This window comes from Aquila chrysaetos, chromosome 23 (assembly GCF_900496995.4).
Source record: "Aquila chrysaetos chrysaetos chromosome 23, bAquChr1.4, whole genome shotgun sequence".
Taxonomy (NCBI): Eukaryota; Metazoa; Chordata; class Aves; order Accipitriformes; family Accipitridae; genus Aquila; species Aquila chrysaetos.
Window position 1 is genome coordinate 1,956,801 of NC_044026.1, and position 71,745 is coordinate 2,028,545.

Genomic DNA, 71,745 nt, shown 5'->3' on the forward strand with positions numbered 1-71,745 from the left:
AAATACATAGAGGAAAGATACCTTCAAGTGCAGGTATTTCAAAGGGATATCTGTATTACAGACAGGGCCCTATGGACAATTCTGGGGCCATAAGATCTTTTTGTGGCAGATACTGCATCTTCCTATATGCTTCCAAAAGCCCTTGTTTCTGGCTGGGGCCTCATGTCATTATTGTAAGAGTAATGACAGCAAAACCAAAATTAGGCTGCAATAGATTATTTTCCTTTTTTTCTGAGATGTGCCTTTTAGGAGCTTTGAGTGGAGAAACAACATTTTGTAACTGTAATCCAGACTATATACAACCAGACACTGTCCCAGACTAAAGACTTTTCAAAATCATACAGAAGTCTTCAGTCCTCACCACTGGAGTAACAGACCTGTCCTTCTACCACTGGAGCTTAAGGGAAACTCTAGCTATGTAGGGGTATTTTTCCTTTTCCTAAATAACAGAGCAAATAACAGTTGTGGGGGAAATAGTGTTTGATGGTGAAGACCATATTAAATTGGGGTTAGCCAGCCTCAGCAAACTAGTAGAGACAGTGAGAAGGCTTGCCATTTTTGTTTGGGAAAGGCTTCAGTAATATCACAGAAATGACTCATCAGCCTTTATATCTCTCTGTGCAGTGTTTTTCACCTTTCTCATTCAAAGGGCATGGTAACATGTTAGTGAGAACCAAATAAAGGTCATGTAACTTGAGTTCTCTGATGGTCTCCACGTATTCATCACCATCTTTCATGATGATAATGATCCTATCATCCAGAGTAAACAATACAAAATGTAACTGGCCCAGGGGAAGCTCCTGGAGGAGCTGGTTACAACACCAGCTACTGTCTGCCTTCAGAGAGTCTGCCACGTGCAGTCACTTTTACTACAGTCTGAACACAAAATTTGAGGCTTTTTTCATCTCTAGTGCCTTTGGGACTTAGGAGCTGTGCTTTTGACAAATTTTCCTAGGATGATACATACCTTTATAATATTCAGGTGAGGTGGTTGACTGTATAGCTTCCCAAAACCATTCACAGGGCTTGAAGGTGAACCATGCTTTTTGCTGATCTGTTCAAGAGCCACAGCAACAGTGTGTGCCTGTTCATTTCACTGGATCAGTTGACTTTACTCTGAAAATAAGTAGCACTGATTGGAGAGGAAGTACTAGGGAAGAAGCAAGGATGTACTTATTTGGTCTGTTACACAGATACTTCTTGTTATGGATAAAGAAAACACAGACCCTCCCTTTGATTTTCCTTAAACCTCCTCCTTCTTTTATGTTACCTTTAAAACCCTTCAAAACTATAATGGTAAAAAACTAGGGCCAATGTGTTCCCTCTTCTACTATCTAATTTAAATGTGAGTTTGAACAATTTTTCACATTAATAACTTCAGGTTGAATCTACCAGCCTTGCCAGAAAGCTCAGGTAGAGAAGCAGCAAAGGTACCAGCTGAACACTATTCTAAATGGGGAATTTCCCCCCAGGGCACAGCTTTCCCCTCATTTGAGATATCTCCCGTACTGCTAGGGGTGATTTTGCTGATGGATTTTGGCAGCTTCCCTCCCCATTGTTTTGTTGTGCCAGTATGTTATGGGAATGTTTAATTTCATTTAGCAGTTCTTGTTTCCTATTACAAATTTTCAGATTATTTCACCAGCATTATGTAGTAATTAACACATCACCTTCTGTGTGGAGAGCTGAAAAGATTACACTTTAACTGATAGGATCAATTCAGGAAGAGACTCTCTCTCTAAAAGTAGCTATTCCAAAAAAAGTATACTGAAGTTCTCAATAATTTAATAATCTGTGTGCTAATTCAGTCTGTGGTTTTATCTTTATTATTATTGCTGTTACTGTTGTTAGTAATCACTACAGTTGCTTTCTACTGCTTCCTTTACTGTACTTAGGTATCGTTACCTCTTGCACCTCTGTGAATAAGCTTTGCTCTCTCCATCCCATCAATCTCAGTGTCTCTGCCTACGCTACCCTAAGCCATCCCAGGACAGCTGTAAGCACACAGCATTGGACCTCCTGCCAGCTTTCCATCCCTACGGCTGCTCCGCCTGGGGATGGCAGCGGGGCCGTGCCTGGCCGCCTGCGCTCGGACTGGGAGGATGCTGCGCAGCACCGAGAGCTTGCTCCCGCCATGCCGAAAGCTGCACTTGCAGGTTCATAAATCAGGGAGCGAGTAGAGTTATGCTGGCAGCCTCAGGATCCCCGTAAAGGCAGTAAAATCCTAAAGCTGCTGATGTGCTTGTTGGTGTCGGGTTTTAATCCAAAGTCTTTCTCCTGATGTAAAAGCCAGGGTGGCTTCCACACAGCAGTTCTGAAGGCAGAGGTCTGTACTCGGGCAGGATCTGCCACGTGATCCTTCCTACTTGGAAATTTTGGCTTATTATCATCTATGGATGTTTTTCAGGCGCGAGGTCACTCCCACACCTCTTCTGTCACTGTATGGCTATGCGCATGACAAACAATGTCCCATTGTTTTGTGACTCCACTGTGCTTCAGTAATGCAGATTATAGGTTCTCCTCCAATGCCTGGCAACGTGGGTTTTTTTTTTTTAGGCCTCCTGTAATGGTGCATAGACATTTACAGGAATTTTATCTTTGTCTGCGTAGCAGTGATTATTTAGCTCCTTTATTTGATACTATTCTTTTTATACAACCTTCCCCCTATGATCTTATCCATATCACATGCATTTTAGTTGTTGTATGAGCTTTAAAGAGTTACTTTTGTATTCCTCAGTCTATCGGTAACTGTTACAGCTTTTATCCTTGGGTATTACCAATTGTATAAAGTGCTGTTACCTTTGAATCTCCAACAGATGTCTTAAGACGACCTCAGTGCTTCTCAGCACCTGTTTCTTCCCACTCCTGGTTTAAGTAAACACACATAATAATTAGTTTTCTAAGCCAGTAATCTGATTTCATTTCAGTTAGGCAAAAATCTACCCTTGCTGTACAGATGTTCTCTTTTAAAGAGAAGCCCAAATACCTCACAAATATAGTTATGTTCTCTTTTTACCACTTTACCCCCTAAAGTGGGAACCTTGACATCTCCTGTCCTTGCCATCCCATTTATATTGTGCTGTGCAAAGATCTGTCAGAGAAAACCACCTGGAGGCCTGCAGCATCAGTGTTTGACAATATGAATGTAACTCCTAGATTTCTGCTTTTCTGTCATTAGTATCAATCTATACCTAAGAGCACAGACACCTGCTCTGTCTACAAATCTAGACATTAAATGAGATCTATGGCCTGCATAGCGTAAGTCACAGAAGTACTGATATTTCTACGTGACTGAAATCACTATTGCAAAAACTCAGCTGTACCAGGACACTTTGTTGGAAAGTCCTCTTTGAGATAGAAGGCACATTTACATTCTTCTACCTGTCCAGTGAAGTGGGCTTGTTTATTGTCCTCTTTCATGATGAAAAAAAGGGGATCTTTAGGATCAGCAAATTGAGAGCCCTCGTTTTGCAAGCACTGCATCAGGCAGCACCCTTGTTGGCCTTTTGGGGACTTTTTACAAAGTCAAGGCTGCCAGACCATGTGGGAATAAATGACTAGAGTGTGAAGATTCAGTAGATTAAACAGTAAATTTGGCATGTCAAGAAGAGATACAAACCAGTCATTTTTACACAGAAGACTTTTTTAAAGCTTCTTTGGCCCAAACAGAGTGTCAAATCGGTTCAAATTTCTTAGCCTTGGTTGGAAGAATTTCAATGCCTGTATCAAGAGCTCAATACTTTCCCAACCTGGTTAAATTTGCAACAGTATTATAACCATTCCATGGCATTAGATCATACAACAGCATTAGTGTATGATAAAGGTAACAAATTAGCTGAGTTAGACAATAAATGAGCTAGACGAAAAATGGTTCAAGAGCTGGGCTTTAAGCTTCCCAAAAGTCTCCTAGATATCTTCTACCATGACATATAGTTAAGATATCATAATACAGATGAGACATAGGCCAAAACTGAATCTACTCTGTGTACTTAAGTAGAAACAGAGAAGGGGAACTTTACTTACATAAACTGGCATGACTGTCAGCGTACAAAAGTATGACATTTATAGGCGTTTGTTCACTAGAGAAAATAAAAAATAAGAAGTATTTGTGCCCCAAGATAGCTCTGAAGAATAAACTGATAGCAAAAAAGGTAAGAGTTGGGTTTTACTACACGCTGGAGATCAAAGCTTCATGCATGTTGGTGTTTTGATGGGGTGCTTTCTGTAATCCCTATGCCATCACAGAATATTGGAGATTTACATTAGCTAGAAGTATGTAGAAAAGAAAGAGGTACTGAAGGGAGGAGGATGAGATATGTTGTTCAGCTGAAGGGAGGCCTAACCTTCTATTTTATACTTGCGAAACAGCCTTTTCAAATTTATGACTGCAGAATACATACATGAATATACATTTGAACACTTGCACTTTCAACTACCTGTTTGCTGATGGCCATAGCCCAGGAAAACAGGCTGGTGCCCAGAGTTGAACTGTGAGTACAAAACATGAACATTTCAAATGTCCAAATAGCTGAAAATCACAGTGGAAAAATATTTTGGTAATAATGCAGATTACAGAGCCCACAACATTACAGTGCGTTCCCCAGATCAAAAGGAGAAGTGCAGTAAAACCAGCAGGACATATACACCTCTAAATAAACACCCTCAAAACCTAACTTAAAAACAACTGAAGGTGTTTGGGAGTCTGTGAAGTAGACTTCTCTTCAAGGAAGCCTATCACCTGCCCTAGCTACAGATAATGGCTTCATCTCAGTGTGTATTTTTAAGTCAACAATAAAAGCAAATCTAAGGCTTCTTAGGGCTAAAGATTTGTGGTCCTGCTCTGGTTGCTTCATGCATCACTAAGCAATGCAAGACCATATTGCTCCCTGAGGCTTTCTCCTTTCAGGACTGCTTTGATGTATACTGCCAATTTAGCAGTTCATACAGCGGGTTTGTTCTAGAAACAAGATAATGAAACAAGAGGCCTCTTTCTGACTTTGGGACCACAGTATATAGCCTGTATATATTCTACAAAACCAAGGACTGGAGCAGTTGCTAGGTTTATGTAGTGTCGGGGGACACTCTTGAAGTTCCCTGCTGAAGACCTGGTGTGGCAGCGGCTGGCAGGTGTCCAAGACTCTTACTGCCTGGTCTTCCCTTGTTCCACCTACACTGCTGATGGTTTTCCAGCATCAGAGATTCCTCTGGTGGCACTTAAATCATTTAATTTTAGATGTCCACATCTGAACTTGTTACCTCCAGGTCCCGTCATATCCAGTGAAGAAAAATAGGTGTAGTTCTAGAGAACTACATTTTAGACATGTACTTTAGGAAGAAATCAGTCATGCCCTTGAAAAACCTCTTTCTTTCCTCTGACTTTACAGAGGGTTCAGATCACCAGCTCAGATACAGACTTTGAGAACACAGGCTTTGAGAACACAGACTTTTGGCAAGGTGCATCCCACTCAGTTTGTCTGTATGTATTTTCAATCACAGAACCATCTGTAACTCGATTCGGATTATCTGAAAATAAGAAAATGCTAAGTCATTTTTCAGTTTCTTCAATGCAGGTCATCCAAGTGGCCGTTCTTTGGCAGCTATTTCACTTCCCAGCATTGCTACTGTTAAATTAAGCCCAGCTGCTTCCTTTTCTCTTCATTGACCTTCTAGCAATTACCCTGTTCTCTTTATTACACCTTATTTTAATGTCAACAGTTTTATGCCAGAGCTCAATCATTTGGACGCTCGAATGACTTCACAGAAGACTAAGAATGAGAAAAATGTCCCTTTAATATATTTAGATGGAAATTATAGTAGATAATTAACTTTAAAACACATTTGTATGAGATTTACTGAGTCCGTACACCCAACCAAACATAATTAAAGTTATTCCATTCATTACCTGGACTGTGTTTTTACTTTCTGTGTTCTCTAAGATACGCCACTGATTCTCGTAAGATAACTTTTCAGCTTTTATTTCCAAGCCAGGCCGACAGAAAAAAGGCATTCAGTGTGAGGGACTATTGAGTTCCTAAAGATTCTCCATGTAGACCCATGTCTTTAGGAAATAACCTGGTTTCACTTTGAGATGCAGAGCTTAACACATAAACTATCTTTGGGAGGGGAGAGGGAGATGGAAGAAGCAGAGATGGAGGTTAAGAATGGCCATATTTTGAATAAGATTCCTTTCTCAGTGCTGGATAGCAGACATCCCAGATTAGCCACTTCTGGCTGCTTGGAGGAATCACAAACTTTTTGTTATCACAGGGACTTCAGAGAAGTACAATGCAAAGAGCCTTGTCATTAATTCCAGTGTCTTTAAATAAATATCATGAAACTCATTAACGACCACAGTGTTTCCCATAATGAATCATATCCTTGCATACATTCATATTTTTTTCTGGTATTTGTTGGACATAGATGGAATAAGGGGGATCTTTATAAATTTCTGCATGGAGTTTGCCTGAAATAAAGCATCCAAACAGAAATGCATAAAGACAAAAAAAAAAAAAGTTCTAAAAAACTTCTTGTGGACCAATAGTATATTATACTATCTCTAGTACTGGTTTTCACCTTCTCCTCAAGAGAACATTGACTTAATTCTAGATGTATTCTACTATACCGCACGTCATCCAATCATACAGTTGTTTTCTCCCATTGAACTCTGTTTTGCATCCAGCAGGAGCTCTGTGAAAGAAAGGACTAGTGAATCAGGACTGTAAAATCCATTTTAGGATTTGGGAGACATCTATCTTAGGTCCTGTCCGCAAACATTTGTTAGGGCTTAAGTCGTGTTTCTCTCTGCCTTCTGGGCAAAAGCCAGACTTAGAGAAGCTGGCAGCAGCAACATTTTACAGGCACAGTCAGAGGTGGTATTTACTGCAGAGGTAATGTCTTGAGGACATGAAGGATACTTCTTGGACTTGTTAGAAGTCCAGTTACATTGATCATCTGTGTAGCAGCTATCATTGCTGGCCTTCAGAAAGAAACAGACTCTCCTTAGTTTACAGTTCAACAGCAATAAAACTTTGCTGAGTTTGTTTGTCATCTTAGTTCAGCAAACAATGTCAATGTTGATACAAAACCATGTTGATGCTTCCTTTTATTACTAAACCATAGTGGCTACATTGACAAAACTGACTTCCTTATAGAAATCAAGCACAAAATTATGTATCTGTTCTTCCACCACTGACAAGAAACAGAATGTTCTCCTTGCTCCTGAACAGAGCAGGTGTGGGCCCTAGATCAGGGTGCTTCTGCTTAGACCTCACCTGTGAGACTGTACTGCATTTGAAAAGAACAGGAATCATACAAATAACAAGGGTGATCCTCAGTGTCAGCATACCGAGTTTTATACAGCAAAGCCCAGCTGAAGAGTTGATGCTAGAAATCTGTACATTCTACAAAGAATCCACAATTCACAAAATGAATTGGTATTTATCACTGGGAAATCAGGACTTGCAGAGGCTGGTGGGGAAAGAGGTTAATCAAGCCTCTTGTAACTGCCAGTCACAGAAAGAACCCCTTCAGTTTTAAGACAAAACTACCACCAGCTATCCACTGGTGTTTTCTTTTAAGTTAAAACGTGTGTACACATCTAACTGAGATCCATACATTCTGTCATCCAGTAAATATTTCAATAAACAGAAATATGTATTGTCCCTTTAAAACTTTAAAAAATATATTATTAAAATGCACAGAAAGCTACACAATGGATGTTCTAGACTTTTGTAATAAAATATATTCCAGGAGAGATAAAATATAACATAATTAGTTTTCTTTGTGGTAGTTTGGGGTTTTTTTAGAGAGAGCAACTGAGCTGAGATCATAAAATTCTCAAAATCTTCTGTAATCAGTTATAATTTTTTTTCATTATGTTCATTTCTACATTTTGAAACATGTAAAAGTTGTGTTTATGTAAATCTTCATTTGTCCAAGTAAATGTACAGAAGTTCTCTGCCAATAACTGCTCATGCCCATGTTGAACAACTGGCAAGTTGCTTTTCTCATGTGAGGAAACAGTTAAGCAACTTAAAAAATATATCCTAATGTGGTAAAGCACACACTTAAAGCACTGCCTTTTACATGGGCACCAGACAAAATATTCTTTAAACATTAAGACTCAAATAAGGAAGCAGGAGTGAGATGCCAGCTCTGTAGCATGTATCTCATAACCTCAGTGGAAACAGCAGGGCTGTGTGGAACTAAAAAAAGTGAGGAAAAAACCACAGGACAAAAGGTTACCAGTAGGAACGCAGGGTGGAACTGTTACTGTGACTCTAAAAGTCTTAACTGATGAGAGTTTAATTTGTGTTTTTTTCATGTTGCACACAGGTATGTGAGTAGCTTGTTAGCCACCATAATTAACACAACTGGAGAGCTTGTTGCTTTGTGTCAAATAACAGTCCAAAGCAGCAGCGCCAGTGACAGGGAGGAGCAGAGGTACCACAGCCCTTGCAGTACCTGGGGACCTGACACTGCAGATGGGTGGGCTGCAGACTCAACATCTGCCCTTCCTTCCCCTCTCATAAATTGACCTCTGGGGGACACCTGGCCATTGCACGGAAAGGGTTAGCTGCAGACGGCTGTTCGGAGAATTCCCAAATCTTTGATTTACTGTGATCAATTGCATGATTAGGCTGGATGTTGTTGAGAGCAGTGATTATCTAATGGGGGCACTGTGATCTCTGTTACAAAGAAACTCTGCTGGGGAGGAAAAATTCGCATGAGACATCAATATGCATTTATACAAAATACCTCGGGGCATCTTTGCAACCAACAGGCTATGAGTTAATAGAGCTTTTTCTCTGTTAAGCCAGTGGAAGGAAACATGCTTGCCTTAAATGTATGTCAGAAAGTGAATCTTAGTGTTAGCGGTTTTCTTTCAGCTAATGCATTTAGCCACACTAAGGTATGAACTTAATCGCTGAGCTATTCGGGAGGTATCAAGCACAGACATTAAATAGGATTATGCAACAGCCGTCTGCTCTTGCTAATTAAAATGTGGAAAACAGCCAGTATCAAATTATTTTGTTTAGACAATTCGTGGCTGGTTTAGGTAGTACAGCATGTACTGCAGTGGTCTCACTATTTGGTAAGACTTTTACAATTTCACAGTGACCTGTGTCATCCTAACATACAGACTTTAAGTACAGCCAATGTCATTTTGCCCAAAAAGAAAACATTTTTATTGAATTAGGATTTTTAATAAATAATTGGCATTTTATTTATGGATTTTGGAAAATATATGCTTAGGCCTGCACTCTATAAATTATGTTCACCAGTAGCTTAAGCTACCAATTTCACCTACATTTCAACTAAATTATGGGTAATCCATGCTTTTAGAAGACTTTTCTTTAGTTTAAAAAAAAACCATATTTGAGCTACATTTTTGCTTTTGAATGGAATGCCTGCTACAGATGAAGAGAACACCTGCTCCTGCCAGGCTTGTATCTGCCCTACCATCCATAGATGGTTTTGCATCCTCTTCACATTTGGACAGTTATCATTAGCAACCTAAGTATTAAAAACTTTTTAAATGAAATCTTGGATTTCACTGCACAGTTCTGTGGCAGAGTCAGTTCAGTGACAAATCCAGCCCCTGCAAAAGAGTAAAAGGAAGCTGGAGTTCTTCAAACTCCTAAGTTAGAAGAAAAGATGGTTTGAATAACCCTTCCAACAAAACAAGATGGGTTTTAAGCAACATAGGTTCAGTAGAGAGTCTTAAAATCAATGAGCAGAAAGCTTTAATAACTTCCCCAACCACTGTTTTCCTCCTTGCATGAAAATGACTCATTAAAAGGACACATCAAATTGCTCTCCATGTCTGTGAAAGCAAACACCAACACAATTGGAGAATTTGCTAAACTGTTACATTGAATGCGATATGTAACAAGAGGGCTAGGAAGCTGCTGCATTAACATGTGGGAGATGTTAAGAGAAAAACACAAATGTCGATGTAAGAATGGGGAGGAAATTTGAATTTGCAATTATGCTTTAGATTTTTTTAAACAAATGGTGCAGTTTGTAACACAGAAAGAAGCCTAGTTTGGTAGTTCGTGCTCCCAATTTTCAATATAATTTTAATGTAAGTATACAGAATGTTTGGTTTTGTGCTTTAGGCCTGTTTAGGTTTTGTTGTAGTATTTTTGCACTCCGTCCTACAGAGAGCACTCATGACAGTCATCTATCTCAGCTGTGGTGGGAAACAGAAGCACATTTTTAGGCCCACATGTAGATACAAAGTGAGGCTTGATGTTTCCATTCAGTGATTATAGACTGTTAAATACAGAGATTTCATAGCAAAGAAGTCTTTTCAATGGAGCGTCATATTAATCACAGAAAGTAACTTCTGCCCATCCATCTGTAGGCAAACCCCTAAGAGGGCCAAGAGTGAGAAAACTGGGCTGTGAAAAGAAGAAAAACTATCTGCCTCTCTCTCATAAAATCACAAAGTCCCAAAATCACAATGGTCTTTGGTGGGGGGGGGGGGGGGGGCTGGAAAGGGAAGTCCCACCGTGCTTGGGTTTGGGGTAGGAGTATGACAAGTACATCCAGGAATGCCATTACTTGATAGTCCAATGCTATCAGAGAACACACATGACCCTGCAGGCGTGGTGCTTCTCTGTCCTTTAAAAAACTGCCATCCAAATCATCTAGCAGTGGATCAGGCTGGGGTTTTACTTTCTCAAGCCCAAAATATGTTTCCCCTTCAAGCATGCAGAATTTGTATAAAATACAGCACTGTTTCTTTGAAAGCACCCCCAACTACTCATACTGCTCCACAAACTAACAGGATGAGCATCTCCTAGAGTCTGCTCCACAGACGGCAGAAGGAGACTTCTCCAGTCCTCCTCCTTGCCACCTACGCTCGTGGGGACTTTTGTTTTAGGCTTTTGGTCAGGGGAAGCTGGGTGACTCCCAAGGACCTGAAGATAGCTGGAAACAATAGGAAGTCGTGCAAGGGGCTCTCCTCTTGAGAGCATCGAAAGAGTGTATTTATGGACATTATTTCACACTCCATTAGAAAGGAGTAAACCTTGTGAAACTCAGTGCAGTTATTCCTTATTAATATGTCTAGCTGAAAGCAGCAGTTGAATCAATGTTTTAGCAGAAAAGGCTGTTTACTCTGATAATTAAGGGGAGTCGAACTGTTAGCCTATCAATAAGAGCTGTGCCAGTCAATTCAATAGAAGATCTCATTTTCATAAGGAATTCAGGTGGAAGGCTCTGCATGCTATTCTGTTTCAGAAAAGAATCTAGTAATACTGCATTTTAAAAAAAACCAACAATATTGTTTGAAGCAAATATTTCATTAATTTGACCTATCTGTGATAACATTTTTCATGACACAATAATACCAGTGAATTTTACTACTTGCCAAGGGAGGCATGTTGCTATCAGAATGCGTCCTGAATGCGTTCAGCTAGTTCAGCTCAAAGGAAACAATGGAGCTTATAGATGTGGTAGGCTACCATTCAAATTGGCAAGGTTCCCATTACAAATATTCCTTCCTTTGAATATCTCTTGCCATCCAAGTCCTACATGATGCCTATAATTTAAGTGTTCTCCTTAATGAATCACAAATGGAGAGCAATGTCTACGAGGGGATTTCAGGGGAGGTGTGGGTCGGATCCTGTGTTACGCTGAGTGAGCATTGCCAGAGGAGTAGGGGCCCTGATCCAGAGACTCTCAATGGGAATATGACCACCGAAAGCTTCGGATCTAGCCTGGAGAGTGCACAGCACCTCTCCAGAGGTGTTCAGCTGCTAGCAGGATAAAGCCCCAGCTAAGTGTATATAAAACTAGTGGCCTTTATGCGGTTTTTGACATTTAAGGGTAGTCCTGCAGAGCTTGACAAGCCGAGCTTTGTCTGATTAAAGAGCATGGCATGAGACTCTAAATTACTGAAAATAAAATGTGTATTGTTATATATTGCTACTATATGTTTTCTACAGTTTGTATATGAGAAAGTATGATTAAAAGTCGATGAGAGACTGTTTATAAATTTTGATTGCTTCATAATTTTAACTCTGAGCAACATTTTTATCATAATTATAGGCTTTCTTAAAGCATTTATGCAGATTGTTTTATTCAAAAGGGGTTTATTCCATATAAACTCCACTCTTTTATCTCTCCATCAAATCAGTGTGTGAATTCCCAGCAACCACAACTCCACTAGACAGTCATCGCATTAGTAGCAGAGATATTTTCAAACAATTCCTCACATATTCTGAACATTATTTCCCGCTTTCCCATCCCAGTGAGTGTCATGGTGGTAAATAGTAATAATAATCCTTAGCACGTTTGTGACCGTCTTTATCTCTCTTTAAAAGTATTAGCAAGTTTATACGTGTAATTCCTCTGTGATGTTCCTGTGTGTTACCGTAGCCAGTGTATCTATGGTTCAGTGGAGGCTCGGAGAGATTAAGTCAGATATCTCACATCCTCAGCTCAAGGAGATTTAAAGCCTGGGATTTAGATGCAGAGCTTCTGTTCATTTCAGGGAGAATTTTGTGTCTGAATACCCTGGATCCCTACAAATGTTGAAGTCTAAAGGACTTACCCAAGGACCTCAGGCTGTTTCTTAATCGTTGTTAACATTCAGTTAATTGCACTGTTTCAATGCCTGTGAACTGCTTTTGTGGTCTGCGGCAGGGAGTGAGTCCTGGCTCCCAGTTCAGAGTGGCTCATGTCCATATTGCCTATGAGGAGAGGGCTCCAGGGCAAACGGTCCTCTCTCCTTCCTCCAGGTTTCCTCACAAAGGAGATGAGATGTCTGTCCCAGCCAAAAGCCCAGGATTTCTGCAGTGGGGACAATCAGGGCATCAGGACTCTTGGGTGAAGCTTGAGGCAACAAATAGACAGCACAGCTGGACCTAATGTAACAGAAAAGCAATTTAACCCACTGGGTAAACCAGTGGCAGTCCTGGTAATACAACTGAGGAGCCCAGCAAAAGTGAATCATCTTCACTGGAAGAGGAGCTGAAAGGTTCGAATAGTTTCACAGCAGTCACTGTCTTGGCAAGCTATGCCTCATTATGGTCTTCTCATCCTGATGGCCTGAGAAGGCACTTCTCCAGCACTGGAACCTCTATAGAGTTAATAGAACAAAATATATACCCTCTATTTGCATATACAGCTAGGGCTTCAAATGGACAATGTGCTATCACCTGTCCCAGGAAATACAAATATATAATGTGAACTGTATATAAAATATGTACAAACATTTTTGCCATCACAGTACAAGTTAGACCTTTTGGTATGTGTGCTTGGATGCTCAGAAAGAAACTGACTTCTTAAAGCTGTAACATGTTCCAGTGGGCTCATGGCAGTGATGACAGAATGTCTAAATGCTTCATTTATCAAGGAGGAGTGTTAGTTTGCCTCAATCTGTTTGACAAGCCACAAGGCCTGATGCTAAGCCATGCTCCATTTTACAGCACTACCTTCAACATTAATGATTTCCTCAGATGACTGGATCACGTTGCAGTGGGATGACCTGATCCACACCCTGTACTTTCTACTCACAAGGCACTTGAAAAACTGATTTGCACCTCGGTCTTGGAATGTATATTCTGCACTTGAACGGTGTGGTTCAGACTTCAGACCCTATTCAGAGGGAAGATCTAGAAAAAAAATGCCAAGAAAACAATTCAATTACTATCTGCTGCTCTAAAATGACATGAGAGAATCAACACAGTGTAAATACTCAGTTCTGTGCAGCAATGCAATTAGGTTTCACCCGTTGATTTTTATAGCTTGCAGCCTTCAATGTTACAGGTCTTGTAGCTTCCCTCTGATTTCACTCCAGTGTAGATCAGGCAGAATTCCATGGCAGTCACAGGAAGCGAGCCCATGCAAGACACGATTTTAGAGATTTTTGTGTTTCCTATCTCCAGCACAAAGCCCATTTAATCCTTAAACAGTAAAATCATAGTCGTCTTCATTTCCATTTCCCATGTTATTTTGGTTGTTTTCCAGCTCTATCGTTTGTATTTGTGCTGTAGTTTTTCCACCCTGAAAACATACTAATATTAACATTTGAATTATGGGAATAAATACAAGTTGAGTGCCTGGATTTCTGATGACACTGCAGTTGGAGAGGGTGCAGATCTGTATTTCAGAGCAATTTTAGGACAGTCAGGTTGTCACTGGACTTAATTTCAAGACTTAACAAAACTACATTTGAGGGAAAAAAAATGACCTATGTCAGTTATATTTTGACTTCTGAGGTTCGGAACTGTTTCATAGTAGAATGCTGAAAAAGGGACAGCTGTGTCTGCATCGGAAAGCATAAGTACACCGGTAAAAAAGCAATCACGTTAGAGGTAAAGAATGTCAATTTTTAGGTGGAAGGAGGAGTTTTTTAATATCAAGGATATCAATAAATATTTTTTCCAGATTTGTTGGTCAGGTTCTTGTTTAAAAATAAGGGTCACAGTTTTACCATTGCCTTTCTGCGCAGGCAAATGGGCTGGATAACAGCTACAGGCATTTTTTCTGCGTGAGGGAATTGAATAAAGACTGTCCACCGGCCGCAGAGCCAGCCGGGGTGTTGTAACGAGCCGCTGCACGCCCGAGCTGCAGCTCCCGTTGACTTACAACCACTCGGAGGCAATTGTTCTGGAATAAAACCTGATTTCTTCTTCGACGATTTTACCCGATGCGAGGCTGTAGTTGACGTTGTCAAAGCTTGGAAGAAAGCTTACCTCGGGGCTGGCGCTTGTGACCCGGGGAGTCCCCCGTAGCCTCAGCCTGGAGCACTCCAGCCACCACTGGGCTTTATATATATATATATTTTTTTATATATATATATTTTTTTTTTTTTTTTTAATCTGGGGGTTCTGAGGTCCGACTTTCAGCTCAGTCCCGAAAGCAGTGTGTCTGCTGTGCTGACCCAAGAGCCCGGGCAGGGGCTGGGGGCAGCTCGGAGCCGCTCTCCCAGAGCCCGGGGGTGCTACCTGCAGCCCCGGAGCTGCGGCGGGGGCTGCTGCCGCCCCCCCCCCGCCCCCCGGAGCTGCCAGCCGCGGCGGGCATTCCCTTCTCCCCGTGTTCTCTGAACACCTGGGGCAGGGGTAGCTAGCGTCCCGGGCGTGCATTGTCTGTCGTTCTGTGAAAATAAGCGCTGAAAGCCCCTGCAAAACAACAAACCCACAAAAACCTGCAGAGAGGAAAAGGCTGTAATCAAGGAGCAGGGTTTTGGGGATTTGGGGGGCACGGGGGGAGAGTTCAGGTCAAATGGGACTTAAGGAGAGCAGACAGAAGTGACTGCGTATGATCAATAATCATCCTGTGTGCATTCCTCTACTCATTGAACATCGGCTAGGACCGTGCAAATGCTGCAACTGAGTACTCAGCAAGGCAATCAGCTGAGCGTGTGTTTAAACTACGGTTAATTATTAATATGAACAATTCTCTTCGATTCAATTTTTCATTTAATCCCCTCATGTCGACTTGTTTAGGAAGCTACATGTTTAGCTTCCGAAGCAGTAATGTGGGTGCAGACTTATTCTAGGGAATTTGATGTCATCCATATAATATTATTCGTGCGATGTATTATCATCTTTTCTCTTCTTGCTTCGTTCTAGCCAGCCGAGGCAACGAACAATTTTTGGTATAAATATTTATGACATTTTTTAAATGTTCAAAGGAAATTTGTCAGGGGGGTCCCTCAAAGCACAGGGGGTAAATCACATCTCGGTGAAGACACGAGCCTTGGAAACGTGAGTTCAAAAAGACAAGCAGCTTGTATTTCGAACAGTAACTTCAGAAGAAATTAACCGGGACTGCTATTTTTTCCCGCTACTGCTCCTCCCCTCACTTGCCATGTCCCAGGCGGGTCCCTGCCACCCTGTGCCGCGGGTCTGGCCACCTCCTTGCATGGTCCTTCGCCCACCCTACAAGGCTGCCTGCTCCCTGCGGTTGTGGTCTTTCCTTCCCCTGCCGCCTTCTCCTACATCAAACCCCTCGGGTCCCGCTGTAGAAAACAGTCCCTGAAACCTCGGACCCTGCCAAGCCCTTCCTTCCCTCCTTCCTTCCTTCCTTCCTTCCTTCCTTCCTTGCTTCCTTCCTTCCAGCACTTCAGATTTGGAAGAGCGACGGCGAGTTGAGGAAATGAAGAGCCCTGTTTTTTCAGTATATACGGCAATCAGCCCCTTTCAATGAGCCATCATATTTGTCCTTAATTTCGACTTTCCCAAGCACCGTTCTTCATATTCCACTGTTTGAAATGTAGGAAGATTTAGCATAATTTGGAGGTCAGATTTCTAAATAAGCCTCCTTTAAATAACAAGCCCACACGGGAGAATGTCAGCATCTCTATTTTGTATACAGTTTACACACTGGCACCGCTTTTTAAAACCCTATATGTGGGTTAAAACTCAATTTTACAACCCCCATTTATATGAGATGTAGGTTTGACATCTGTTTGCCAGAGTGTTTTGCACTTAGCCTAACACCCACTATTAAATGACAAAATTGTGGCAGGCTGTCAAAGCCAGCTGACTGACAGCTGCTCTACTTTACAAAAAAGCCCCATTCAAATATTTGCAGGGTTTGAAGCTTTCTGTAACGCTGTCGCCATTCTCCCCGTTATTTAGCATGTAAAATATAAGTCAAAGTTTTAAAGCTGCTTTCCAAAATGTTGCCGGTTTTCCATATAAAAAGAGCGAGCGGTGGTTGCTGGCGGGGATCCAGCGCCAAACGCATTGGACGGGTATTTCGCTGGGTCCCCGCGTTCCTCCTATCTGCACAAACCCGATAAAACTGTCATTTAGCAGCGTTTCTTAATATTGCAGCTAATTAGAGCCGGCGTGTTATTGAAGTGAGAGCAAAAATCCACTTAAAAGAGAGGGGAGGGAAGGAAAAAAAAAAAAAAAAAAAGAAGGGGGGGGCTAAAATGTTTCCGCGCAGGCAGAGGAGCGCACCCAGACCCCCCCGAGGAAACGGAGGGGCTCCGGGGAACGGAGACCGAGGGCACCCTCGCACCCCTGCGGCGGGACCCCCGCCCTCCGGGGGTCCCCCCGGGGGTTCGCCTGCCCGGGACAGCTCTGGAAGGACGGGCAAGGGACGGTGGCTCCCACTCCCGGCCCCAGGCCTGGGGATGTAAGGTTTAATTCAGGTCGGTCGTACCCCCCCGCCCGTACCCCTGCTCCCCCTCCAAGCGCGAATACCAGCCTGTTAAACGGCAACGGGGGTTTAAACTTAAAAGCCGACTGCTTTTTACTGCAGCGTCTCTTATGATTGTATGAGACTGAGCAACGCGAAAGAGCTGGCGAGGGAACCTCTGCATGCTAAGGAGTCTCTGCAGCAATCGCCGGGGTTTATTGGAACCTCGGGTGCTTCCCGCAGCCTTTGCGAGACACGCGGGGCTCTCTGCCACGCGAATCGGAGGTTAATGTTGCGGGTGGGGGTGTTGTTAATTTATTTTTTGAATGAGGACTAGATCCACCCCCCCCCCCAAAAGAAGAGGACGCTCCGGCGCCAGGAAGGCGACTGTCCCCAGTGTCCCTTCCAAGGGCTCTGGCCCCGGCGTGGCCGGTCCTCGTCGTCGTCCCCCCCCCAGGGTAAAGGCAGCCACGACCCTCCCTGGCCGCTACCGCCGGCTCCAGCAGCCGGCAAAACCAGCCCCCCCCCGGCTGCCTCCCTCCTCCCGGCACCCGGGGGCAGGCAGACACCCTCACACAGCCGGAGCGGAACAGCAAAGGCGTGACTCTCAGCTTTACCTGGAAATCTTTAGCTGATTTGTGTCCGTTTTAATAACCTCTATCCACTGCCTTTCCTAGCGCGGTTGTCATGCTGATGAGAAGGGACTGGAAAACAGTATGAAGGGCGGGGGAGCAACCAAAAAAACAAAAAATGCAGGAAGAAAAGTAAGGGAGCTGCCTAGGAAAGGGGAGGTGATGGCGGTGAGCGGTACAGGGCGGAGAAGGTGCGGACCCTCCGCAGCGATCCCGAGGGGGAGGCTGACAAAGCCCGGCTCCATCCCGGGGAAAGCGAGGGGAGGCAGGGGGAGAGGGGGAGCGAGAGGGCGGAGGGGGGGGTCTGAGCCTCCCTGGGAAATCCAAGTTTATTGTCAACAAAGAAGGGTCTGGTCGGGCTCGGAGCCTCCGCCGTCCCGAGCTGCCGGAGACCGGCGGGGCACGGAGCTGGGGGGGGCGGCAGCGGGGTCCCAGGGCGGCCGGGGGGAGCCCCGTGGCCATCGCACAGGTGCCGGGGTTGGAGGGGGGGGCAGCACCTGGGGTGGCTCTTCCCTTCCCGGAGGCATCTCCCCCGGAGAGAGGGGCAGGGGAGAGTGGCCCAGCGGGAGCGGGGAGGGAGGAAGGCGAGGGGGTTAAGAGGAGAAAGTGCGTGTGGGAGAGGGAAAGGGGACGAGGAAGAGGAGGAAGGCTCCGGGCTCCACCTCCCCGCTCGGCGCGGCGCTCCAGCTGCTCTCAAACCAACTGCTCGGTTCTATTCACCGCCGCCACGGAACAAAAAAGTGGCTATTTATTAGAATACTTGTTTGGTATTGTTCGGTGCCACACAAAAGGCGTTTCATTATGTTGGGGTGGGGAGAAAAGCCCCTCTCTCTTTTTTTTTTTTCTTTCCTTTTCTTTTTTTTTTCCCTTTTCTCTCCAGAGCGAAACAATAACTTGAAATTGTCTTTAAAGTCTTTTCCATCAATAATAAATTTCATTTTCTCCTCTCTCTCTCGCTCTCCCCCTCTCCCGTGCAGGGTGTGTGTGTGTGTGTGTGTGTGTGTGTGTGTGTGCGAGGGAGAGAGAGAGAGAGCGAGCGAGCGAGCGCCGATGGTGAGTGTGCGTGTGTCGTGTGTCGCCGGGCACTCGTGGCTCGGGCACAGCCGCCGGGGAGCTGCGGCTGGGCGAGGGGCGAGGAGGAGACCCGCCGGCGGAGGGAGGGAGGGCTCGCTGCCCCCTGCGCCAGCCTGGGCACGGCCGGAGGAAGGTGTGAGCTAGGCTAGAGCCGGGGGGGGGGGGGGACGGGACACCAACAAAAAAAAAAAAAACAAAACCAAACCAAACATCATAATAATAATAAGGCTGCCCCTTGAGCTGATATGTTGAGAGGAGGCTGGAGCTGGAAGAGCAACTGTAAGTGTGCCTCTAACTTTTGAGGGGGTCTTCACCCTGTCTTGGGAAGGGAGGAGGGGAAGCCGGCGAGGGGAGGGCTTCCGAGTTACTTTTGCCGCAAGGAGGGAAGAGCCGTTTGCAATCACTGGGTTATCGTCTGTGACACGGATTTGGGGGGCGGAGGGGGGGGGAACAGACAGTGTTTTGGGCTGCCCCCCTCCGCCTTCCCAGGGAAGACGCCTCACTGGGTTTTGAGGCGGGGGGGGGGAAGCGGCGGCCGGGGCCGGGGGCTGCGGGCGGGCTGGGGCGGGGAGGGCGGCGGGGGCGGCGGTGCCCGGGGCCGGCGGGCGAGCGAGCGAGCGGCTCTCGCTCCCGTTACACGTTGGAAAATTAACATGTCGGTGCGCGGGTGCCATTTAGTGAAAGGTGTCTTGGGCAAAGAATCAATTTCGCCGCGACTGACCGACAGGCTTGGCTGTATTAATACTGCCAAAAAAAAGGGGGGGGGGGGATCAATAGGCAGAGCGGCCCTCCGCTATTACGGCTAATGCCTGCTTAATCTCTGCCCCTCGGAGCGAGCATTCGCAGGGGCTCTTAGCATTGCTAATGCGGCCGGGCTGAGCCCGGCTCCATCTTCCCGGGGAACGGGGGATCCCCGGGTCCGGTCCCCGGGGAAGGTGACAGCCGCCGGCAGCTTTCGACGGGGAGGCTGTGTCAGGCCTCTCCAAGTCAAGTCCCGGCGAAAAGAAACTCCCGGGGAGGTTGGGGCTACCTGGGGCGGTCCGACCCGGGGGTCTCACCCTCCCTGCCCAGCTCCGAGGTGGCTGTACGGCTTCCCCCGATCGCCATGAAGTATCGGGGTGTTTAAAAGGTGAAATGGATTTTTCCTCTCTTATTTGCCGGTGGTGTTTGGGGTCGATCAACAGGCAATGGAGCGAGGCTGTGCATCTATCGATCAGGGAGGGGACGGGTTTTGGCTGAATCTCTTTTCAGAAACAGGTGTTTAAACATGATAGCGGCTCCAGTCAATTAACCCATTAAAAACCCGTTTTATCGCATTGATTCCCGCAGGCTGCCATAAAAGGTTGTGGTTTGAAAGTCTCTTTGTTAAGGGGGGGGTGGGGTGCGTGTATATGGATGGATAGATGGATGGATGGATGGATGGATGGGGGGGTGTGTGCAAATTGTCCCCAAATGTACAGTAGGCAGGCAGTAAGATGCCGAAGTACCGTTCCTTGTTTGCCTTCCCCCCAGGCAGGCTGTCCCGGCAGCTCAGCGTGCCCCATCTCCGCCCCGGCTGCTCCCGGGCCCGACTCCGCGGAGGGACAGAGCGGCCGCTGCGGGCCCGGGGGGGGCTGCCGTGCCGTCCCCGTCCCCCCCCCGCCCGCCGTGGGCCGCCCGGCTCCGCAGCCCCTGTGCCAAAAGTTGACATATCCCCCTCGGGAAAGGCGGAGGGGGGTGTCCCGTGGCGGGGACACACACACACACGGGGGGACACCCGCCCCGGGAGGAGGGGTCGGGCCGGGGGCGGGGGCTGCCGCCCTGCACCGGCTGCGGGTGCAGCTCACCAGTGAAAAGTTGAAAGGGCTTTTATTCCTTAAACGGGACAGTCTATGGCCAGCCTGCCCCCTCCACCCCTAGACACCCCCTCCCCAGCACCCTTTCCAGGTTTGCCAGCCATAGCGCTATAAAAAAAAGATGTATTTGCTCAAGGCGTCAGCAGCCGCGTTGTTGTCCCGCCGTACGGTGACCGCCCGGGAATCCCTGTGAGGGGAGTGGGAAGTATCGGTCAGTGATCTCCGAAAATCACCCCGTTTCCAAAGGGCAAATAACACACCGGATCCCGGCTCCGGCCGAGCAGCCGGGATCTCCGGTCGGTGGGAAGAAAAGGTTTTTTTTCTCCTCTTTTCGCCGGGGCTCGTCACCCGCCTTCCCGGGGCCCGGGTGCCGCACCGGCTGGAGCGAGGGGATCACGGATTTCCTCGGGGTACCTCTAATTTCCAGACTAGCGGTCTGAGATCATTTAGATGTTTCTAGTTTTCCCCTTGTTTGCTGTTTTCTGAAGTAAGCACTGGATGCGACTAAAAAGGTTTGAAATCGTGTCAAAGTGATGTTTTAATCTCATGGAAAAGTATATTAAAGGAGAAGATGTAATTTGTGGGGGATGTTTCGATGAAAGGAGAGATTGGAGTGGATGATACTTTCGCTCTCCTGTGAACCTCATGTCATGTTTATATTGAAGCCTGTGTAGCTAATCTAATTTGCAATAACAGGATGGCCTGCAAGAAAGCAGCTTCTATATGATTTCATTTCTTTCTTTCCTCGTTTGTTTTTTACACAAATTCATTCTGACTTGCCCCGAATGATGCCTTTGCAACTTGGGGATAGCTGGGGAGAGGATGCAGACCAGAAATATTTCCTTTACGGTGTTCTAAACCCCACTTGTGCGAGCGATGGCCGCGGCCGTGAGCAGCCAGGTTGCCCTGCTGTAAATGGGATGCCGCACTTTGGCTTCTGAAGCTCTTTTTTTCGTGACTGACATTTCGACAGCGCAGTTTTAAAGATTAACTTCGTAATAACTCCCGGGTGGTACCAGTCCGAGGAGCTCTGCATCCCCGCAGCTCTTCTTTTTCCTTTAAAAGTTTACCATTACTGAACTATACTTTCAAAATATTTTCCTTACGGTGGAAAGTGAATCGCTGGGTAGATATTTTTGGTCTACAGGGGCCCCCGATTTAACACATCTTGTAAAAAGTAAAAGATCTGGCCATCCCTTTAGATGGAAAACCCAAACCCTAGAAAATAAGACAGTGCAGACCCTTATCTCCCGCGAGCCGTTTGGCCATCTGATTAGCACATACTCCCGGCGTGTGCCTCAGTAATAATAATTTATAAAAAAAAAAAGAAAAAGAAAAAATAAATTTAAAATAACTGAACAGACTTGAAAATTGCGACTTTTGTGTAATGTAGGAAGGTGTATCCAGCCTGTTAATTACAGGGGGGTTGTGTCATTGGAATGTTATCAATGACCCGTTTAATTTTACTGTAATTACTGACAAAATAAGACAAGGAGAGATCACAATACAGGATATTCCTCTTTCGGAACAATATCGTGCTGGAAGTCGAGCTAATACGTAACATAAACAAGCATTTTAGAAAATGCTCCTGCTGGCAGAACTTGGCGAAGACCCGGTTCCGCTTTCTCTGCTTTCTCCCGACTCCCACCGGCCGAAGGATCGGGCCCGTTTCGGGGCGAGGGGGCACTCGGCGTGCCGGGGGTGGGGGGAGGAAATCTCTCCTTAGGCGGCGGGCTGACGGTCCCACCGAGGGGTGCCTGCCCGTCCCTCCCGCAGTGTCGGCCCCGGGAGCCCTGCTGAGGGGTGATACCCCCCCCCAACCACTCCGGCACCCCCGGCCCACCCGCCCGCCGGGACCCGCCGTGGCGTCGGGGCGGCCGCCGGCTGCCGCGGAGATCAAACGTGCGGGGAGATCGATACTTCTCCTTTTAGGCGCAAACGGAAATATAAAGCTCATTTTCAAAGCCAGGAAAAACCAGAAAGGAAGGAGCGAAAACAAAAAGGCTGGGATCTACAAACTCCTCGGAAAGGGGCGATTTATCGATGCTGGGGAGGGGGGGGGCTGATGCAGAATTCCTTCGGAAAAATGGCTCCAGCCCTCCTTTTATCTGGCACGGTAAATAAATAGATGGAAGTACCTACACGGAGCAGCCGGGTGCCATCCGGACGCTTTGATTTTGTGCACACCCCCGTGCTCCCTGTCGCGACCCCTCCCCGGCGACAGCCCCGCCGGCCCCGGGCACCTGCGGGCTCTCACCGGGACTTCGGAAAGCTGTCGGCCCCGTCTCGTACCCACCCCTCTGTGTTTCCCCGCCGTGCCCCCGCGCTTTTTGCCCCGGGACACCCCCGCAGAGCTGTCTCAGCGCCGCTGGCCCCGGCTGTCCCTTCCACGCGTGTTCCCGGCGCGGCGGTGGGCGACCCGTCTGTTGTGGGGTGTGGGGGAGATGAAATACAGGGAAAACGGCCTGGAAGCCAAGCCGCCCCCCCCCCCCCCCCCCCCCCCAAATCCCCGGGGCCGCTCCGGGGAGCCGCAGCGAGGTGTCGCAGCGGGGCCGCCGCTCGGGTCGCGCTGGTATCGCGACGGGCCGGGCTGGCCGGGAGCGACGACAGGACAGCCCTTACCCTCACCACGCTTCCCGTTGGCTGGCACGGCTCTCCTGGGCGAAGGGGGGAGACATTTCTCGTCAGGGAATTTTAGCCCTTTCCTCCCCCCCCCCTTTTCCTTTTCCCCCCTTCCCTTTCATTCATAAACCTGGTGGCTATAGACGCAGCTTGAATATTGACGTCTCTTCCCCCAACTGCTCCTCCGTTAACCCAATTACAGAATTCATCAAGAACTGTGTTGAATTATCTCTTTCCATACAGTATCAGCATTAGCCTAATTAAAAGCTATAATGTCTGATATAATGATTAAATCGTTAGCTCTGCTGTAGGGAAGCAATATTTTGTTTTCCCTTCAATTAGAAGCTGATTGAGGTTTTCAGAGCAGGTCAGCTGTGAAATTTGAATTATATGTGTGAGTACCGTTCACAGGGTGAGCCCCTACTCGAAAGCTCCAGAGATTCTCCAAACGCTTTTACCCAGCAAGCTGGGAAAAGACAACAAAACACACAGAGAGCCTGTAGCCGATTTGGGACCGGGGCCGTAGGATCCCCCGGAACACTCGATAGTGCTGGAAAAGAAAGCGGGACTTTATTCAGGCGCCCTTTTTCCTCCATCCCATCCCGGCTGGGTAGCACTTGGTGTTCAGACCCGCGATCCCGGAGCCGCCAAGTCCCCGAGGCAGGAAAGGGGCTTCCCCTGTCTCCCCCCCCCGCCTGCCCTCCCCGCTCCCCCCTGCGCTCGCTGTGGCCCGGCTGACAGCATCCCGGGAGCGAGGGAACCGTTTGCATCCCCCCCCCCCCCCCCCCCCCCAGCCCCTGCCGCGTTTCAGAGGGATCCAGCATCCCCCTCCACCCCGGAGCATCTCTCTCCCCGGAGCGGGCTGGCTCTCGCCGACCCCCGGCCGGGCCCGAGGGAGGGACGGCGGCAGCCAGCAGACGGCGATCGCCGCCTGCTCCGGGGCTCCCGGCTCGGCCCCGCCGCCCCTCTGCCCCCTCCTCGCCCTCGGGGGGCCGAGACGGGGAGGGGGGGGGGGGAAGGAAGCACAGAGCCGGCCGGGCCCGCGGCGGGAGACCCCCGCCCCGAGGGGGCGGCCGGTGCCGCCGCAGCCGGTACCGGGGGGGAGGACACGGTGGGGACAAGCGGTGGCCGGGGAAGGCACTTGTCACTCCGGCCGGCCTGCGAGCGGGCCACGCCGGCACCTGACCGCCTCCGCGGGCCCGGGGGATGGAGGGGGGGGGGGTCGGCCAGGGCTGCTGCCGGACCTTTAGCCCTCCCCGGTCCTGCCCCCGGTGCAGCATCTCCTCCCCGCCTCCCCTCTGGCTTCCCTGCAGCCTTCACCCACGCACACACCGCTCGCCCCCCCTTCCCCCCCCATTCCCGCCGACTCCCGGCTGTTTGCAACCCCAATTTCCCCCGGGGGAAGTCCAAGGAGCCCTTATCTCTGGGCGCAGCCCCCACCCGCAGCACCCCAACCCCGCAGAGCACTCCTGGCCCGTCCCCTCTGTCAAAGGAGACTCGCAGACGTGTTTGACCTGTCCCGTGAGTGGGGATCTGCACCATCTTTTCCAGGGAAGAAAAGCCCCTGTTTGCCTCGGGAGCTGGTTTTTACACACACACACACACACCCCATCCCCCCCCCCCCATATACGGCCTCCGGGGAGTTGGGTGTGCCTGGGGCAGAGGCAAGGGGGCTCACCCCAACAGCATCTTCTCGCCCCCCGTTCCCTGGCTGCCTTTATCCACCCTAAAGGAGCATCTTCATGGCGGTTTGGCTGCTTTTAGGGGAGGGAAGGGGCCCTCGGTGTTTATTTGCTGGGGGGGGGGAAGCCCTGCACTGAGAGAAAGCCCAGGAGGCTGGGGGGATCGCGGATGAGCAGCTGCCCCCTGCACTGGGGAAGGGTCAGGGTCAGCCACAGTTTCCCTGCATGTAAGTAGGAGGGAAGCGGGGGTGTACCCCCAATTCCCAGGAATTAGCATGTGTTCCCACGGGGTCTGCCAGCTCGCAGGGTGCACAGGACTCGTCCTGAAAAGGTTGGGCCCCCCCAATTCATCCCATTTATTTGTCAGGAGGCCTGCGGGTGCCTTTATATCAAATCTCAGGGAAAAATATCACTAGGGCTTTGGGTGGATAATGTGAGAGCCATGTCATTTATCTGGCGGTTTTTACTCCCAATATCTTCGTTTGGCCCTCCAGGTGGAAACGCACCTTTCTGCAGTAACCTTGTCTCCCCTCCCCCGCCTCTCCCACCCCAACCAATTATATTTTTAATACATCATTTAGCAATCACAGCGGCCTCGCTTGTTTTGCCCCTGCAGATGTGGCAACTCATCAGCTCGGGAAAATATCAGCTGGAGCAGTGTGGGCCCGATCCCGTACCACCTCCCCCCCCCCCCCCAACTTAGCACCCTTAGGACTGACTGGAAGGGAACAGAATCCCCCCAAAATCCCCCCCACCCGAGCTAACAACAACACTCTGGCTGAGCTCCAGGGGCCCAGGAGCAGGCCGAGCCTTCAGCCATCAGAAATGGAGAAGTGCTTCCCTCTCCTCAGCAGACCCAGATTATCGTGATGAGATCACTATTTCATGACGAGTCATTGGAAATGGGGGGGGGGCAGCGGGAAAAAAAAGTCTAATCCTAGCCCAGCGCCTAAGGCTGGTGCTTTGTGCATGGTGCGTGCTCCTCCTGCAGAAAACTTCTGGCGGTAATAACAGTAATTGAGGGAGCTGCAGCGTGATTCCAGCCTTGGATGGCGACCGGGGTCAGGAAAATGAACGCTCCCAGACCGGGAAAAGAGCAGGGATGCTGTGTGTCCCTTTCTCCACCTGACGAAAGATGACTGGAGGGGGGGTGTGTGCAGTTTATGTGTGGGGGTGTTTGTGCGATGGACCGGCCATTCCTACAGCTCCAACTAAAGATGACAGCATGAATTTCAGAGCGGACCATTTTCTCCCCTCTGTAAAATAACTGTGATGTATCTCACGGGACAGCCAGGGCACAAAGATAGTCTTTTCGTATTTTCAGGGGAAAAACGGTCATACACCTGGACTTACTTTATACAACTAACACGTTTCTGTGTACCTTCATTAGCATCAGACGCTTTTAAACCCCCTCCCAGGACCAAGTGCATAACGACCGCGTCCAGCCCCCGCCTGGCACCCGGGCCAGGCCTGGGACCAGTTTTAGGGCTGGGGAGAGCCTTCTGCCCCCTCCCGCCCTGGGAAAGCTCCAGAAGGGGTCAAGTCCTGACGAAAAGGCACCTTTAGGTGCCGCTCGCACCGGTACGGTAGCGACGAGGGTTGCCGGGCCGGGGGTGCCTCACCCCCCCCCAAATACTCCTCTTTACGGCCGTCTAAGCGTGGGGCGCGCCCGGCGGGGACGGGGCAGTCCGCGGCGCAAGGCCTCCCTCCAGCGATGCGCGGCGGGGAGGGGGTGGCCGGTGTGTCCGTCCGTGTCGTCCCCCCCCCCCGTGTGTGTGTGAGTTCGTGTCGTCGTGTCCCCCCCCGGGGGCCGGAGCGCGGGGCGGGGCGCGCCGTGACCCCCCCCCCCCCCCCCTCCCTTTATCTCCCGCCCCGGGCGCGGCGCGCCCCGCCGGACGTCACTGCTCAGCGCGCGCCATGCAAATCACCCTCCACACGCCGGCGCTTCCCTATTGGCCGCCGGCAGGCGATTTAAGGCGGGTTCGGCGCGCCCTGTATGGCTGCAGCGCCGCTCGCCCGCGCGCCCGGCGGCTCCTCCTCTCCCCGTCCCGTCCCGTCCCGTCCCGTCCCGCGGGAGGGAGAGCACCGCCAGCAAATTACCGTCCCGGCTGCCGGGCTTGTTTTGGTTGGGTTCCTTCCCCCCACCCCCTCCCTCCCTCCTTCCCTCCCTCCCTCCCTCCCTCCCTCCCTCCCCCGATCCTCCTCCCGCTTTTTTTTTTTTAGTTAACGTTTAAATACTTTTTTTTTTTTTTTGGTGCCTCCTTTTTTGCGTGGCGGTGGGTTCTCCTCTCTCTTCTGCTCCGTTCCACCTGCGATCAGCGGATGCAAGTCACACACGCTCCCTCCCTCCCTCCCTCCCTCTCTCTCTCCAAGTTAGCAAAGAACAAAAAAAAAATAGCCGCGTTAAGGATAAGAGCGGGAGCGGAGGGGGGTGCGCGCGCGTACCGGGGAGAGCCGGCGAGCGGAGGACACCGCCGGCGGCTCCGCACACTCCTCCCTCCGCGCCAAGTGAAGCAGCAAGTTTGCCGCGCACCTGTTTGAGCAGCTCGGATCCCTCCGGCCGCCGAGCCCCGAAAGTGATTTGCACCAGGGAGAAAGTTGGGGTTTGGTTTTTGGGGTTTTGGTTTTTTTTGTTTTTTGGTTTTTTGTTTTTTTTTTCCGCCGGCGGGGCCGCCGCTCGCTCTCCTCGCGGTCTTCTCCTCCTCCTCTTCCTCCTCCTCCTCCTCCTCCTTTTTTTTTTTTTTTTTTTTTTTTTTTTGCACGGCGGTCGCTACCTAGCTACAAACGGGTTTTGCCTCGCTCGCTCCCCGTCCTCCCGGGCTCCTCTATGTTCGATTCTTTTTTCCCGCCTGGCGCCGGTGGAAAATAAAAAAGCCACTTGAATGTACAGCATGATGATGGAGACGGACTTGCACTCCCCCGGCGGAGCCCAGGCCCCCACGAACCTCTCGGGGCAGACCGGAGCGGGAGGCGGCGGCGGAGGCGGCGGCGGCGGCGGTGGCGGCGGCGGCGGGGGGAACAAAGCGAACCAGGACCGGGTCAAGAGACCCATGAACGCCTTCATGGTGTGGTCGCGGGGCCAGCGGCGGAAGATGGCCCAGGAGAACCCCAAAATGCACAACTCGGAGATCAGCAAGCGCCTGGGGGCCGAGTGGAAAGTCATGTCGGAGGCCGAGAAGAGACCGTTCATCGACGAGGCGAAGCGGCTGCGGGCGCTGCACATGAAGGAGCACCCGGATTATAAATACCGGCCCCGGCGGAAGACCAAGACCCTGCTCAAGAAGGACAAGTACTCGCTGGCCGGGGGGCTGCTCGGCGCCGGCTCGGCCGGCGGAGGCCCGCCCGGCGTCGGCGTGGGCATGGGGGTCGGCGTCAGCCCCGGCGGCGTCGGGCAGCGCCTGGAGAGCCCCGGCGGCGCGGCCGGCGGCGGCTACGCGCACATGAACGGCTGGGCCAACGGCGCCTACCCGGGCTCGGTGGCGGCGGCGGCGGCGGCGGCGGCGATGATGCAGGAGGCTCAGCTCGCCTACGGCCAGCACCCGGGCGGCGGGGGGCACCCGCACCACCCGCACCCCCACCACCCCCACCACCCGCACAACCCGCAGCCCGTGCACCGCTACGACATGGGCGCCCTGCAGTACAGCCCCATCTCCAACTCGCAGGGCTACGTGAGCGCTTCGCCCTCGGGCTACGGCGCCTTGCCCTACGGCTCCCAGCCCCACCAGAACTCGGCGGCGGCGGCGGCGGCGGCGGCGGCGGCGGCGGCGGCCGCTTCCTCGGGCGCGCTGGGCGCCCTGGGCTCGCTGGTGAAGTCGGAGCCCAGCGTCAGCCCGCCCGTCACCTCGCACTCGCGGGCCCCGTGCCCCGGGGACCTGCGGGAGATGATCAGCATGTACTTACCGGCGGGGGAAGGCGGCGATCCGGCGGCCGCCGCCGCCCAGAGCCGCCTCCACTCCCTGCCCCAGCACTACCAGAGCGCCAGCACGGGGGTCAACGGCACCGTCCCCTTGACGCATATCTGAGCCGGCGCCGGCACCGGCACCGGCACCGGCGGCGGCAGCGGGAGCGGGCACCGGCACCGGCCCCGCCACCGGCCCCGGCCCCGCAGGACTGCGCGCCCCGCCGCTGCCACCGCACGCTCAGACCCCGGCCGCCCGGCCCCGCTCCCGGCTTCCCACCCCACACCCTCCCCCGCCTCTTATTTTTGTCCCCCTGCTCCCCTTCCCTCCCCCGCCTCTCCCTTTTCTTTTTTTTGTTTTTTTTTTTTATTATTTTTTCTTTCTTTCCTTCCTTTTTGTACAGAAAAGAAATGTTTTGATGTTCTTGTAATAATAATAATAAATAATAATAATAATAACGAGAGAGAAAAAAGGTAACGGTTGCTTTACTTACCTTTTTTTTTTAGAAGGACTAGTTTATGAAACTAGTTTTAGACTGAACTTCTGTGTTTTATCGAGACTTTTTGTACAGTATTTATCATTCACCCAAGAGACATAGAGCGTTTATTTGCAAAAGGGGGGGGGGGGGGAGAGAGAGAGAGGGGGAAAGTGAAAGTGGGGGGGGGTCGGGAAACGACGGCGAAAAGACAAAAAATATCAATAATAGCCACACAAAGTTGTAGGCGATGCCAACTTTTAGCCCGCGCGGAACCGCTGCGATTTCAGTCACGGATCGCTTCTTGCGAAGGCTTTTTATTGCCTAATTAACTCGAGGTTGATGGGGAAACAGTTCTCATTTATTACTCATGTACTAAGGCAAACCCAAAACAACACTGAAAAGTTTTTTGTAGATGTTCTCGCGTTTTGGGTTTTTTTTGTTTGGGTTGGGTTTTTTGTTATTTGTTTATTTATAAAACTTTTTTCTTTTCTTTTGGAGGCTGCAATGGTTTTGTTTCCGGGTTTTGTAAAACTTTATTGTATCTGGATATTTTTTTGTTTGTTTCTTTTCTCTTTGGTTTTGTTTTCTTTTTGTATCATTTCTTGTAAATGCATTGTGAAATAATTTTTATTTAGGCGTTACGAGGGAATTCAGATTGTGTACATAGTTTACTAAAAAGCCTTTCTGCTAAACAGAAATCCTAAGGATGCATTCAATTTTGAGTTAAATAAATTTCAAAGCGGAACAAGTCACCTGTTTTTTTTTTTTTTTTTTTTTTTTTAAACCAAAACAACCCCCCAAAACCTAACCGGAGAACACGGTTGTGTTTATTACCATGGTACGCCTGGACGTACAGCAGGTAAACCTCGAATATGGGGAGAAGGTTTTAAACCGGAGCGGCAAACGGCATGAAGTGCAATCCCGCAGCAGGCGTCGGTGTCTCCCGGTCCCTGTAAATCGGGGGGGGGGGGGGGGGGGAAGCCGGTGGATTTCTTTTCGTTCCGTATTGCGAGGGAAGGCGGCTCGCTGGCCCGCTCTTCCTAGCCCTGAACCTTCCTTCTGCGGGCTGTGTGCCTGGGCTGGCGGTCCCGACCTTGCCCGGGGCCGTTTCTGCCCACCCCCGCCCGCCCCTGCCCGCCTCTGCCCCCCGGGAGTCCCCGCCGGCCCCCCGGGGGGCACCGACCTCCCCGGGGGGGGGGAGACGCGAAAGGCACCGGCCAGCTCCCCGCTTCCCCTCTAATTAACACCATGAAAAGCGAAAGCGCCTCGGTTTGAGCGTCCCGAAGAGAAAAACGTCCTCTAAACCCCCGGGCCGAGGAGCGGCCCCGGGCCCGCCGGCCGTCCCGGGGGGGGGGGCAAAGGGGGGGCCGCGGGGGCACACGCTCCCGCCCCGGGCGGGCTGCGGCCGGCTTCGGCGGCCGGTGCGAAAGCTGTCGAGCACGACGATGCGCGCCTGGTCATTGCCAAAGGTTGTTCGATGCTTTGAGATTTGATTTTTTCAATTTTTATTTTTTTTTTTTCCCCTAGCTGTTGATCGGTGCCTTTCGATATGCGGGAATTCAAAGTTTGCTGTAAACTTCGTCCGGGAGTAACAACAGCGTTAAGCGTTGCGTTTAAATATCACACTGTAGCAAATACATTTTTACATTCGTCATAACTGCTTAAACAAAAGGAGAAAAAAAAAAAACTTTTCACTTCCCGGGCGGCAGTGTCGGTCGCAGCAGGCTGTAGGGCTTTTTAAACCCTCTTTTACCGCTGGGAAAGAGTCCTCCGTCCGTGCGGGAGCGGGGAAGTGTTCGCTGGTACCGAGGAGCGGTTTCGGTCCGTGTTAGAGGTTGCTCTTTACCGTACAGTTTCTGTGTGTCCATGGACATACAGAACTCTGCGGAGTCATTCCGATCGCCTTGTTTAAATCGCGAAAGCGAACGCAAAATTGTCACGGAAGCTGTCTATTGATTTCAGACCAAAATCCCCCCCCCTCCTCCCCCCCAATTTATTTTTTTGCAACTCTCCGAGCCTTTTGGAAGGGAGGTGTGCGCGGGTTGGGGCGGGCAGCGGGCTGCGTTTGGGAAGGCTCCGCGGGCAAACTGGGCACGCAGCGAGCAGGAACCTGCGAGAAACCTTCTGTGGCCGTGGTTGCCTCCGGCCAAGCAGGGTCCTATATGTAACTTAAAATATTAACAGGCGTATCTTTAAATACGCGGAATAAGCTGAGTACCTGTTGAACTGTTTCTCGAAATGCGTTATCCATCATGTGCGTACGTACTCATACATATCTCTACACGCTACCGATAGCATCACGACCGAAGAGAAGTGTGTGTGTGTGTGTGTGTGTGTGTACGTGTGCACATCCAGACGCGTATACATCTGATGCAACCTTGTTACGTGCCTTTTCTTTAAGGGTCATAGCTATTGAAAATCACATTTACTGACAATGCAGAAGAGAAAAACCCCGGCGAGACGATCCTGTATCGCAGAGCACAACTGATGCAACGGGCGCATTGGGGCGACCAAGGGAGAAAAGCAAATAAACATCTGTACGCGTCCAAACAACAGAAATACGAGGGGGAAGCGCCTAAAAGAGAAATATTACGACTCTCTAAATGAGCTCCTTTTAACGAGTTTTCCCTCCTCCCCTCACAATTTAGCGGCTCAATGGCGTTGTGCCTAGAATAATAGGAATACCTGCACTTTCAACACAAGGGGATTAAACAGACCCAATCTCGGCTATATTCAAATAAGCTGCGAATATTCTCATGCCGCCTTTCAAAGAAATACAATCCCTTCTGCAAATGTCCACCCCCCCCTCCCAAAAAAAACCCCCAACCAAACCCAAACCCCCCAAACACCATAAGGGAAGAATTTTTTCCTGTTCGTGGTTTACTGGTTTGGCGGTTTAGTTTAATTTGAGTTAAACTTCACGTTTGGGTGGGCAAACAAAGTTAGGACAACTTTGCTAGGCAGACGAGTTGAGTTTAGGTACAGTAAAATAATTCGGTCTCCGGGCTTTTTGCTGTGCGGGTTATATATAAGAGAATAATTGAATATGCAAAACTAAGAATAGGTTTAAGCGATTTATGGTTTAAGTACATTACATCTAAAATTGTATGAAATGTTCCTCCTATAACATGATTGACAGAGCTATTAAAATCACCTATGTGGAAGACTTAAAAAAAAATAAATCTCGTTTTCAGTAAAAGGAAGGAAAATCCAGGGCGTAAGGCGAAGGGGAGCTAGGCGGAGGTGCCCTCTCTGCGGAGTCCGGCTGCGTGGAGCCTGGGGGGCTGGGGGTGAGGGCCCCCCGGGAGCCGGATCGCGGCCCCCCCCTCCCTCTCCCCCGCCCGGCCAGCGCTGTGCCGGCGGGTCCCTCTGCCCCGGGCGGGGGGCGGTGGCAGAGGAGCCAGGAGGACAGGAGGCACAGTGCGATAACAGGTTTGATCCGCTCCAAACTTCGAGCCAAAACGCAAACTTGGCCTGGACTCCACAGCTCTTTTCCCAACGATTCTCTCTTTTTTTTTTTTTTTTTTTTTCCACTTCTCTTCCCTTTTTTTTTTCCCCCTCCTTCCCCACCTCCCTCCTTTTTGCCGTGCGTGGCTCGCTGAGCTCGTAGGAGTGGTGCTGGGCCCCGGGGAAAAGCCGTTCCCTCCAGCTCCACTCCTCCGCGCCTTCAACCGGAGTCACACCGCAGCAAGCCCCGGGGGGGGGGGGCATCGACGGGACGGCTCCGGGCCTCTGGGAGCAACGGAACGGGGGGAGGGCGGCATGAAATTGCCCGTGAAGATAAAAAAGCGGGATGGCTCTAGAAATCTGCGCAGGGGGTCGTGAGGACGCAGCCCCAAGGCGCTCGGGGGGGGGGGGGGCAGAGCGGGGCCGGGAGCACCCCGAGATGCCCTTTGGCAGGGCTGGGGGGGGCTGGGGGGAGGATCCTTCCTCCCAGCTGCGCCCCATGCAGGCAGCATCAGGCGGGAGGCACCTGAACGCCTGCCGCCGTTACAGCTTTTTATTATCCTGCGTGAACTGCCACGGAAGGAAAAAAAAAAAAATTAAAAAAACCCACAAAACACCCGCCCCCCCCCCCCCGCCGCCGCAAACCGAACGAAAGAGCTAATCTGAGCTTTGCTGTAGAGTAAAGCTCGGCTACTACACGGGAGCTGGCAGCTGCCCGCGGGTTGGAGGCGTTAGCCGGGAGGGGGTGAGCTGCCGGGCCGGGGGCCGACCCTCTCCCGCCCCCGCCTTTCCCGGGGACCCACCGACCCCCCCCGGGGCCCTTTTTCTGCCTGCTCCCCGCCCCCCCCCCCCCCCCCCCAGCAGACACCGGCTCTGCCTTTCCCTCCCTCGCTCAGCAACACGTGGGGGAGCGCCGGGAAGGGGCAGCCCCGTGGGGGCGGGCAGCGTCCGAGGGCGTCTGTCTGTCTGTCGGTCTGTCTGGGGGTCTGTGGGTCCGGGTGAGTGCGCAGGGGGCTGATCTTGCGGGAGAGATTCTACTCTATAAGCAAGTCCCCCCCGGGGTCGTGAAGCAGTGGGCCTGGGGGGGGGGGTGAGGTGTGCGTGGGTGTCTGCGAGCTGCAGCCCCACGAAGCGCGGTGCCCCCGGTGCCGTCGGAGGGGCTCGGATGAATGATGCAAGAGGAAGACGGGGGTGGAAGGAGGGGAGGAGGGTGAGGGAGGGAGGGAGGGAGAGCGCGGGGAGGAGGAGGAGGAGGAGGAAGGGGGGGCCGGTGTTTGGAGAGCGAGGGATTAGCGAGGAGAGCCCTGACCCCGAGATCAACGGCCAGTCAAACCCGTTTACAATCACCCGGCGGAACACCGACGGCTCCCGCGGCAAGGCACCGGCCGGCCGGGCAGCCAGCGAAACCAGAGCCCTTCGCGGAGGGGGGAGCTGGGGGGGGGGATGAAGGGAGACGCCACAGCCCGGGGTGGGGGGTCAGGGGGGGGGAAGAGAAGGTCCCCGCGGGAGGTCGGGGGGGCCGAGGCGGGTGGCGGTGGGGAGGATGCTGCCGTTCGCCCCGTCTGTCTGCCGGCCGCAGCCTTCTGGCCCCGCACCGACGAGCGGGGTTGGGGGGGGAAGGTAAAGGGGGCGGCGCGGGGGGGGGGGGGGGGGATATCCAGGCGTGAGAGTCGGGGGGGGCCGGGCCGAGATAGCTGGGAAAAACAAGCGTGTTGCTGTCAGCCGGGAAAGGCTTTTCTTGAACTCCACGCAGGACCCTCCCGGGCTGGGACCAAAGCCCGGCTCCACTCACGCGTTCAGCCGCCGCCCCCCCGGACCGCAGGCCATCTGCTGCACGGCTACCGGGGGCGGGAGGGGAGGGGGGGCACACACACACACACACACACACACCCCACGCACACAGACACTGCACGGGCGGGGGGAAACACATAATGACACACGCTAACTATTTTTTGGGGGGGGGGGGGAAGGGAGCAGTCCCTCCACCTCGCCGCATTTTGGCTCCTCTTCTTCCAGAAAACACAGGACCCCCCAAAGTGAGGAGCTGCCCCCCCCCCCCCCCCCCAACACCGAGCACCCTGTGTGTATGTCGTCCGAGCCAAAGGGGACCCAAAGGAGATGGGCCTGGGTGGGCACCGGGGTGGGGGGGCAGGCAGGGACTAGGAGGTTGGGGTCATAATGAAGCAAGTCCCTGTCGCTTGGTGTTGAGGTTAGGGGTGGATGCTGCTTTGGGGGGGTTGGGAGGGACACTGAGGACTGGGGCAAGTGGTTTTGCACGGCTGGGGAGGAGAGGAGCTGGACAGCAAAGCTTGGCTTGGCTGAAAAGTCACTTCTGGAGAGGCAAGGCCAAAAGAGAGGCAGAGGAGATGAAACCTGGTGGGACAGGGTCTTGCAGAGCTCCGAGCCGGGCATGGAGGGGAGGATGGCTGGCGTGAACAGGGACGGTTGCAGCGAGGGGAGTGGGGGAGCGGTGGGAGCCGACCCCCATAGGGAAAGCAGGGATTATGCATGCGGGGCTGGCAGGGCCTTGCCTGCCTGCCTGCCTGCCTGCCTGCTGGCTCTGGCCTGCTTCTGCGGAGTAATGTCAGGAGAAGCCATGAGACAGGGACAGCCCCTACGGGGAGGGCGAAGGAGCCGAGGGCCCAGGCACCAGCAGGTACAGATGTAATGGGAGGCTTTCGTTTTAGATGCAGTCAGCCATTCCACTGTTGGAGGAAACTTTGCAAAAGTGAAGGTTGGCAAACTAAAGTTTGGAGACTCTCGAGGAGCTTTGCTGTAACAGCAGTGCGGTGTACGGGGCCTGTGCCTGTGGCCGCATGCCCGAGATGGTATGGGGTGCTAGCAGGCGACCTGGAAGTCCTTCCTAGTCCTCATGCCTAAAACCAGGACAGCTCTAATGATGCCTCTGTAAGATATGCCAGAAGTCAGTAGGAGCTGGCTGAACTGAGTTGCACTGCTGTATGTGCCGTCAAAAACTCTGGAGGTACCCAAGGGAAAGGGCCAGAGAAAACCCCTGTCCTTTAAACCGCCCGGAGCTGGTGTGGAGTGAGGAGCAGCAGCCCAGGGAAAGCGTGCTGGGCCCTGGCTTTGGGGTGGAAGCAGTGGGGCCTTGTGACAAAGAACCCCCCGCGTCCTATTTACAAAGCCTTGGGGTGCCCCCGTGCAGTTTCATGCCTATCTTTCCTGGACGGTGTAATTCCCTGAAGGGAGGAGCCCTCAGAAAGGTCTCGTTTCAAGAAAGTCATTCAACTGCTTTAGCATGGCCTGTCAGGACGGGTTTGGGGGTAAGATGCTTCATGCTCGGTGAAATCCCATTGTCCACGCCTTCAGCCCAGGCACCTCTCATTGATTTGGAGAAGACGTGTGCCACGGTTAACTGCAGCTCTCAGATAGAGGGACTATCCTTCAGAAAACTTCAAAAAAAAAAAAAGGGAGGGGAGGACACAATGAAACCGAGGAGAAGCAGGAGAGCATCTGGCGGTGGTCAAACAATTGGGCAAGTGCTAGAGGGTGAGCTGAGCTCCAAGGAGCGGGAAAACGCGGCTTCAGCCCGGGGCAGGGCAGCGTGGGCTGGGGAAATGTAGCCGACACAGGGGGGACGGGCCGGAGTCTGCAAAGTGTGCATTTAGGAAAAGAATAGCTTTCACCGGGAGGAGGTGAAATATAGTTTACCAAGGCGTAAAACTCCATAGCAACTAGGAACTAGCAGTGAACAAAGGCACCATACATTTTGGGCAGTATAATTTACCCACGGGGAGGAGGGGAGGGTGCGGGAGGGGTGCGGGGGAAGTAGGGAGATGTTTATTTCCTACCCCAAAATTGTCTGTCACAAATTTCAGAAGTATTGAATTCAGCTTTTTTTTTTTTTTTTTTTACTCCAATGCAGAAGAAGTGTATGGGAAGATTGTCTTGCTAAAACTGTTGGACAGAGGATAGTTCAATCCTAATCAGATTAGCAGAATGAAGTAAGAGGCTCTTCAGGCTTGGAGCTGCAAACACAAGCAGCCCAAGGCAGGAGGAGAGACCTAAAACTCCAGGCATGGGATTTCAAAACGAAGTATCGACATGAAGACACGATTCCGACCCGGTGCGGAAAGCTGGGGGCTCTGAAGCCATCTCCCGTGCCTCAGAGTTACCTACACCCCAACCATGGTCTCCCCCTCCTGATTTACACACAGGTTAATATCTTTATCTTTTGGAAAAAATCTTGAGTAATCACTTGATGAAGTGATCGGATTAGCTTTCCCTATTACCTTCCATGGTACCTGTGGGTAGGAGAAGAGAGAAAGGGGCTTTGCTTTGGTTAAGTTTTATTTTGGGTTTTTTTGTTTGTTTTTTTTTTTCATTTTCTGTGCCTTCGTGCATTATCAGTCCTACCTTCCTCTAAATTGCTTTTCAGTCACAGGGCGGGTGAGGGCTGCGTGGTTACCCCCCGATGTTAGAACGTAGGAAATAATGCGAAAACCAAGATGCTTGTGCAGTCGAGTCACGGTGAACACGTGTATTTCCTACCTTGAAGGACAGTGAAAAAAAAAAGAAAACTAGGTGGGAAACGCCTTTGAAAATACACAGCTGTAGGGGATCTGAAGCCTGCCTGTTTCAGGACGGAGAGGTCTGGAGGAGAATTGTGAATCTCAGATTCCAGAATATAGCTCAGGAAGATTAAAATTTGGGAGGGGAAAAAAAAAATTAAAAAAAAATGAAGAGCCGAACAAGGGAAGCGTGGAGTTTAGCCTAACGAACTTCTCAGCTGTGTGTCTTGAACTGCCCTAAGGGTGAAGAGGAAGGGATACAGGCATGAAGTGCATTTTCCAAACCGGGACTTCCCATGCTTCGGTGTCACATCATTACTGACGTGTCTTGCGGAATAGCCGAAAGAACGAAGAAATGAGAGCAGAACATGCATTTTTCCCCCCGAAAGCACTTCATCTGTTAATGTTCCTCTCAGTTTCTGACTTTCTAGCAAGGCTGAGGAAGTTTCTGCTAACCCGCCATCCAAAAGGTCCATTCAGCAGACCAACTTTGGGGTCATAGCATAGCGACAAATCGTCTCCTCATCGTTTTGCGTTGACCAGGCAGCTGGGGGGAAAACCCCTGCATGATTTTCCCGAATACAGCAACATCTTCTCGGTTTTAGGAGTCGCAGACCAAAAGCTCACTAGATCAGTTGGACGATCACATCACGATAAACGTGCCACAGATCCAGATATTTAAGATAAGGAAAGCAATGAAATGGCGTTATTGCAAAAGACGTCCTTGGGCGACCAGATGAGCTATTCGGAACAATTTAGTAGGAGCTTGCTATTTAGTTGTATTATTTAGTGGGTAGTTCCGGGTAGATAAACTAAACATGTTTTAAATGTTCCGTAATGCCTAAATCAGGTGCTCGTGTATTCACAGTTACGATGGGTTCCTAGTTAGATGGCTGTATTTATCATCTAAGAGTAGCCTTAGGTGCTGAGTAAGAGAAGATAACTACCGTTGAAAGGTAAACCTCTTTTCATGAGAAGGGCCGAACTCGGAGTCCCTTGTTCAAAACACAGTCTCTGCTCCTCGGGGTATTCTTGCTGACCTCCTTTGACCAGCAAAATCTAATATACATTGAAAAAAACCCCAAACGTCCTTCACCTTTAGTAAAAATCTGCCAGGGTGCGGACAGCAACTGCTTCATAAATACATGTCATGGCGTCATTTCCTTGGGAACATCCCATCCTTATTTCCTGATGTCATAATAAAAACTTGAAGAAAGGGCAGAAAACGTGTTACAGAAGCGGCGTTCCTGTTCTGCGGCACAGCTGGCCAACACCTGGAACGGAGTCCTTTCCCACCCGGGACATCCCACAGCAAGCGCAGCCACAAAACCCCCGCAGGGGATTTGGGGTCCCCCCGCCGGTGCGCACACCTCGGTTAGCACGAACCGCCGGCTGAGGGGGGGCTTGCAGGGTCTCGCCGGGGGTGACGAACCAAACTGGGAAATGTTCCTTCAAAAAAACTCCCGGAGTTTTACGGTGGAAGACGACTGCCTTTTTCCTACGAACAGGACGGGGGAGGGGAAAAAAAAAAAAGCCTTTTTGCGTGGAAAGCGGGGCGGGGGGGGGCTCAGCCCTGCCTCCCCCCGACCTGATTAAACCCGGCTCAGGCTTTCGCGGCCGTTGCTCACTCTGAGAATCAGCCTGATGAGTCAAACTAGTTGCCAAACGTCATCTAATGAAGTGCGAGACCCGGCTACCCTACAGCCCCCCCCCTCCCCGACAGCGCCCAATACTTTTTCTTACAGAAAGGGGTGGGACTGCCCCCCCCCCCCCGCGGGACCGCCGTCCCACGGCCGTGTTTCTCTCGCTGAGCAGGTTCAGGTCCCCGTGTCCCCCCCGCAGGCTGAGGGGGGTCGGGGTCAGGAGGGAGAGGGGGAGGCCGGGCAGGGCGGGGGGGCTTCACGTCCCCCCCCGAGGGTCAGGCTGTGGAGTCGCAGCGGAGATAACGGCTTCTTGCTCCCCCCATCCCACGCTGCCCCTTCCCGAGTGGGAGAGGAGGGTCCGGCCCCTGGCTGATTTTAGTGGGGGCGGGATCGGGCCCCCTCGGGGCAAGCTGCGGTGCTCCGCAGGCTTCCTTCTCTCCCGATTCCCTTCGGGTTTGGCCGGTGGCGACCGAATGGCAACTTTCAGGGGCGAATCGGCAGCCCGTCTGCTTGTCTACCTTCTTTTCTGTGAGAGGGGTGGTTTGGGTCATTTTTGAGGGAATTTGGAAAAGCACGACTGCTTTTGGAAACCTTTTTAGGAAAGTTGTGAAAACGCTAAGCTGGGGGCTCCAGTATTTTTGCCCATGCACAAGACACAAAATAGGAACTGATTTAAAGGAATACCTCAGAGAGGGAGAGAAATAAATCCAGAGTCATTCAGCAGTTTAAAAAAAAAAAAAAAAAGGGCCAGAAAAATTTCTCGTCTTAAACGAGCAGTCACGGAAGAAATCTCTTTCCTTATATCGAATGAGAGATATTTTGAAGAATTTTCCGAAACGAAGCGCCTCTGAGACGTGTATTTTCTGCTCCAGCAGCAGGGTTCTGTGTTTTGCTGAGTATCGTCGTGCCACCGACACAGGAAAAATACAGCTAGGGAAGCAAGGAGTGTTGACATAGGATTTAATAGTTAGCGACTTTCTCAAAGAACAGGTTATCTCCACCTGGCAGCAAGGTGCTAATAGGAAAAAACAGTAAGAATTTTGGCACCGTACAGAATACTTTCTGAACTTGTAAATTAACATAAACTCAACCAATATTATTCTCATTTTGGAAACTTTACAATACAATTACTGCAGACTACTAAGATCACTCCACTGACCCTCAACCATACGACGCAGATATTGCCAAAGCGAATTCCCTTATTATTTCTCAGAGCCAACACTTGTTAAAAGGAGAATGCAGCATCCCTAATTTAAATGTTAGTTTTCCTGGGATAAAAAAAAAAAAAAAAAAAAAAAGAGGAAGAAAAAAGGAAAAAGAGAAAGCAAGAAAAAATGGTGGTGAGCCATCTTTTAAAGTGAAAGAAATTTGAGAAGTCTGTAGGAAAACGGTCTAAAGGTGACTAGACTAGTGTTGTCTCTTGTCCAACCTGCAAGTCTTCTGCAGGTTATTTTTCTCTAGTACAAATGTAATTTAATAGCCGAGATGGATATTGTTTCACTTTCAGCTATCTGCTCTATACTCCGGTCTCATTCTACACTAGATGATTACCTTACTGTCCTATATGCACAATTTAAAGGGAATTACCTATTACTTCAATTATTTGTTTCTTATCAACTGATGTTACACTACAAGGATTTGCATTGAAAGGACACAAAGAAAGAGCAAGTCATGGCACATTGCCAAATAAAAGAGTAATGTTCTGGTGAATTTAGCCCAAATAATTTACTGCTATATAAAAGTGGAAAAGTGGAAGGTGAACCCTTTGACCAATAAATCTCTTCTGCATGTGAAACCCTTATCTTGTCCCCTCCAATATATTCCTCACTAGGAAGCCATCATCATTGGCTCTGGTTTGTTATTTGTAAACCTTGATCTTCTGCACTCGGTGTCCTAAATATGGATAATTAGCATCAGTTTATCACGCCTCTGCATATTTTCTCTTCTCTCCAAACATGCATGCTTCTATTGGCTGCCATTCTGTCACAGAAGATTATGGAGACAGATTGCAGAGAATGAATGTGCTAAACGAGATTAGGAAGGAATAGAAATAGCAACTTGGCCAATAAATTCCTCGTGAGAGCCTTATCATACAATTACACGTTGACTTGTTTCACACTCTCCCAGCCTCTTAATCCAACGCCCCCACCAAGAATAAAATTTCACTAATTTCTGAATTACTGCATATCCTCATGACTTGTCACTGAGAATGGCTGGAAGAAGCAACACGGTCGAAAATAGCACCTCGAACTTCCAAAAAGCAGAGAAACTTTGCAGGCACAAAGAGGTGTGTGCCTTTGAACCATTCGTGGCCGGAGGTTTTGTGCCGCCGCGGTTTGGAGGGTCGAGACTTCAACGTCAGCCGTGTTCCTCTACGCTTTCACCCCCTAAGTCTTTACGTTGGGGGTTACGTCATCCTTCAGGGGGACTTGGGGGTCGGAACACGGTGCGCTGATGCTGCTGAATTATCTTGGGCGATCGTCTGCTGGGCAACGGGCTCTCACCGCTGAGCCCTTACAAACTCGTCACCCAGCGGCGGCGAAAGCGCCTGCTGCCGTCATCGATCTGCGGGACGCTCCTGAAAACGCGCCAATTGCGAAGATGCCACAAGCAGGAGAGCCGAGGGGGGCAGAATCCCGCCCAATTTACGGGAAACCTCTACCAACTCTCTGGAGTTAGCTTTGTCCGTTCTGCCGCGCTTATTTCAGTGTGGGCGTCAAGAAAACACCATGTCCACGACGGAATTAAGAGGCATGGCAAAGCCCTTCAGGTGACGTCGTCTCTGGAAATGTTGGAAGTCTCCGTTCCCCCCCTTAGACTCGCCCAAGAGGAGGACTTGCAAATTATTAATGCTGTGACAGTGTTGTTTCCAGTGTTTTAGCTCCGCGTAGAAGGACGTACGTGGAATAAGAAGTCCCAAGCTGGGAAGATAAAGCCTTGCTCAGTTGATCTCTACTCACAGATTTGATGCCGCAGTGCACTTGCCTTACAATTTTAGCAGATCTAAGGGTATTTTGCGGCATTTCTTGCCGTGAAAGGACTGCTTCGGAGAGCAAGGTGTTTGTATAACTCGAGTAATTGTTTCCCCTCATAAATGCGAACATTCAACCACATACAGGCTTTCAGAACCCGGATGAAAAGTATGACGAGATCGTGCTACGTATTCCGGCGTTGCTTAGCGTCACTCCCGCCTGTGCAATCAGATGCTGGGAAAGTTTTAACGTAGCCGTACACGTCGCAAGCGTTAAGGATGCTCAAAAGAAGGGGATTCCCTCCAGCGGGACCTTCCCTGCGTGGTTTTCCCGGGGGTGGAAGAGATCCAGGCGGCAGAGGAGCGTCCCCGCTCCCCCCGCACTGGGGACGGCAGGGTGGGGGGCGGCGGGGGGACCCCAGTTCTGTCCCCAGCTCGGGAGGACCCGCGACCCTGGGCTATGGCAAACCCACTCTGCGAGTACCAGAGAGCACCAAGTGCCCTGTGAAAACTTCACACCTGGGCCCTCTGAGTCATCATCAAGCGGGTGTATTGGTGGTGGTGATGGTGATTTTTATTTTATTTAGTTTTTTTAACCCGCCCATTGCTTTTCTCTTAACTCTCCCGTGGAGTTTTGCTTGGCACTCAATCACCTCTGCATGGAAACCGCCGTTGAGGGTCACCTTCACCCAGGGCCTTAAAACCATACCGGAGCAGAAAAGATGGAAGTGATAGAAGCGTGACCTTGTGAGATGGCAAGGCAGCCCGCTACCTGTTTGCTGCCACAAAAGCCTTTGCGGTCGTTGCATAAAGTAAAGAAATTAATACCTCTCCCTTATTTCCTTCTTCCTGTTCTTGTTATACACGTAGGCATGCATGCATATTCATATGCGCGTATACGCACACACACACATATATATATATATCTATATGTACACACACTTGTCCGGAGTGAATTGGTTAGCTGCATCAGGGAGAGAGGCGTTTGCCATTAATCTGGGAACAAACCGCTAACCTCGGTGACTGGTATTTTAGCTTTTCTTTTCTCGCTTCTCTCAGTGCGGGGAGAGCAGTAAAGCTTGTGTGGACTGATTGTGAGGGGCTCTGCTGGAATTTGGCAGGCCAGGGGCTTGGAGAGAAGCCCCATGCTGACTCCTATTCAGCGGGCCAGTTTTCTGCGAGCTTTGGAAGTTTCACTCAGCCGTGCACTCAATGGCTTCACAAAGCTGATTACAAGCTTCAGCGCATTCCTGAAGGAGCCAAAAGCGACGCAGGTGCAAACGAGCCGAGGGAGCCCCTTATCCCGGTGACAGAATGGGACAAGCTGGGAAAGGCTCGGACCACACAAATCCAAGGCTCACCAGGCAGCAGCAAGCCTGCCTTGGGAACCGGGCATCATTATCCGCTCCATTCAGCGGGGACCCGGCGGCGGCAGCGGCACGTCCCGGGGCTCGGGACGGGTCCCGGGGCTTTCCGTCCCGGGTGGGAGCAGCGTGGCTTCACCTGACCCCCCCTCCCCGCTCCCTTCGCTCATGCAGGGACCGGGGGTGCCCCTGGCCCGTCCCCCCCCCCAACTGATTTCTGCCCCCGCAGCTGGTAGGCTTCAGCCCGACGCCTTAAATACCTCGCCGGTTTTTTCCCTATTGCCCCGTCACACACGAAAAGCCTTTCTCCCCCACCCCGCCCCCGCGTCCCTCTTCCCTTCCCCATATAAACACGGTGCTTAAGGGTCTGTCTGGAAATCCAGCACAGAAAAGGCACTGATCCGAAATGGCAGGTTTCCTCCCGACTGAAGTTCTCTAACAAACACCCTGTTTTGAAGACTGCCTTTAATTCCCGAGAGAAATCAGCCGAGAGTGCACCCCCCCCCCCCTCAATTACTCGAGCCACCCGATTCCCACAGAACCCTCCCGCACCGCAAACGCCCGGGCGATGTTCCCTGCCCCGGTGAAAGCAGCCGGCGGTCCCGGCCCTTCCTGCCGCCCCGGGGGGCCAGGGGGTGGCGGGGAGCCGGGGGGGGGTGTCTCGGTGCCGGAGAGGGTGAGGCGTGATTTCCTTTAATTGGGGGTTCTCGGGGGGAGTTCTTCTTTTCCTCTCTCCTAGCCCTTCCCCTCCAGCCGGGAGAAGAAGCTGCACTTTACTTCGCTGCGAAATTAATTACGGCCCTTCCCCGCTATCAATTACGGAGGAATCAGCCTTTCCTAGGGAGAGGAGAAATAATCAAAAGGCTTTTCAGTCTTGGGGAGGGGGGGAACCTCGGACCGCCGAGCACATAATGCGGCAAGGGGACTGCCGCGCTTCTGGCCGCTGGTTTCATATGCAAATGGCGAGCTGCCTCCAAGTTATCATTATGGTTTTTTATTTTTTTTTTCTTCTCTCTCCCCCTAATGTTATTATTGTGTCGGGGTTTTAATAGCCACATGCTCTCCCCTTCCCTTTCAGCGAGGTTTCCTTGGCGATCAGCCCCGCCGCTTCTTCCCGGGGCCGCGCAGCCCCCCGCCCCAGCGCCCGCCCCGCGTCCCCCTTCCTTTCCCCCGCTGGAAATGCAAGCGGCCCGGCCGGGCAGCTGAGAGATTAAAGCGATCCCCCGGCCCCGGGGCTCGCCCTCCGCAGGAGCGTGGCGTATCGCTGCCGTGAGCCCCCCCCGGGTCCCGTCCCCCCCCCATTCCACGCTGGCGAGATGCTGGGGAGGCGGCGGTGCGTTTGCTTGTGCGGAGCGCACCGCCTGCGAGCGGTTGCCTTGGCAGAAAGGTGCAGCTTTCTGATGTTCTTTTGTCTGATAACTAATTCAAGTTAATGCGATCTTTATGTAAAGCTAACAGCGGATAATTGTCTATTTTCTCGCCAACAATCTCCATCACAATCACTTATCTGGAAACCTGCGGTTGTATTAATCGTTATATTCCCCGAGATAAGCGTCTCTCGAATTATCAGTAAACACTGGAGGGAAATTAAACAAACTCCAGAGCCACTTAAGTTTCCTCGGCAGCTTTTAACCCCCTTCTCTGGGGAGGGGAAAAAACCCCGACCGCCCCAACCTGGGACAAGATGAAAGGGGTGTGTGGGGGTGTGAAACAGTGGAGAAGGGCCTGAACTTTTGGTTAATTTTGAAGAGCCGAGTCCTGCCCACCGCGCCTTCTCTTCGAGGTGCCCGTGCTGCAGGGACAGGCGCGCACCTTACGCCCTGCTCGCCGGGGGGGTTGTGTGTGTGTCGGGCTTTAGCAAGCCCCTGGGACCTTGTTGGCAATTCTTGTAAATCATGTAATTAAGTGTATTAGTCGCTGCAGGGGAAAGACGAGCAGCTAGGAGAGAATACACCGAGAAATGAAGCAGAAGTCGCGTGGCTTTAGGTCTGCTGTGCTAGGAGGAGAGAGTTCTGCTTCCTTCTGCGAATCATCGTATTAGCACAATTATTGGCAATATTTATACTAGAGAGTGAGCTGAACCCCAGGAGGGTAACAGAGTGTGCGAGAGAGCGAAACTACTGTGGGAATATATTTTACTGCTCAGATCCCATCAGTTCCGTTAGGTGTAAAGAAATTATAGCAAATTGTGCTGGAAACCCCTCCAGGGAAAACATACTTGTATGACAAAGATTTTGTCTTTTTGAGATGAAGTCAAAACATCGGTGCCAAGTGAAACTCATTTTAGGGGCCGCTGCCGTGTGTGTGTTTACTCGAGTACCTGCGTGGGGAGGGAAGGGGGGAAAAAAAAAAAAAAAAAAAAAGCTCAAACCATGACATTTGAGCCGGGGATCTGGGCCAGCAGGGAGTTTGCAGCTTCTCCCGGGAAGAGGAGGGCTGCTCCATCCAGGCTCCCCCCGCTGCCCGCTGCCTGGGCTGGGAACGCCGCCGGCCCGCCCGACTTGCGCCGGGCTGGCTCACGGCTCTTCCTCCGCTCTTTGCATCTCTAGGAGGGTTTTCCACGTCGAAAGCGCTTTTATGAACATTAACTAATTAATCCTGGCACTTAGTTACGGAGCAGGCACCGAGGAATTTCGAAACTCGCCTCTGCGATGAGCTTTATTTATTGTCGTCTTATGATTTTTAGGAAGCGAACTTTGATTCACAAAGGTTCCCAATGGCACGGCTCCCATCTTAGCCGGGGGAAGGTGAGGTCTGGGATGGAAAAAAAAAAACCCCAAACAACACCCCCAAGCCCCCCAAAACCCAAACCCACAACACAACCAGACACAAACAAAACCAAATACCGCAACGAAACACACAAACCTCCTGTTACTAGTTTGTGTGTCAAGGCAGCGTATTTCCAAATATGATCAGTTTCTTAAAAAAAAAAAAAATCCTTTAACTGCTTCAATTCTTGAACTATTTCTCTTGCGCTAAAAGTTCCCAGGGTAGCTTTTTCTTATGGCATTTGAGAATCATCCCACTTCATCTCTCACCTGAATCTTGTCATCTGTGCCATCTTGAAGTGATCTGTGAACAATGCTGGTCCCTTGGACAGCCCAAGCTGGTCAATCAGGCAGAACAGACTATGCAAATGGAATGGAAAGGCGAAGCGATGGAGAACAGTGGCCCCCATTGTCTTGGGCATTTCAAAGCGAAGCCCAGCTGCAGCAGGCGTTGCTGTCTCGGACCCTTGGTTGCTACTCTAATGTCATCATTGCAAAACATCACATTTTGAAAACTCTACAGTCTGAATGCATGAGCAGCCCTCTGCAAAGATTTCACTTTGCCGTGACATCTTTCGAAGTCACCAAAAAAAAAAAAAGGGAAAAAAAGGGGAAAAAAAACCTTCAACCCAACAACTGGGGTCTGGGATCCCAGCCACATTGCCCTCTCACATCCCTCAGTCCCTTTCCCCGCGCTCCTAATAACTGCGGAGTGGCTGATGCTAAACGCCTTTTGCAACCTTTTGGTGAATGGCTCGCCTTTCTTGCTGTTTTTAGAGTCGAATCGGATGATGATTTAAGTTGCCTTTAACTTATTTTCTGTCGCGTCTCTTTCAGGCACTCTAATGAGCTAACGCCGAGGAAATGTCGCTGTGAGCAGGCAGGGAAGTATTTATTCACAATCGCTTCCAAAACTTCAGAAACGTGGGGCTTTGAGAGAGTCAGGCAGTGTCTTTGCGAGCGGTTAAACCAACAGCTCAGCTGGGTATTTACGGGTCTGTTAGGAGGTTTTTTGAATACTCGGTTTCTTAATACACTCATGCAGTTGTCGCTGCTAAATATCGCTGCCAGCCCTGCTCCAGCTCTGCTTCCCAGTACTGGTCCCAAAGTTAGCCCTGCCATGAGAAACGAACTTTCACTGCAGTCAAGCTGAGGGCTGTCAGATGATTAATGTGCATTTTCCAGGGACTCAACCATTGCCCATGTTTCACTTACCGTTCCTTTTCATTTTCTTTTGTCTGTAGGTGACATTTGTGATCACCATGTGGTAAGCAGAGGAAACTCCCCTCTCCTCCACCCTCATGTCAGGAGCCTGCGCTCAAGGAGCAAAGGTCTGTGCCACTGGTATCTTACTTAGTTGAGGGGTTACCTTTCCCTCCTCCCCATCTCTTCTCTCGCAGGAATTAGTGAATCCAAAGCTTCTTCTCCAACAACAGCTTCACTACAGCGAGCCTACAGAGATGGATAATGCCATAGCCAGCCTCAGACGCTGCCTAGTTCATAGGTGAAGCGGTCGCACAGTTTAGTGGTCACCCTTGAGTGTGGACTATGTTTAGTGTTCATGCAGGAACAGAGAAGAAAGTTTCATTGGACTAAGAGAGCTGACCTAAGAAACTCTTAATTACATTCTTTGCAGGACCAAGAATAATTCAGTGCTGCTTTCCCACTCCTTAAGCTGGCTCTTTCCCTTTTGCTTGGGTAATGCATTGTGTAATGATGTCACGTAAATTACAAAGGAAGCAAAGGATGGAATTATTTAAAACTAAATAGTTATCCACTGTGATTTGATTAGCTTCCTAAATTTAAGTTTGCCCCTTTCAGAATGCAGTGTGTTGGTAAGAAGGAAAAGATGAGAGTAGTAGACAAAAGCAAAGAGAGGTTGAAGTGAATGGGGCAAGTAAATTACTGCGTAGGTGCCATTTCGTCTTCTGGCTGGAAGTTTCTTTCCCCTCACCAGAGAGAGTTTTCCAAGGACAAGTACTGGGTTAAAAGAAAACCAGTTTTCAACCGAGTCGGCCTCTTGGTCAAATGAGTAACAGCAGGAACTCAGACTGCTACCTGCCTCATACAGATGTTTCAACAGGGACAATATGCACTATAAGCACCCTTCCCTGCCAGGTATTTGTTAATAGATGTCTCCAAGCTGCTTTCCCCTATCAGTTGACCACCCTAAAACTTTACCTACTAGACAAAATCTATGCCCTAGGAGGTCTTGGGCATGCTTCAGGTACCCTCTGGGCCCCTCACTTGCTAACTTTCATGCAGAAACCCGGAGGAAAAGCCATGTTGTGCAGGCAATGCCTACACAGAGGACACCAGCAATGCACATGGCCAGGGGCCATATGCCCTGTCGCTCTAAGTGGGTGCATCTCCCTCTGGATCTCTGCTAAAGGACTTCCAGAAGGAGGTTGTGAAGGAGGAGGATGCAGCAGCTTTCGAAGAGGAGCAGCAACACCGTGGAGGTGTTGCCGTGGGGCTGCGCAGAGGCGGGGGTCCCTCCCCTCTGTGGACACCGCAGCTCCCGCTCCATGGTGGGATGGACGACGTCCTCAGGGCCCAGGCCACGGTGGGGGGACAGGGGTCCACGAGGTCACCCCACCGCCCTCGGCCCGGCCGTGCCCCTCTCCCCCAGCAGCCCTATCCCCCACCCATGTTGCCCGCCGGACCTCCCCGCTCCTCCGCAGCCCCAGGGCTGAGAGCCCGGAGCTGGGTCAGCCAGCCCGCGCTCAGGCTGTCCCTCCGCTGCACCCATCAAGTTCCCATCACCCCAGGTTAACGGGCTCGGCTCTGCCAGGAGGGAAACAGCCCCAGATCTGCCCCTTGGGCAGGGTGCTGGGGTAAAACCAGGGACAAGCTCCTTCCCCAGCGGCCCCCTGTCCCCCCACCAACGGGAGCTAATTGGGAACAAGAGCGGCTCCTCCCTTGAGGAGTTGAACTTTGCTTCTCTCTCACAGCTGGAACTTCTGCCCCTTCCCCCCTACCAGCCCCAGCCCTGGTACGTTCAGGCACAGTTATCTCTGCTCGCGCACTGACTGTATTTTTCATGTTTATGATCATCCAACCCAGCGTAGTGCCATCTGGCATATGCACGCACAGGGAGGAAGAAAACCATATATTCAGCAAATGGAGCATACAGGGTTTAGGTTTTGTTTTGTCTTGTTTTTCTTATTCTTCCAGTTTCCATTTAAAATTATGTGGAAGGGATAGCTGAGAAAATCACCCTCATCAGAAATGATCAAACACCCCCCCCCCCCCCAGTTAGGAAATAAAAAATTACAGGAGACCGGTGATGCCAGGAAGGGACAAGAACACCCCTTCTGCTGAAATACAGTTTCTTCTTTTCCTGCTTCTGTGTTTCATTTCATCTTGTGCTCAGAGAAGGAACAGAATTACTTCAAAATGTTTGCGTTAACTCTTTTTACCCAGGATTTATTCTAGTCTTTCAAATAATTATTTTACTGTAAGACATGTAGTTTAAGCAAGCGATACGTAACAAACCGCATTCCTCCGAAGCACCGGAGCACTGCGAGTCACCCTGAAGTCCTCGAAACCTTTACTATTTTTCACCTATTTTAAATAAAAATGGATGTAAAAATACATCTGCAGAGTAGGTGTAAAAAACACACGTAGTAGTTTCAGTGAAAGCTAGCACCTATCACATTGCCACCTTAATTCAAAGATAGTTTTGTAACAGAGTTGTGTAATCAAAGCGTTTTTCTTCCCTGATAATTCATGCACTGTAAGATTATCAGTGGAGTTGCCAGTGGAAAAGGTACTACACAATGTATTGTATTACTTGATTCATTTTCTTTCAATTTTTACTTTAATTTTGTCTAATTACTGTATTGTGATCTAAGTCAGCAATCTTAAATTAACTATCAACTTAACTTTTGAAGAAACCCTACAAATGCATGATAATGATGAAATTTAAATTACTTTTGGTTATTGTGTAATGTCTACACCACGGAAAAGCAAACCTTCAGGTATTTTAATTCTGTTTGCATATATAGCATTGTGGTTTTCCCGTTTCATTTTTCAGAGTAGAATTCTCTGCCATTTCCAAACTATAAAAATGCTATTAAAAAAACCTGCTTGGGGTATTTTTTTTTTTTTCCCCTAGATTGAATGATAGATTTGATGAAAATGTGAAAGAAAATAGTTCTGGGGACTAAATTGTCAGCTACTCAGATTTCTTCGGAAAAGCAACTTGTTGTTTTACAGGTACAGATGCAGAATTGTAAAACTGTTCTCTGATCCTGCTAAAACAGAGAAAGACATTTCAGTGCGGTTGATACAGTATCTGTATATTGAGCTAGATTCTGGTCTCACAGCTGTTTAAAATCCAATATAGCCTTTGCTCAAGCCCTGATCCAAGGCTAAGTGATGTCACTGTCATGACTTCAAGTGGGCTGTGGATCAAGGCCTTTTACACCACTATGCCTCATGCTGCTAGGCTGAGAAAGGCTATTTTTACTACAGCTTTCTTTTCCTGTGAAATCAGATTAATTTGGAATGAATTAGAAATGCTTGAACAGAGATGCTCGGGGTTGCTTTTTATGACAATACTTTTAATTTTAAGTATTTCTTACAAATACAATTTGATAGCAAAATAAAAATTTGCACTTTCCAGTATATTTCCACTTATCTTTGATTTTGGGGTGAATCGCACTTTACTTTTACATGCGTGTGTTCATTGCCTTATTTCTGGCAATAGAGCATTGCAATTTTTATGTAAATAACAAGCGAAAAGGGAATCTATTGTAAAATACAATGTATGACAAATTCATTGAAACAAGCAAAATAATTTAAATAATGGTTATTCAATAAATGTCAGGAAAGCAATCCCACACCTTCGCTGATCGAGGCTGCTATGTAACTTGGAAGAAAGCGATCAAGGGGGACTTTTTATGCAGTAATATATGGAGCCTGTTCCAGTTGTTAAGCACATAATTAAAAATTCAGCAAGTCTTACCAAAGAGGGTCATAAACAACAACAATTAAAAACTCAAATCTCTCTCTGCTTTGTATGGCAACGTGTTCAGGGAAAAAAAGTGTGTGGTTTTTTTGGTGATGACTCAGATTAGCTCCAATTAAACTTAGCTTTAACTCTGAGAGCTGCAAAGTGAAGCAAGCAGAACTTTGCTGCTTACTGTTAGAGGCTGTTTTACTTAAAAAATGGTAGAATTGCTTTTAAGCATCTCCAACAAAAGAGGTATAAAAGAGAAATCAAAGTGGAAGAAACAGTCAGAATGCTACAAGTATAATGCAAAATCCTTATGTGTCGGTAAGGATTAATAGGTAACAAAGCAAACCCAAATCTACCCATTGCTTTTCTTCATCCTATGTGCACCGAAGAAGTTGAATTATAACAAAACCTTGTCATAAATGACCTTAGTTTTCAGAGTTTACAGTGTTTCCATAAATATTATTAATTCAAATATCCAGAATCAATGTAGTTTGGTTAAATGATCTATAATCAGTAAAATTTTAGCACTGATCGGACAGCGGCAGAACGATACTTCCATACGTTGAAACTATCTTGTGCCACTCATGTGAACTGAAATGGCAGAACAGACTTGCCTCATTAAACTGTGTCTGGGAAGACAATATGTGGGGAAAGAAACCCCATCATAATTAAGCATCCCATCTAGATTATCATATTAGTGTTAGGTCATTATAAATGGGGGGTAAGTGAAGCAATGTTTCTTTTCAGCTTTGAAAATTTTAAGGAATTTAAATGCTTGAAAACGTTTTCCAGCTCACCTACTTTCAACATCAAGTTTAGCCCCTGATTTCCCTATTTATTCCTCTAACTCTCCTGAAGTGGCCTTCAAAATGCGTAAGCGTGGATTTATTGTAAACTTCACTGCTGCAGCTTCACTGTGGTTGTTCTGATCATTTCAGGACAAATGTGACAGTTTAAACTAATGACTGAACATCTATTGTGTTAGTGCTGTTTCCTGGTTATCTAGTTATTATTTATTTCCTGCTTGTTCTATTGTTTCTTGCCTTACGAAGACTCCTGTTAGCTCTGATAAAATTCCTTATAACATGGCTGCAACACCAAGGGTTGGGTAAAAGGGGTCCTCTGAACGATAACACAAAGAGCATATAAAGAATCCATCACAGCAGTCAGTAGTATAATGCAATTTATTTTCACTAGACATCCTCTTCACTACTGGATTAGTCACTTCACTAATGAGCAAATGACCCATAACTCACAGGAGTGGGAACTTAATGTGCAGGTCTTGCCTTTACCAGTGCAGATGAACTGCAGTGTGCTCACCATTGTGCAATCACTTAATATTTATGGCTCCTTCCCATCTTTCTCGGGCATTCCATACGCCATCGGAGTTTCAGGTGGGTGAAAAATGCAGGACCCGATGGCAAAACAGATACTGGCCTTTATATTTTTTATTGTTCCAGAAAACATTAATAAAAGATGCCTCTTGCATCTAGATTCCACCAGGAGCCCATAAGCAGACAATGAGCTGGTTTTAAAAAGCGATCTTTGTACCTGCTAATACATTCAAGATGCTATTTTCTACCACTATATGCTAGGCATCTTTCGAATTTATTGTCCAGATCTCACTTTAGCATGACTTTAAGTTTAAAGAGAATTTATCAGGTCATTCACTGTATGAATGCAGCTTGTCTCCCTGTGCTAGGAAAAGTTGACACTGTGAAATCTAAAAAATTCTGAGTTTGTCAGTAAAAGGAGAGTTTACAGTTTCAGTGGAATCAAAGAACTTGTGAGATCTTGGTTTTAAATGTGATTTTGTTTTCCCTTTCCTTAATTTCACATGTTGATTATACGTATTTACAGAGCACAGAAATCTATGTCTATGATTAGTAGTTATTAATAACTCGGAGTTCAGAACCAAATTCAATCAAAAGTATAAAATAGTCAAAATTTTGAAGTTGGTGGATCACCCTGTGTGACCAGGGAAGCAGAAATGGAAGCAGAAGTACCTTCTGTACCTCATTTGGTAAAGAATGGTGACAAGATTTCCATACCCGGCATTATTTTTAACATTTTAAAGTAAATTCTAGGACTCATTTTGTACACTTAATCCAGAAATAGTTTCCTAGACCCAAAATAACTTTTAGCTTTGATGATAGGGGTGAATCTCTTCTGCTGAAATCCCCAAGATAAATTTATCCCCAATTTTACACCCAGCAGATCACAGAACATTTACCTGTCTGACACAATAAAACCAATGGTAATTAGAAGGATTCTAAGCCTTTACAAATATTCTAAGCCTTTACTCACTCACACATAAGGCCAGAAAGCAAAATTGTTTCTGTTTTCTCAAATCCTAAATAAGACCCTGGACCAAATCCCACTGAAGTCAACGGTACTCCTTCCGATTGACTACTGTAGATCTGACATCAGGACGTACCTGCCATTCTCTTCTGTTGTTCTGCATCAGCGATGGTTTTGTGCAAAACCTTGGATAAAATATTGCCAACGGCTCTCAGGATAGAATTAGCTGAGCAGTAAAATGGAATGATTGGCCCGCTGCTGTGTTATGTATTACATTTCATTGATGTAGCAAGTAATATAGGTGTTAGGTCTATGAATACCTCTGATCTTTCCTTTCCTGAATTAATTCCTTTTTCAAATCAAAAGCCTGTGGTTAAACTAGAGTATACTTTAGAAACCTGTTTTATTTGGAGAATTTTCAGGGATAAAAAAATCCACAACAGCCTTCAGTAGACAATTTCAGTGGATAGTTGCCATCACCATTAACCGTTTAGGCCTTTTTTTTTAGTCAAAATTTGTCTAGCTTGATCTCCCAGGTGTGGTGTAACGTGTTCCTTTGTCTGCTAGGCTGAAGAGTCCTCTACAGCCATCCTTCTGCCCCCATATAGATACTTACGTGATCAAGTCACCCCTCAACCTGGGCTTTAATATGATTTATCTAGACTGAGTACCTTCTCTTTCTTCTACATACACTGCCAAAAATGCTTTCCAGTCTTTTAACCATGCTACTTACTCTCCTCAGAAACCTTTCTAACATCCTCTAGGTTTATAGCAAGGTGTTCTCAAGCAGCTACACAGAATTAAGGCTATTTTAAACCTGGAGTAGTGGCTTGTGTTAAGTTCTCATTAGAATTATATTAGTCATAAAGGCACTAGAAATAAATAGCAACAGCTATAAAAAAAAGGTGACATATCAGCTGGTACTTCAGGGTTAGAGCTTTAGGGAGAGGGCCTTAATGGGAAAATAAAAGGTATTTGTGCCTTCAGCACTTACAAACATCAGCCTCTTCATTTCGGTTTCTAAACATAGGTGTAGGAGCCTGACAAGAGGTGCTGTTTCATAATCTAGAAAACTCCTCCATTTATTTATTTCTGTATGTGGTTTAACATCCTAAAATTTTCCATGTTGCTTTGGGTGAGGGCACCATTCTTCACCTTGCTCTTGCAAGGTTGCCTAAGATTTGTGTCCAATCTTAAAGTCACTGCAGAGACACGGTCAGAGGACTGATGCTGCGCAAAGCAATGATCCCAGTAAAGTTGATAAAGCACTTTCCTTGGGGGCAAAAGCAACACATTAAACTTTATCGTAATTGCATTTTCTTTGGAAAATTATGTTGTTATAATTCATACCTGCTCTAAGATCTCCCGTGCAATTGCTTCAGGAAAATGTTGCTATATCATGTGGAGAGGCTTATAAAAGTTATTTTAGGTATTTCAGCCAGTAATTGACAGTCGGTAGACTGGTCTATGACACAGATATTTCATGCAATGAGCATTGCATGAAATTTGCATTTCATTGCATGAAATTGGCATTTCTCACCCAATCACGCTGGTGTTTTATGAAGTTGTTCTAACAAAAAAAAATCCTGTCAAATTTGGATGACTGAAATATTCTACTTTTCTCTGTTTTGCTGAAATATGTCCTACCAGCAAAGCAAGGAATACCCCTGTAAAACTGTATATCTGTTCAAACAAACAAAAAAAACCCAAACAAGCAGTCTAATGTGTTATTTAAGCAAAAATGCTCAATTGCTTAGTGGTCTCATGATCAAGTTTTTCTTCTAGCCATTTCTGTCAGGCTTTGTACTTCTGTCTCTGTTGGTTTTGTTCATGCTTTCAGTCTGTCACTGTTTTTCACACTCCTCCTGTTTTTCTCTCTCCTCTGTTGCCTTCTGCCTTACCAAGTCCATGCGGGATGAACAGAAACACAGACTCCTCTGACCACCACGGTTTTTGAACACGGGGGTTTTGTGCGCTAGATAGAGGTAAGGTAGGGAACGGCTGAGATCAGGGCTATGTTGTTTGGTAAGAGAATTAAAAAGGAAACTACCAGGAGAAAGAAGGCAGGACTGAAAATAAATCCCGACACGAGGGAGCTGAAGAAAACCCTCTCTGTTGTGCAAGTCTACAGTCAGTGTTGGAGGGAGGACTATATATCTGTATGGTCCCCCCAGGCCCTGGTCCTGCCAGGGTAATTTCTCCCATTTTACAACTTCAACGCCGCACTAAAATTGTGGCAGGGTTTCATAAGTCGGTTCAGTGCACAGCCATTTCACCTTCCCTCATCCCCCCTCACTCCTGCAAGACGAGTCTAGGGTGCAGCGACAGCCACGAGTCAATCAAGGACGGTTCTGATTGTAAATGCCTGCAATGGTATAAATGACAGTGCCGAAGGAGATTATATTCAGAGCCACATACATGCTGCAGAGGTCCCACCTCGAGATTAGCCTAAAATACCACCCAGATCTCGAGGTCCCTCCCAATTAGCACAGCCAGGCAATCTTCCTGACACTACAGAGGCAAAGACGTATTTTTAGCTCAGTGCCGTGCTCTCTCCCCTGAACTCCCGGAGCCCCGCTGAGCCGATGGAGTCCCAATCAGTGGGCTAGCTCTGATGCTGCCCCTTCACAAAATTGCCTGTAAAGCCAGTTCAGCGAAGGGATCTGTAATGAGCTCAGCAGCTTGGGGCTCTCAGTAAACTGCCGTGGTGAAGCGAGTTCATGGCTGAAACACCAGCCCTTTTATTCATCAGTAGCACATCAATTAGTAGTTTAACAGGCAGAGGAAAGATACAGCGAGGGTTCATTTAATATTGGGCTGATCATAGTCTGTATTTGTGCTAATTCTGGCAAGTTTTCCACCTTTTGGTACTTGAGGAGAGCTATTTTCTTAATTCCCCACACTACAAAGAATCTGACAGCCAAGTTCAGTTTAATGTATAGAATCAAAATGTAAAGATTACTAAATAAGAAGTTGAAACAATTCTTCTTACAGATTGAACAATTCAGGGCGAAAGAAAAATGTCCTAGGGTCCTGTAGGATTCATATATGATTCGTGATATTGTTGTTATACTTACAGTTCTGGTTTATTACTCTCAGAGAGCATTAAGCATTAATGATTTGCATTATGCAGGAAACACTTGTGAGTTAATCAGTGCCTCAAGTTCTTCAGTGGTTCCACCCTTTCTTTCTTCCTGTCTTACAAAGAGCTGATTTTATTACTTAATTAGTTCCTCTGGTCAAGGACTATGGACCCAAGTGTTGTCAAAGTTAGCAGAAAGAAACATCTGTCCACTCAGCCGGAGTTCTCTCCCATCAGCAGGAGGGATGGACAAACAGTTGATGGCAAACAGTATGTTCACCAAATGATGGGCTATTATTTAACACACCGATTGGAACAGTTTAGGGTTTTTTGTATTTTGTTGATATTTATAAGTATTCAAGAAATACTTGCTGGGGACATATTTCAGCCAATTTCAGCCTATCGCGCGTTGGATCTGTGCCCCTTCACTGTTCATGCTTGCTGCTTTCCCAGAGTAACTAGTTCCCCAAGTCATGCGGGGTTGTTTCTTGTCCATTACTGGTGAGTGGAACTAATAATTAGAGGGACGGAATTACAAATTAATTTCTGCTTTCTCACTGGGACATAGAATCCCCTTTTCCTTGTGGGTAAGCACAAGCCTACCCAGCTCAAGCTTAATATGTGATATTGGAAGTTCAAGATTCCTGGGCCCTTGATTCCCTCAGAAAAAGAGAAGGTTTTTTTGAAAGTCAGCAGCTATAGCGAATATTTCAGATTTTAATTTTTTTCTGATGTGCTGTTCCTAGGACTCTATGATGTGAAGACACAAGCTTAAGACAAATTTAATATCCATTCTCATTCATTAGTATTGTAAAAAAGTCTTATTCTCAAATATGTCTTTGCTCTGTTCTCAGATAGAAAAAGAACAAAACAGTTCAGAACTTTCTGCTATCCCTATTCTTTAATATACCTGCATAATCACTGCTTTTTATGTTATCTTAAAATGCATTCTGGGGATCAACTTCCGTTCTCCTGACATCTGCTGCGTGACAGAATGCTGACACCTTTTTCTGCTAAGTACCCCCCCACGCCCCCAGCAGTCTCTATTGTAGCCCATCAGTCAGTTTTACTGGGCTGTACAAGCATCTCTGTGTCTCTGCCACGTGCTGGGGCTCCGTAGAAATGCAGCTTGGTCTCTCCACCTCAGCCACCTTTTAATGGCTCAGATTTTCAACAAACACTGCTGTATTTCTCAATAGTCCCACTTGTCTATGTTTTCTGAGACTAAAATAGTCCTCTCCAACAAGGCGATATTATATTCCATATTAATGATGTTTTCTTTTCATTTATTACATGCCCATTACCCTGATAGTCATGTATTTTGTGTTTTCTGAAACTCCTCTCTCACAGTTGCTTTACTTATCTGACCCGTTCTTCAGTCCACGTCTCACCCCACGACACGCCTGTCGCCTGTGAAGTCAAAGCTTTTCTCTCCGTGCCTTCAGGGATCTGCATCACTCGGTTCCTGCCTTTTCCCTAACCTCCCAGCTAAGGCTAGTCAGAATGATTGTCACACAGGGGGTTTTGCATCAAAATACATTCTTTTTTTGTGAAGATGGCTGAGTTATTGCCAGTGAGAACAAACCTGAATGTTATAACCTTGGAAACTCTCAGAATATAAACCTGTTGCCAGTGGCCGTGTCTTCTTCCACTCGTTGTCCCTCGTGTCTCCTTCCTTCTCTGCTCCCCAGCAGATGTCAGATCCAATACCCATTTTATCTTCCTTCTTCATAAACACCTATACTCAGTCTCCCAGACCAGCCTTTATACCAGGAATGTTATTTCCCAGATGCTCTAAGTACTTTACTCTGTGTTTTTTCCTAATTCTCCTCCATTTTAAGAGGAACAGGTAAGGAGGAACAGCTGACAAAGCAGTCAATGTCTCATTGATAGGACTTATCGTATGGCTTTCTTATTAGATCCATGGTCCCAGTGCTCCTTTTCCCCTCCCATTCAGCCTTCATGCTCTTCTGGGGAAGGAGCACACTGTGACTTCTTTGGGCTTTTTCTGGCACGTCTTTCACATTTTTGAGTCACTAAAATATTAATAAATGTTATCAATTATATAATATAAAGTATAAAATATAATAATATAAACACACGACAATGACATCTACTAATGCAAGTAATTGCATGTGACACGTGTATATATAAGTCTTCCTCCTGAACGGCATGACCAGATCTTTGTTTGCTCCTCAGGCCTCTTGGGAGGGGTTCTGAGGGAATTCATGGTTATGAAAATGATGCCCACACAGTTTTGTCAGTTTTGCATAAATGCAGAGCTACCAAGGCTTTGCTTGGTTCTTGGTAGGATCTTTGCTCCATGGTGCTGTTCCTCACTGCACTCCCTCCCAAACTAAAACCATATATTAATATATTCACAAACTGAGTTACTTTGGGTCCAGTCCCCAGTTCATGGACAGGCAATAGGAACAACTGCGTGGAATCCCGGGCCAGGGAAGGAAGAAGATGTTGAGGTGACCATAGCAAAATTGACCCTATTTTGGAAGGACCGGTGCCTCGCACCCTCAGAAGCCTGATGCTGGCTGCACTGTTGAGGTTGCCACAAACATTTGCCACACACTGTGGGTCCCTCTGCATTTTCTGATCTGGGAAAGACAGCTCGGTCCCTGCCAGTGCCTTCCCAACACAGTTCCAGCTGCGACCACGAGGAGCAACTCCACAAGGCTCTTCTTCTGCTGTTGTATTGACAAGGGAACGAGAAGCAGCCACAAATTCAGGGAAACAACAGGATATGGGCTGCTAATAGCAATACATCCCCATATATGTCCAAGACAGAAAATCTACAAGTAATGGCCTTCATTAAAAAACATAGACTTGTGGTGGTTTTACTGGTGATAACCCTGCATCAATAAGTCAAATGAGTGCAGGGATGAGGCTCCTTTGCAGAGCCCTCAAGAACTGAAGTGTCGGTGCCAGCCTGATGCCAAAAAGGGTGCACGGGGGCCAGCCTAAGCCTGGCAGTCAGCTCCTTGGGACTGTCTTCCTCAGAGGCTGCAACTGGTATTCAAAAGTTGCATTCATGCGCAAGCTGGTGAGCATCCAGCAGATCCTGGAAGGCAGATGAAACATGGCTTCATTTTATAGTTTATGCATGATTTTAGAGGGGGCTTTAAATAGCATATGATACAAGAGAAGAAAACCTGATGCTGTTCCTGAGATTTCTGCGGTTTAAAGATGAGCGGGGTAGTCCTTTGGCACAGCAAGCTAGGTCTTATTGCGAAACTGCTTCTGGGAAAAACTGAGAGGATAAGCGGTCTTGTCATCTGAGACACACTACATCCATGAGCTTGAATTATATACAGGAAAAATAAAGAGTATTCTGCTTTCCTGAGTGTTTGTGAAAAATCAGCAGAAAAGGAGACTTTAGATTTTAAATTAATCTCTATATTTAAAATCTGAGTTTAGATAAAAATTTGGTTTCTGCTTTCCTCAGTTGTTGCTCCTGGAGTCTTCCCCTTATGTTTTCGATTTCTGCTCAGCATTCTAGTTTTCAGAGTTGTGTAACTTTAAAGTTTCAAGGAAAAGTACTAGCCAGCAGCCTCACCTTAGCGACTGTTTGTATTTTTTTCTGGTATGTTGTCTTGTAAATATGACCAGGTCTAATAATCTCCTGCATTACAGCTTGCAAAACTCCATTAACATCCAAAGGTCTGCATAGGTGGAGAATTTGACTCCTGGTTATTTAAGAAATTTTTATCTTCTTTCTAGGCCTTTCTAGGGTCTTTGGCATTATTGTACGAGTAGCATAGCACAATATTGGTAGGAGCTATACATTTAGGAAAACTTCTTAGCAGCATTATAAAACACATTTAAAATTGTCAACACTTCTGAAATTATGATACCACTTACTTTGGTCTTGATACAGAGTGCATTTATCTGCCCTTCTGTATTTGTATAAACTTGTCAACACCGTATCCGGAATAGAAAAAACTGCAATGCATCTTTTTTAGTTCATAAGTAGGAAACCTCTCTCTTTATACAGCAATGAAAATGGGAAACTGTATAGTACAATGCTAACACAAATGGTATCATAGAATCCCACTTCAAGACGATTTCAGTGAAAAATAAAAAGTAAATCTGTCTTAAATATATTTGGTTAACAGAAGTAAAAAATACTTGACATCAGTTTGTTATATATTAAGGTAAGCAGCTACAACCTCATTTGGACATAGCCAGTGTTTCTTCAATCATCAGAGGCCCGTTGCCAGTTTTCAGAACTTACAATGGCAACCGTTCTGTAATGGCATCGTAAATACTGTGGGAATACAGCACAAGTACTGGTGTGAATGCAATACCTGATGAAGTTCTTGAAGCCACCAAGTAATGGCAAGGGATATCTTTGTTTTAGACTGAGAAACAATCAGAGTTTAAACAACTGATCGCAGCACTGCTCTCCAGTGACTGTCGCCTAATGCTTTAGACGACACCCCGGGCTGTCCAAAGCTGTTTTTTTCGCTACTCTTCAGTAACTGCCCAAAACACGGGGTGCCTCACCGTTCAGCCTGAGCTTGTTAGGTCCCCAAAGTTAGCTTTCAAACACCTTTAGAAACCCTGAGTCTGGAAATTTTGGTGACTAATCTCTTGCCTGAGATACTTTATGATCTAAATGCATTCAAAGGGTTCTAAATGTCACCTAAGTCCTGGAAGAGGAATTCTCTTTCTCTCTCAAAAATAAACAAAAACTTTTTTGCCAGGACTGTCTACTCCTCAGTGAGAGCCTAAACATGAAGCTGAAGTCCTTCACCTTTTTGTCTGCCCTCTTGTTGGGAACCGTGCAGTGGCACTCCTCTTCCAGCGTCAGCAAGATGGATGAAGAAAGCGCCCACAGAGGTGACCCAAGGATCTAATATTGGGGGGCTACCTTGTGGGTGCTATAGGTTCAGACCTTGTCAGGGCCTCTGAGACCTGTGGGAGCACTGCAGAAAAAGGGAGAAAGTGCGCTTTAGACTCATAGAATCGTTTAGGTTGGACAAGACCTTTAAGAGCATCAAGTCCGACCATCAACCCAACACCACCACAGCCACTAAACCATGTCACCCGTGCCTCGGACTGAGGAGCTTGCCCCTTGCGTAGCCGCACTACAATGTTGTAGGTTTTCTTTGGTGGTGTTTCTGTTGTTCTTCTTCTTACGGTTGTGTTTATTTTCAATTAGAAAAATAGCATAAAATAAAATGCACAGATACAGAGACTATGTTTTACACTACACCCACACCTTCTAGGGAGACCTTGGGGCCCTTGTGTGATGTGGGGCTGGCTGGTGTCCCCCCTGCCCTGGGATAACGCTGCCTGCAATAGCTTAATCCAGGTGTCTGCCCTGTGGCTCTGAGACATTGCTCATCAGATTTTTGTGGACTTTTGGTATAAAGTGACTGAAATCATGAGGTGCCGGGTCAGAGCCTGCTGGAGAGGGGGTCTCTGTCATGATGCTGACAATGTGTGCTGTGTGATGTGGGAGGGGGCATGAGGCCATGTGGATGCCATGTCGTGCAAGGACCTCTGGGAGAGTTTCACAGGGTGACTCAAGGCAGAACGAGCCACAGTCAGTGCATCCCACAGCCAAGGGGTTTATTTGTTGTATGTCCTTCAGCAAACTGCCCTATTGACTGTGCTCGGGTTTCCCTCCACAGGAAAATGTGGTCTTACTGGAGAAGGGATTTGGGTGTAAACTAGCACGTGTGCAGCAAAGATGTCAGGGTGACCATGTTCTGGGAGTAAAACTAGACTATTAGTGTAGACACAGCCTTTGTTGCAGAGTTAAACCCAGCTCCTACACTCTTGATATGCCTCCCATCTATCCCAACAAGCTGTCACCTGAGTTTGATGGTGCTTCCAACCCAGGCTGACAATCCTGCCACAGTGTTTGGGTAGCAGCACTAGCAGTCTCTTTGCCTTCAGCTGATGCGTAACCTGTTCTGCAGTTAGAGAAGATGACAGGGAGTACCATCGCCTGGGCAATGATGTTCTTCTAACACTTCATCACAATTAACCCCTGCACTGCAGAAATGCAATGTGTTTTCCCAGAGTTCAGTGGAAAAGAGTCACAGTCAGGTTTACCAGAACTGAATGTGGTAAGGGGTATCAAAGACAACAGGAGGGCTTCTGTAAGTACATAGGTGACAAAAAGAAGGCTAAGGAAAATGTGGGCCCACCGCTGAAGGAGTTGGTGGACCTGGTTATGCAGGACATGAGGTACTGCATGTCTTCTTTGCTTCAGTCTCTACTAGCAAGACCAGCCTTCAGGAACCCCAGATCCCAGAGACCAGGGGGAAAGGTTGGAGCAAGAAAGAGGTACCCGTGGTGTAAGAGGATCAGGTCATGGAGTACTTAAACAAACGGGACATACATAAATCCATGGGTGCTGATGGGATGCACCCATGAGTGCTGATGGAGCTGGCAGCTGTCATTGTGAGGCCACTGTCAATGATCTTTGATCAATCATGGTGACTGGGAGAAGTGCCCAAAGACTGGATAAAAGCGAATATCACTCTGATCTTCAAGAAGGGCAAGAAGGACGACCCAGGGAACTACAGACTGGTCAGCCTCACCTCGATCCCTTGGAAGGTGATGGAACCATCTTGGAAACCATTTCCAGGCACTTGAAGGACAAGAAAATCATGAGGAGTAGTCAGCATTGCTTCACCAAAGAGAAGTCACACTTGACCAACCTGATAACCTTCTGTGCTGAAATGACTGGTGTGGGAGATCAGGGGAGAGCAGTGGATATTGTTTACCTGGACTTCAGTAAGGCTTTTGACACTGTTTCCCATAAAATCCACATAGAGAAGCGGTTGAATTGTGGGCTGGATGAGTAGACAGTGAGGTGGATTGAAAACTGGCTGAATGGCTGGGCCCTGAGGGTGCTGCTCAGTCTCATGAAGTCTGGTTGGAGGCCAGTAACTAGTGGTGTACCCCAGGGGTCCAATCCTGTTTAACATCTTCATTAATGATCTGAATGTTGGAGCAGAGCGCACCCTCAGCAAATTTGCAGATGACACAAAACTGGGAAGAGTGGCCGATATGCCAGAGGGTCGTGCTGCCATCCAGATGGACCTTGAGAAGCTGGAGTGATGGGCTGACAGGAACCTCATGAAGTTCAACAAGGGGAAGTGCAAAGTCCTGCACCTGGGGAGCAACAACCCCAGGCACCAGCACATGCTGGGGCCTGCCCAGCTGGAAAGCAGCTCCGCAGAAAAGGACCTGGGGGTCCTGGTGGACACCAAGTTGAACTTGAGCCAGCAATGTGTCCTTGTCACAAAGAAGGTTAATGATATCTTGGGCTGCAAGGTCAATGGAGGTGATCATTCTCCTCTTCTCGGCGCTGGTGAGGCCATAAGGGAAGTACTGGGTCCAGTTCTGGGCTTCCCAGTACAAGAGAGACATGGACATGCTGGAGGAACTCCAATGAAGGGCCATGAAGATGATTAAGGGACTAGAGCACCTCCCGTATGAGCTAGCCAGCTACGCTGGCTTTAAGAGACCCATGGGCCATCAAGTGAGGGCAAATCTCACAGCCAAGGCAGGTTGATGTTTGTCACAACAATGACAAAGAGCAGTGTTTCTGAGGACTATTAGCCAGAGTTAATGTTTACAGTAACATGCTTTTTCATAAAGAAAGGGGTCAAATTAGGAGCATGGGCTACTGTATTTTCTTTCTTCAGCAGTTGGGGATCACAACACGCTCTTACCATGTAAATGAGGGGTGAAATAACAGATCCTTTTACACTGTTTTTTGAGCAGACAGGATTACAGCACAGATTGTGTTGTGAAACAAAGAATAGCTCCACAGGAGCCATGACTCTTCCTATGAATCATTCTGTCCCTCCTCTCCCCTTCCCATATACCCTTTCTTTTTGTAATTTTTCTTAAAGGTAAATATCTTCTAGATGGGAATGCCATACCAACTGAATGGTTGGACTTAAAAATGGCTAAAGTTGGCTGTTTACTAGCTACAATTTTATTTAATAAGTAGTGACTGATAATGGTTATTTGCCTTCCTACTCGGAGACAGCTTTAAACATAAGCATATGCATTGTCAAAATTATAAACATACCCTTCCCCTAAAGTGCCCCTAAATAGAAATAAAAGTCATAATACACCTCCAATACCAGGAGAGAAATTGGGGTGGAGGGTCTGGAGAAGTGGGGTATATGTTTTTCTGCATAATGTTATGTTAACAACAGCTATGAGTGAAAAGAAATTACATATGGAGCCATGCTGACATTTACAGGAACTGTTGTGGAGAACCTGAAATACATAACAGAGAAAATAAGAGATTTGGAGTGAAAAGGTTACATCACATTTAGAAATTGAAGGAAACAAGCGTTGCGGTTCATGATAATACAGGTGGAGAAAGGATTACAGGTGCATCTAAGGACTGCTTGGAGAGCATTAATGGACATTGTTTCCCTGTAACTTTCAATGGGCGATTCATCAAATACTCCCTGATGTGTGTTTCGAAGTGAGTGCTTCTTTTTGTGCATCCAAGGTGCTCTCTTCATATTCCCAAGGGCAGGGTTTGCTCCTTGGAGCAAAGCAGGAGCAGTCATGAGTCTTCCCTGACTTGCACTGACTGGAGTAGCCTTTTTGGTCTGAGCCTAACATCCAGTGATTTACAACATAAAGTAACGACAAAATCTTATTTTTCCTGACCCTCTATCCTGGGAACAGGGAAACAGCAGCCAGATCGGCAGCATAGCAGAGAAAGATAATTTTAAGCAAGAAAAATGCTATCTAGCTGCTGAAGCCTGCTCTGTCTCTCCTGCAATGCTCAGTGGCTGGCCACAATCTGGCCCAAAGTACATTCACTTGCAGTAACACTGACAGACATTATGTGTCACATATCACTTCACAGTAATTTCCTGGATTCAGCAATTATTTCACTAATGTTTTGTTTCAAGTCTTCAAAAGTGTCTAAGTGTCCAAATTTGATTTTTCATGCATATAAGTAGTCTTAAGAAGCTGTGGCACTTTTGTACAAAAGATGATGCTTCAGGAGCTCACTGCAGGATGAATATCTGCTATAAATATTATTTCTGTGTTTGTGCTCATTAAAATGTGAAAAGGTAACATTTGAATGCACACATATATTCCAGGTATTTCTCTGGGAAAGTATTTTTTCAAATTATTCTTACTGACTTATTGAGATGCTGTTGACTTACCAATCAGCAACAAAGAAGTGCAAATTCCTATGAAAAAGGAAAAGGAAAAAGGGAAACAAGGAAGGAGAGGAGAGGTGAGGAGAAGAAAGGGAAAAGGAGAAGAAAAAGAAGAAAAAGAGATCTAACACACAGAGGAGTGAATATGAGCCTTAGAACAGCCTAAGGACTGGTCACAGGAAAAACACAAAGTAGGTATGGCTTTATGTGGGAGATACAGTCGCTAACAAGACGTTCAACTCATTAAAAGACATTTCCAAGTGCTTATGCTTCTAAAATACCATCTCCAAAAAACCCCAAGATTTTCCTTTTAGTAAGTACATAGCACATCAAGGCTGATCAATTTGTTAATGTGAACTTTTGAGGGAAGAGAGATTACAGCAATAAAGGTTCTGACATGTAAATTAAAGTAGCTGGGTTAAGCTAAAAGAATATTGTAAAACGCCATGTGTGCCCAACTTTATAGACAAAATCCGCATGATTCTGGGGGGCTTTCGTGGTCACATAATTAAGGACTGCGAGGGTGTGAGCACACCCGGGTTAGAAAGGGTTTTGTCGCTGATGTTGTGAACACAGTTTTAACTGCACACGCAGCCCCAGGGACCCTGTGTTCCCAGGCAGATGGGGACAGAAGTTATCTAAATTTTAACTGTTGCACTAAGAAAATCCAGTGAGGGCTTTTGGACAGGGAGATTCCAGGATTTAGCCCAAATGTGAGGAATCTTTGTGTCCCTGGTGAGTTATGATCCGCTTTGTTACAGTAGCACAAATAGTGCTAGCCAAAAAAGAGACAGCTCTTGTCTTGAAGAGTATGCATTCTTACTATTATTTTATTTGTATTCTTCCTCCTTAAAATTAGCCACTGCTTACAAAGTATCCACAATAAATCCAAACAGTGGGATGGAGACAGAGATTGACTAAGTGAAACCTGCCCTAAGTGTGCACCCAAGAGATCAACAGAAATCAATTTGCCTTGCAGAGGTAGGTGGTTATACATAAAAGCTGAGAAAAATCATACTGGAAGCCACAGGAACACTTTCAAGTGGGAAAATTGGGGGTTGCCTACTGCATATGCCCTCGCTACCGGAGAGTGTGTGTATGTGTGTGCGTGCGTGTGAGTCACGGAGAGAGATACCGAGAGACAGAGGGTGGAAGACAGAGAACGAGAGAAACGGGGGGGAAGAAAAAGGGAGGAAAAAAGAAATCACTAGAAACATGCAGATGCAAAAGTGCAATGGTTGTATTAAATTATTTTGAGCTTTTTGTACAACTTACATAATTCTCAAGTAGAAGAAAATAAAGCCATAATTTATGCACAGTTCTCCCTAGCAAGTAAAAAAAAAAAAGAAGTTATTTTTACAACCCCCTATATTGATTGTATTTTTAGAACACTTTCTAAAATAAGTGGAGAATTCAATCCTACTCTCTGAGGCATGTCAATTTGTGCCCACATAGTCGATGGAAAGATTGAACCCTAAGTGCAGATCATGACATTCTGCTGTGATAAAAGCTGTTTCTGTTTGCTTTAACACTCATGCATAGTGGTAAATGCCACCTGTGACACATTGGGATAAGTATAACTATATTGCATTCAGTGATTGCAATACACTGAAAGTTGTTTCTGAAAGTTATCTGACTCTCTCTACTTAGATAACTTAATTTTCCTTAAGTGTTTTAAGACAGGAGAAGGCAGTCAAGCTATAGACACAAATAAATTTCACTTGCCAGGAGTTTTTTTCAGAACATGATACCAATTAACAAAAAATAATACATGTCTTAACAGAAAATCAATCTGTGATCTACTTAGACATGTGGTTGGTTCTAACCCTGTTCAGGAAAACCCTTGAACTCTTGCTTAGATCCTCCTTAATCATGCCTGTAGGCATTGCTTAATCAGCGCTATGGTAAATATCCATTTGCCCAACCACTGCCCACCATATCTATTTATGCACGTAAGGCCATGTATATATTAATATCAAGATCTGGGCAGAAAAGTGCCCTTCAGCCTGCTCTTTTCGTTGCCTCCCAGACGCTGGCCTCTTCTTGTACCATCCAATGAACTTGTTTCCACTATTATTTAAGTCACGGTGGCTGAGAAAGCAGAACCAGAAACTGCCAGAACCATCTAAATCAATGAAAATCTATTGCTCAAGAAACCTGAACACGTCTCAGAGCATTATCTCCCCAGAGATAAGGCCTATGAGACTGCAATGCTGCCAGCGGCGCCTTTCTTTTTGTATGGTGTGAAAGCTCAGAGAGGGCAGCACGACGGCAGACTGCCTTCCGTGAAAACTTGTGCGACTTTTCCAACTGTCTCTTCATCCTCCAGGTGCCTCCTGCTTCAGAAAGCTCTTCACTGCCATGGGCCTCCCAGGGAAGCCTGTGTACACGGTTTTGTTTGACTGTCGTGGCTACTGTAGCTATTATTTATTAATCAGATTTTTGGGTGAGGAACCAGCCGGGAGCTGGTCCTGGTCCACGCACGGAGCTCCTGGACACGGTGCCAGCCCACGTATTATGAATTACATGGCAGCAACAAATTCTCTTCTTCGCCAGCCGTGTTGGCTGTCCAGGTCCTTGCCTGCCATAAGGATGAAGAACTGTCAGGTTCCAACTCCAAAAATCCTTCCTGCTCCCTCCTCTGCGCTGCAACCCATGCTGGCCTAGTTTTGAAGCATGCTGGATAATGGATGTGAGCAGCTAAAATTTCCTTCCTGTGTAAGATAACGTGCCCTTTCTAATATTAATTTCTAGAGGACCCCAAGCTCTTTAGCAATTTAATAAATCCAGGTGGGCACTAAAAAAATAATGAGTATTGACAGGCCCTCTGGTAATAACAAATACGTGAAAACGGCTGTTTGTTAAAATTTTGCTGAGAAACTATTTTTGTCCTTGGGCAACATTTTGTTACTCTGCTTGCATGCCCCGTTGTGTTTCCTACTGAGCTGGCGATATAGTTTTATAGATATAACAATACATACGCACGCATGCATTATCTATATATCTCTTGTTTGCTAAACCTGAAGTAATTTATGTAATTATACACATAATGTATTTTACCCAAATACACAAAGAAGATTTTTTTTTTTTAAATGCCACTTAGGATCTAGATTTAACTTAAACCACTACTTAGTCTATCTTCCTTAATAGGATACTAAAAAGGAATTTTATGACAACATTATCAGTAGCATTTTGCTGATAATTAGAATAACAATAATAATACTGAGATATTTTTTCAGTAATAATGGTGTTATTAATGAGATTTTTATGAAAGACAGACTTCTTTAGTATAATTATGAAAATTGATCTTTTGCATTTTACTTATTCACTGAAATCAGATAAGTGGCTTAACTACATGTATTATTTCTAATAAATATTCAAAAGAATGCATTTAAACAAGGCACCTCATTCTATTCTTGCTCATATTCCTTGCATTTAAATAAAAGTGTAATTGCTCTGCTTTTTTAAACTGCTAGTTTGGATTAGCTGTCTAACCTGTACAGTGTAGCTGTTTGCTGTTTGCATTTTTAATAGCTTTATTACCATTTGGTGAAGCCTTAATTTCTCACTCCCTTGAAGAGTCCTGCCTTTAAGTCAGCTCTACAATTTAACCAGCAATAATCTGTCAAGATAAGATAAAGACCTACACCAGATGAAATGCAGTATTTTTGTGTAGCATTCTGTCATTGTTAAAGGAAAGATCTGAGTATGTCAAAATGTAACACCTGAAAGTTTAATAAACTTTGGAGCATAATTTTACAGTTCACATTTTAAAATAAATTGTTCTAGAATACATTAGCTTGTTCACTAGTGAAATCAGTTAAATATCTATATAAATATGTTTGGGTGAAGGGAGCCAGCAGTTTTTCAACAAGGATAAAAGTTCTTTCAGTTTTCAACCCTCAGATTAAGTCACTTCTGAAAATCCTTGCTTCAATGCAGTTCTATTAACTCTGCAGTTTCCTCGTAACTCCTTCATAATATTTGGCCATAACATCACTGCAGAGGTTCATTAGATATTGCAAACATTCTTTTTTTAGAGTTGCTAATACTGAGGTAATTGAAGTGAAGCGTACTTAACTCCTCGCTTTCAGGACTCGGGCTGCTCTTCGAGTATTCCTGTTTTTTTTCACATTCCTGTTTCACTTATTCGTGCAAGTAAGGTTTTTTTTTTTTAAAGAAGAAATATATGAAGATGAGGTCCTAAATCCATGTTAGGGTGAAATAGTAACTAAACTGTGTCAGGTAGATATGAATTAATGTATTTATAGGACAGAAGAATGACGAATGCGTTTCTCAGTTCTACCTTACCTTACTACCACAACTACAGAACTACTACAGTTCTACCTTACTACCCTGCTATTCCACGTGCAAATGGACATCCATGACTTTCATCTAACCAGGCACATTCAATGAAAATGGCAGAAGTGTAGACTCTGTGAGCTACTCCTGAGTCCATGGGAGTCGATACTGGTCAGATACGTGGTCAGGGAGGGAAGACCAGAGCACTGGGCGTGGGAGCGTTTGGGCAGCCTTCTGTCCAAATCCTGCACCCCGTGCCCTCTTGGGGACAGCTTGGGCTGTGCTGAGATCTTCCTCTGCACAACCCAGGAAGGGAGCAAGCTTTAGGATTTCACACCCAAGATTTTGGATTTTTTTTTTTTTTTTTGAGTAACTGAACTCCTATGAGTACTGGTTTTTCCTTTTCTTTTTTTTCTTTTCTTTCTTTTCTTTTCTTTTTTTTTTTCTTTTCTTTTCTTTTCTTTTCTTTTCTTTTCTTTTCTTTTCTTTTCTTTTCTTTTCTTTTCTTTAATAAAAAGGTATGGTAAGATAAAAAGCCAGTGCTAGTAGCTGTTTGCAGGCATTCAGCTCACTCCTTGGGCTCAGGCTGTTGTCTCTCTCCACAATGAACAGCCCTCCCCTCTTAGGTTGGTTAAACTTTCCCAGGGCAGCTTTGCTAAAACATACACTTCCATGAAATGGTTCCATTTTGATGAACCATCATTTTGCAGTGAAAAAAATCTGATTTGCTGCCAAACCCCCCAATCTGTTTAACGTCAGTAGTTCATCTTCCTGGGCTAGTTCTTCACTGAACTATATTAAGAAGCAGCCCAAAATGCTGTTTTGGAGGGCTCTGCACGTCTGGCACCACAGACCCTGTATTAATTAGAAATACCATAGTACAGTGTATTTCCATTTCTCACAGTCGGTGATTTATGAACTGCAGAGCCATTATTGAATAGACTTTGACTTGTGAGAACCAGGCCCTGCCTGAAACCGCAAAGGTTGTTAATAATTTAGCTCTGCTTTGACATAAACTTGGTAGTTCTGTGGGCCTTGGTTATTAGTTATGAGGAACAGAATCCGGTTTTCAGAACAAACAGGGAAGATATATCTGCAATAAAAACACCCACTGTGTGCTTTGTCAAACACACTGCTGTCAGAAAATCTGTTCAATTTTAAGGTTAAGCCCCGAGGACTCTTCTGTATTGCTCACATGAGAAAGGCCCATAGGATGTGGCCTTTCCAGGAAAAGCACTGAGATGCAAAACTCACATTTAAGAAATAGGTGCATCTAAATTAGGCTCCTAAGTCTGTTGTTAAGGACTTAAAAAATATTTAGGACTTAAAAAATATTTAGTAGTGGTTGCTACTTCAAGGCAACCACGGAAGGCAGCTCAGTGATAGTCATTTTCCCTATTCCATAAACAGCAGTACGTGATATGTCAATAACAACTCTAGCACTGGTGTGTGTTGGAGAATTTTCCCGTGATGGTGATGCTGATTATTGGCCTGGCTTATCGCTGTTAAAATACATTTTCAAGGGAGCTCAAAATATATAAATATTTTCTAATTTGACTTTGCAGGGTCACCAATGTTTCTTTTTCTACATGGATATTTGGGAGTTGAAAATGGGAATAAAGGCAGCTTATGAACAGTGTCACAAGCCCATAGTCTGTGAAAAATCACGAGAGAGCCTGCAGTGGGCACAGCCCTTAACAAATGCTGAATGCCTGTGTGTCTGCTTGAAATACACTTGCTACAAGCACAGGTCTGCATTGAACAAAGCCTTTAGTCACATTCCGAAGCCTGTACTTGTGCTTGGGGCCCGATCTGTGTCTCAAGGACTTTTTGGAATTGTGAACTGACATTCTTACACC

General features: G+C 47.5%; 1 protein-coding gene across 1 annotated transcript; it reads left to right on the forward strand.

Annotated features, from left to right (window-relative positions):
• The first annotated feature begins 27,269 nt into the window (after positions 1 to 27,269).
• On the forward strand, positions 27,270 to 29,018 carry SOX1 (SRY-box transcription factor 1). The gene has a single exon (XM_029999204.1). The coding sequence runs from the start codon at positions 27,837 to 27,839 to the stop codon at positions 28,974 to 28,976; it is 1,140 nt and encodes a 379-aa protein (XP_029855064.1). The 5' UTR covers positions 27,270 to 27,836; the 3' UTR covers positions 28,977 to 29,018.
• Positions 29,019 to 71,745: the final 42,727 nt, after the last annotated feature.

Excerpts from the sequence above, each read along its gene's own strand:
- SOX1 (XM_029999204.1), top strand. The coding sequence starts at position 27,837 with ATGTACAGCATGATGATGGAGACGGACTTGCACTCCCCCGGCGGAGCC.